A 72089-nucleotide genomic window follows, 5' to 3' on the forward strand; every position below is an offset into this window, starting at 1 on the left:
ACCTTCGCACAGGGAAGGGTAAATCACAGAGGGGTGAATTCACAAAGAAATCTGTGCTTTTAAGTGACACTTTTGTGAACTAAGTGGTATGAAGTGATTTTCTGAAAGTAGTTTCTAGCCCTGATTATTCATGTGGACTTAAGGCCAGATGTACAAACTGAATCCATCACAAACCCGAGAATCTGCAAAATTACAGGGTTTGAGACCGCAAAGGGTTTTTCCTAATGTATGAAAGGCCTTTTATAAGTCATAATCAGGGGGCGGCTCCGTTTGAGTGGAGAAGCGTCGCCCCACTGAAATGCCCCAGAGAGAAAAATAAAATGGCAATGAAGTTAATTCATCACCATTTTAATTGTCTTCACCCCATTCCTAACAGAGCGTCAGGACGGGGGCGGGGCTGCTGCTGACTGGTGCAGCAGAGAGAGCAGGGCACTCTCAGTTTAAAGTGTGCATGTCTTTTTGGCCGACCGTCTTGTGGCTGCAAGCCTCACATACGCAATTTAAACCTCTCAAACCCAGCTGTCTTAAAACCTCCAGTGCTCTTCTGAGCGCTGATAGAGGCTGCTCCCACCAATCCTGTTGCTGCTCTCATGCTGGTGAGAGCAGCACCAGGATTGGCTTGGGAGTTATGAGCCTGCTTGCCTCGAGGATAAAAGACCATTGAGGAGGAGTTAGCATCGCGCTCACAGGTAAGTTCTTTTAATTGAATTTATTTTTTAATGTCCCACCCGGCCTACCACCCTTGGGACATGCAAACCACTACTTTTGTGTTCACAAAGATTTTATTGAGAGAGATTGGCATGATATGAACAGTACATACAAGAGCAGATAGAAATTCGTGGTATAATTACAAATGTAATCGAACAAGTGGAGGATAACATAAGAGGGGAGGGGAGAAAGAAAAGAAAAAAACAAGAAAGTAAATCATCCTATCAGTACAACACTAGAGGCTTAATGCAACAAGCAATTATACAGAAATATTATTATATATTATATCAGAAATACGGTACAGTAGGGTGTGTTGCGTCCCACCTTAACCACTTTGAGCCGTTGATTGGGTAGGCAGAGATTAGGCATTTCACAGGGGCTTGAAGAGATCGAAATGAGAGTCAAGTGAGGACCATAGTTTCCTATGTTGTGGGCGCCAGGGGCTGGATGCAAGGGTGGTGTTATCGGCACCCCTGAGATTAGAAACCCAGTTGAGCCAATGGGGGAAGGAGGCTTTGGCTGTGTTTTTCCAATTGGTTGTTATGATTTTAACCGCCGCTGTCAGTAGGAGATCAAGTAGGGCTTTGTCATTTTCATCTAGAGTGACAGCTTTGGAGGAACCCATAACTATAGAGGCAAATTCTCTCGGGAGAGAAATGTGTAGGGATTCGTTAATGAATTTAAATATTCTGTCCCAGTAGGTGGTAACACGGGGGCATTTAAATATTAGGTGTTCAAGGTCTCCTCCTGGTTCCGAGCAGTTCCAGCAGGAGTCAGTATCCTTGATGTTGTGAAGGAAAAGCCTTCTAGGAGTCCAAAAGGCTTTGTGTAGGAGCCAGAATTTAGTTTGGGACAGAGTCGGACTAATTTTGTGTCTTGTGGTTGACTCCCAAATTTTGGCCCATTCGCTTTCCGAGGTGGGAGTAGAAGAATACGATTCCCAGTAAGATTGTATTGCAGAGACCAGGTTAGAATTCTGTGGTCTTATCATTTTGTACATTCTGGATACCTGGTGTCCAAGTTTATTAAGGGCGGTTAGAAGGTCAGGAAGTGAGGGGGAGGTGTTGCTCAAGTTTGCTCTTGTGAGAGCGACCTTAACGTGTAGGAAATAGTAAAAGTCGATGTCCTCGAGCTGGAATTTGTCCTGTAAATCTTTGAAAGTAAGTGGAGCTGAACCCTCATAAAGCTGGTGAGGGAAATGAATTCCTTTCCTGATCCAGGAAGGGTTGTACAGAGGTTTACCCTTGTATGTCAGCGTGCTGTTCTGCCAAAGAGATTCCCATTTTGAGTTACGAAATTGGTGGGGTAGGGACTTGCTTATCTGGAGGAGGGAGTTTTTTGTGTTCTTAAATATGATCCCCGAGTCGATGTTGGGGCGTAATTTGATGGTGAGAAGGGCAGAGGGGTCAAGATCCTCTAATAGAGATTTTTCTACATGCAGCCACACCGGCGTGTAATCTGTTTGCGGCGTTAGCCAAATCGCACCTTGCTTTGCCAAGAAGGCTGTCTGGTAAAGTCGAAAGTCAGCCAGGTTGACACCCCCCAAGGTTTTATCAAGACGTAGTTTTTTCATGCTAATTCTGGCTTTTTTCCCCTGCCAGAGGAAGGAGGAGATCAACTTATCTAGTTTAGAGTGAAAGTCGTTAGAAAGTGTAAGGGGAAGCATGGAACTTAGATAATTGACCAGAGGAGAAATCATAATTTTTATAGATTCTAGTCGACCCCACCATGTGATGAACCGCGGTGACCAGCCATCTAGGGTTTTTTTGATTTTCTCTAGTGTGGTCGATTCATTGTGTTTGAGTGTGCTTAAAATGTTGTCAGTGAATTCTATGCCTAAGTACTTTATAACATCTGGTTGCCAGGCTAGTCCCGAATCACCAAGGACGTCTTTGGTGGTGTGTACATTAAGTGGTTTGACTTCGGATTTGTCCCTGTTTAATTTATAGCCGGACAACGTAGAGTATTTGCTGATTGAGGACATAAGGCCCTTGATTGATACAGTTGGGTTTTCAGTGGTGATTAAAATGTCGTCGGCATATGCCGCTAGTTTTATCCGGGTCTTTCCGAAGGCTACACCTGTGATGTCCTCGTTGTTTTTTATGTCGGTTAGAAGGGGTTCAAGTGCCAGTAGGAATAGAGCCGGTGAAAGTGGACAACCCTGTCTGGTGCCCTGGAACAGGCGGAACGGGCTAGAAAGCGTCCCATTAATTGCTATACGGGCAGAGGGGGAGGAGTATAAGGCCATCACCATTTTAATGAATGAGTTACCCAGATTGAATGAGCCCATACATTGTTGAAGAAAGGGCCATGAGACTTTGTCAAATGCTTTCTCAGCATCAAGGGTTATTGCTATCATCAGTGTTTCGCAAGATTTCGCTTTTTCAAGTACATGACAAAGGAGTCTGGTGTTATCATTCGACATCCTGTTTTTCAAAAAACCCACTTGTGACGGACTTATCAATCTGGGCAGCACGGAATTCAATCTAGTAGCTAAGATCTTGGCATAGATTTTGCAGTCAATATTAATTAGCGAGATGGGGCGGTAGTTTTTGGTCTGGAGGAGGTCCTTCCCTTCTTTGGGTATAACAATTATTGTCGCTTCGCTCATCGAGGGAGAGATACTCCCGCTAGAGGCAAAAGAGTTGAACACAGTTTGGAGTATTGGTGAAAGTTGACTGTCAAAGGCTTTGTAGAAGGATGCTGAGAATCCGTCAGGACCTGGGGCTTTATTGTTTTTGAGTGATTTGATGGCCGACGATATTTCTGTAGCAGTGATGGGGGACCCTAGATGTGTTTTGTCAGTCTCCGGAAGTTTGGGGAGGTCGAGGGACTCCAGATATTCCGAGCAAGCTTTTAGGTCCAGTGATTTATTGTTCCTATACAGTTCGTCGTAAAATGATTTAAAGGTTTCCAGAATCTTGGTTTGATTAGTGTGTGTGTTATTTGCGGGGTCCTTTATTGAGGAAATGGTCGCTAGCTTCTGTTTATGTTTAAGATAGGAGGCTAGTAGCTTCCCGGCTTTGTTACCCTCACATAGTTTTAAGGCTTTGAAGCGGTTGATCCACACCCCTGCTCTTTTACTTGTGATGGAGTTATACTCGTATTTCTTTTTTATAAGTTGGTCAAGGGGATTTGGGTCTTGGGGGTTGGTTTTGTGTAAGGCTTCTAATGATCTGATCTCCCTCTCTAGTAGCTCCAATTCTTTGTTTATCGCTTTGTTGGCTTTGGCTCTTATGTTGATAATGACCCCACGGATCGTGGGTTTGAGTGCATCCCAGAGGGTATTTGGGTCCGTGTCAGGGATATTATTCAATAGTAAGTACTCTTCAATGGCGTTAGTAATCATAAGTTTGTCTTCAGGGTTGGTTAGAGTGTCATCATTGAATCTCCATCTTCTGGGCGGTCTGGTCGAGCGGGAGCCTGCAAGTTTGGTGTGAATACAGGCGTGGTCGGAAATTAGTTTAGGGGCAATGTCAGTTTCCTCTATTAGGTGTGCAAAGGTGGAGGATATTAGGATAAAGTCAATACGTGAGTAAGAGTTGTGAGGGATGGAATAAAAGGTGTAATCTCTTCCCTCAGGGTTTTGGAGACGCCACGAGTCTCTAAGGCAGTAACGTTCGCAAAGACGCAGAAGGGCCTCGTGCGAACGTGAAGGGTGAAATGAGCTTTTGAATTGCCTGTCTAATAAGGGGTCTAGGGGGAGATTGAAGTCGCCACCCACAATCAAAAGGTCATCCAAAGGGATATGTTCCATCGAGCGAGACACTGAGTCCCAGAACTCGGGGTCGTCTGCATTTGGGCCGTATATATTCACTACATGTATGGGGTCCTCTTCCCTGCGTAGGTGGACCATCAAAACCCTCCCTTCCGCGTCGTGAGTGTGTGATACCAGTGTTATGTTCGCCTTCTTTGATATCAGTGTGATTAGACCCCCCTTCTTGTGTGGTGCCGGGGACGACAGTATATGGGAGGCCCAGTGAACGTTTAGGAATCGTGTGTCCTCTTCCGATAGTTTAGATTCCTGCAGGAGGATAATATCCCCTTTAGTTTTGGTGATGTAATCAATCACTTTCCTTCTTTTTACAGGGTGGTTAAGTCCCTTAACATTTAGCGACACAATCTTGAGGTCATCTGGTATGGATTTAGTGTTAGACATTGACAGACAAGATTATCGCTAAATTTAAATCTGGCGGGAGGCAATGTAGTGAAACAGTTATCATTATGAGAGTCAGGGTGTTATTGCGACCACAAGGGGACAGAATTGTTGAACTGGCCAGAGATAAATCTGGCATGCGCGAGTTGTAACTGTAGGAAACGGACAAAAAAGGGGGCCAAAAATAACATAAGGTGATGTATAACGCTCTAAAGTACTGACATACAATAATTGTCGAATGCTCTCTCTTTTTCCCACTACCCATGCAAAACCTCCCTTCCCCCCCAAATACGTACGTAAGGAGTACGACGGCAGTACCCAGCTAGGCAAATCAGGAGTTATTAATCATTAACAAACTTCGCTCGGTGTTCCCATGTTAGAACGAACATGTTGTTAAAATGTCGAGCTTACATGTGACCGCGGATACAATTTCCTTCGGTATGTAACAATACCAATGTAATACTAGGCCATGAGCAACTAGTAGTGTTGCGCCTATAGACATAGTAAACAATCCAGCTGAACATTGTGCTAAACTATCAAAATCGTTAAACTATTGAAACCGTTATACTGGTATTAAGCATAAAGACGTATGATAGTGAGATGAAACCAGGTACGAGTAGTTGCGTTGCTTATTAGAAAAACTGTAAGAAAAGCTGACTATAGCTATCACTACTTTGTTCTTCGGAGGAGAACAGAAATCAACATTGACAGTACTAATCATGTGTATGACAAAGGTGGAACGCTAACGTATAATATGACATATACTTGGTAACGTGAATGGTCGGCTAGCAACAATAGAGACCAGAGGAAAGCAAAAACGACTTAGCATTAAATGCACAGTGGTGCGGCCTGGAGAGGCCAAAGTGACGCGTAACCTGCTCCTCGATAGTATAGTATAGTCACGTGGTTTTCCTTTTATTGGATGGGGCATTTGACTGGTCCATTTCTTGAGGTGGGCCATTTTTCAGGTAGTCTTTCAAATCCCTCGGGTCAGTGAAGAACTTCGGGAGGCCGTTTAAGATGACTTTGAATTTGGCGGGACCTGCAAAGGAGCAAGTGATGTTTTTGGATCTGAGTACGGTGCGGAGCTCGAGGAACCCCTTGCGAACCTCCACAGTGTCTTTGGAATAGTCTTGCGTAAAGACGATCTTGTGGCCTTCCCACATGATGGAGTGGTTCTTTCTTGCATATTGTAGAATCATTTCGACATGCTGATATCTGAGTGGCTTGCAGATCATTGGTCTGGGACCTCTCTCTCGGTTGGTAGTGAATGTGGGGATTCTGTGCGCCCGGTCTAGCTCCAGACCGTGTGGGAATACAATTTTGGTGATCATGGGGATCCATGCTTCCAAGAAAGCCACACAGGAATCCGCATCTTTCTCCGCATTTTCCGGTATTCCGAAAATTCTGACGTTCCCCCGCCTGTTTCGGTCTTCCAACTCAGCATTTTGGCGCCTGAGGAAATCAGTGGTGGAAACAAGGCGTTGTATTCTAGTGGCCGACTGGCGTGAGAGATCCTCTACATCGCTGATGCATTGCTCCGCTGTTCCCAGGCCTGATTTTAGGTCATTCATATCAGCTCTAAAAGCTGTTAACTCTAGCTGCATAGAGTCTGTGTTCGCTTTGGTAGATTTGGAGATTTCGGTAAGGTCCCCCAGTTTTTTCAGTATCATTTCCATTGTGGCCGCCATGTCAGCTCTGTTTTTAATGGGGGAATCGGAAAGCTGTGGTTCAGGTTTCACCTTTTTTGGATTGTTCTTATCGTCTCTGCCCGCCATCTTGAAAGTGAGGGCTGAGGAGAACCTTCAGTTACCCCGTCTGGGAGTCGCCGGGCTTAATCAGAGAGGTAGGAACTGGTTGCAGTTGCGTGGCAAGTATTGGCGGTTAATACCAGGGGGTGTGTTAGACAGATGATATCGCAGGGAGATCCGCAGTGACCCACAAGGAGATCCTGTTCAGAACCAGGAAGGCAGGTGGGCACGGATAAGCAGGTGATTTCCTTAGTGCTGGCCAGCCGGTTGGCTCTGTGATTGTAGGTGAGTTGTCCCTGGTCTAGGGTTTGTCAGGTTTGTCAGCTTAACAGTGTTGCAGGTAAACTGGGTGGCTGATAAACTGGTTGGCCCTGTGGTTGGCTCTGTGTTGCAGTGTTGCAGTGCTGCAGATGGAAATAGGGACACTATCAGTATGTTTAAAGTTCGTGGATCTCAAAGATCGAAGGAAGTCTCATCAAGTCTCATCAAAGGCAGGCAGAAGGTCTTCTCTTTGATATCAGAGGAGAACCGCTTCCTCAAATAGATTTTTAGTGGCTTTTAAGGGTGAAAGCAGAATCGGATCGTTTTTTGAAGATGGCCGCCATCTTAGGGTCAGGCAAGACGGGCAGGGAACAGCATTAAGATGCTAGGGATGCACTGATGTGCCTCTTACCGGTGTGTGAGGGATTCCATCCTTGGTGTTAGCATCCCCGGTTTGTTAGGGTTCGAGCTGTTGTGGTTGGGTAATGGAGCCCGAGGTGGTGGTCAGGCATCACCGATGCGACGGGGCGCCGCCATTTTGAAAGGCACCGATGTCGGGCGCGTGGGCGCTCCAAAAAGCTGCAAAAGTCTTCGTGAGGAAGATCAAGGTCGGCGCTCAGGGCACCGGAGGGCTCTGCGAGGCATGGGACATCGGATCCGTCGTTTCTCCTGCTGAAACGGACGGTGAGTCAGCTGGGAACCGAAGTAGTCGCTCACCTGAATTGCGGAGCTCGAGGTTAGGCGGCCATTCGCACCGCCGTCCAAGCCACGCCCCCGCAAACCACTACTAATAAAATTAGTTCTAACTCAAAATTTTTGGGGGGTGAATCTTTCTAGATCACAAATGGGGATGGGAGTGGGGCTGCTATTTCTCACATAAAAGGAATGTATCAATTGTTTGTGACTACAATTGTGGGTGCAAACTACTAATGAGTCACTGGCCCCCTACTTGGGGTGACAACGGATTTGCGAATGGTTAGGTGTCACCCCAGTAAGCCTTCCCCTTAGCTAATCATGAAGGTGGCATATGGGGGAGAGCAGGCAATAGTTCAGATGATCACTGCCTCCCCCACCCGATGCCCTACAAAATATTTCTTAAAAAAGCATACTTGCACCTTTAATGGACATAAACTGTTCTTAATAAAAGTTTCCCGTTTTGGAAAGGAAAGGCAGGGGTGGAGATCTGTTGTGCCCTGCAGGCCTCCGTCCTTGCACTGGCAGTCAATCACAGGGTGCCATAATCTGTGACCTTCCAAATGAATAATCATTAGGTAGGTTGTTTCATGATCCCCTTTGAATGGACAATGTGTGTTGCGTACATAGATCGCATCACAAACTGCATTCCCATTCACAAACCCGTCACTGTGTAAACTGCACCTCCCTGGTTTGTCAAAGGTAATTCCACGTTTGCGACTTTCTCTTTTCACAGCAGATGTACATTCGTTTTCAGAGTGGAATATGGAGAAATTACCCCTTAAATTAGTGGTGCTGGGAAAGGGAATTCTCCAGTGTGCGCCCCACCATTTTGGGACCCTCTCCTGTTGTCACTCTTGCCCTGGGTGCATCTTGTTGAGATGGTTTCCATCGATGCCCACGACCCTGGTCCGCCATTTTGTTGATTCTTGTCCTTTCCTTTGGTCCCTTGGATTCCATCCTGCTGACCTTCAGACATTTCTCTTACGCTGGACTGCCTTATCTCTTTCTCCCCCTCAGGTCCCCCTCTCTCCTCTCACCAATCTCACCCTCCAACTCTTATCCCCCACATACCGCTCTCTACCCCTTTTTATTTATTTATTTATTGTTTGTTTTTGTTTCTCTTTTCCCTCTGTAAATATGTGGGTAAAATGGAATCCTGAGAAAATCTACTGTTTGTATATATATGTATATAGAGATAACTCTGACCACTAGTGTATGTAGTGGACCTTTGTACTCACTACCATCCATATGTGATTGGGGAGAGGAGTTGGCCTAACGGCTAGGGCGCTCGACCTCGGACCTGGCTATGGCGCTCGACCTCGGACCTGGGGATCTGGGTTCGAGTCTCGGTAACGACGCCGGAAAACCTCCTGTGATTCTGGGCAAATCACTTAATCTCCCCGTGCCTAAAATGAATGTGTGTCCGTCCGTAACGTAACTGGTGCTATGTAAAGCGCTCTGATACCTGATTCGGTTCGGGTCTAGTTCGCGCTATATAAAACTCTGCAAAAAAAAAAAATGTGATTCTTAGAGTTTATCCATTTGTATCTCTTCCTTGAGTGACTTTACAACTTGTACATTTGCAATTTTTTTCCTGTTTGTATCTTTTATGTAACTCCTGTAATCCTAAGTCCTTATGTATCGCAACTGGTTCTTTTGTAAAGCGCTCTGACACCTTCGGGTAATGTTCGCGCTATAGAAAATTGCATTAAATAAATAAATAAATAAAATAAACTGCACTTGTGGTTGCCTGTTTAGGAATAAAATATAGCAATATTAGGTGTTTAGTAGGTTGGATGGAGCTTTTGGTCCTGTTGTCACTGCACCTTCTGCCCTATTGAAATCATGACCCTAGCACTTGTTAGATAACTGCACTTGTGACTGCCTTTTCAGTTGTAAAATGCAGTAGTAATTGGTGTTTAGTCGGGTGCCTGGAGCTTTTGATCCTGGTGCCAGTGCACCTGCTGCACTATTGAAAATATGACCCCAGCGCATGCTAGATAATTGCACTTGTGACTGCCTGTTTAGTTGTAAACTATAGCAATATTAGGAGCTTAGAGGAGCTCTTACAACTTTTGGGCCTTGTGCCACTGCGCCTGCTGCACCTTTCAAATAATGACCATGTTGCCTGCAAGATAACTGCACTTGTGATTGCCGGTTTAGTAGTAAAACATAGCAATATTTGCTATTCAGTAGAGTTATGACAATTTTTGGATTCAGTGCCACTGCACCTGTTACACCATTTAAATCAAGCACCTTTTAACTGCAAGGTAACTGCACTTGTGACTGCCCTTTTCATTGAAAAATACAGTAATAATAGGTGTTTAGTTGGGTGCCCAGAGCTTTTGGTCTTGGTTTTGGTCTTGGTGACCCAGCACCTGCTATAACATTGAAATCATGACCCTGTTGTCTGTAAAGTAACGTACATGTGTGACTGCCTGTTAAGTATTACATTTTAGCAATAATCTGAGTTTAGTGGGGTCCCTAGAGCTTTTGGCCCCGGTGCCACTGCACCTTCTCCACCATTCAAATCATGACCCTGTTGTCTGCAAAGTAACTGCACTTGTGGCTGCATGTTTAGTAGTAAAATATAGCCTAGCTCTTGTATATTAACTTTCTTTTTAATGTGCAATGTTTATTACAACATTTAGAATTTGATCATAATGACCAAATAGATTACGTTGAAAAAATCTATCTGATAATGCCTACAAAGTGCAAAGAAAAGTACTGAGGCATGAATGGGAAATGCCACAAATGTTCTAAGGGTACAACATCTACTTTATACAACTAAGTAATAAAAATCAAGCATTCCAGCATACTGTTGTAAGCTGTCTACCTTTTCCATGGGAAGGGATCTTATCTTGACAGTGAATGGGGCTTAAATAGTGTAAACATCTTTAGTAGAAGTCTTGTAAATGCGTGCAGCCAGGGGAAGTTAACCAAAAACAAAAGTTCCACATAAAAGCGAATGAACACAGTAGTTTGTATTAGGGACAGATAAGAGCTACCTTCTAAGACATAGCTTTCCAAACTCTTCATGTTGGGACACACTTTTTGGAGATGCATCATTTTGGGACACAGTAAGGCAGTGTAGCGAGCCCGAAACACCTAAGGGGAGTTCGGAGGGTTCTCTCTCTCTCTCCCTCCCTCTGCCTGTCTCCCTCTCTCTGCCTGTCTCCATCCCTCTGCCTGTCTCCCTGTCTCCCTCCCTCTGCCTGTCTCCCTCCCTCTGCCTGTCTTCCTCGCTCTGCCTGTCTCCCTTCCACTGCCTGTCTCTTTCCCTCTCTCCCTCTGCCTGTCTCTCTCCCTCTATCCCTCCCACTGCCTGTCTCCCTCCCTCTGCCTGTCTCCCTCTCTCTGCCTGTCTCTCTCCCTCCCTGTCTCTCTCCCTCTGCCTGTCTATCTCCCTCTCTCCCTCCCCCTGCCTGTCTCCCTCCCTCCCTCTGTCTGTCTCCCTCCGCCTCTCTCCCTCTCTCTGCCTGTCACCCTCCCTCTGCCTGTCTGTCTCCCTCTGCCTGTCTCGCTCCCTCCCTCTCTCCCTCCCTGTCTCTCTCCATCCCTCCGCCTGTCTCCCTCCCTCTGCCTGTCTCCCTCTCACTCTCCCTCCCTCTGCCTGTCTCTCGCCCTCTCTCCCTCCCTCTGCCTGTCTCTCCCCCTCTCTCCCTCCCTCTGCCTGTCTCCCTCCCTCTGCCTGCCTGTCTCTCTCTCTCTCTCTCCCTCTGCCTGTCTCCCTCTCTCCCTCTGTCTCCCTCTCTCCCTCTGTCTCCCTCTCTCCCTCTGCCTGTCTCTCTCCCTCTGCCTGTCTCTCTCCCTCTGCCTGTCTCTCTCCCTCTGCCTGTCTCCCTCTCTCCCTCTGTCTCCCTCTCTCCCTCTGCCTGTCTCTCTCCCTCTGCCTGTCTCTCTCCCTCTGCCTGTCTCTCTCCCTCTGCTGGTGTCCCTCTCTCCCTCCCTCTGCCTGTCTCTCTCCCACTCTCCCTCGCTCTGCCTGTCTCCCTTCCTCTGCCGGTCTCCGTCTCTCCCTCCCTCCCTCCCTCTGCCTGTCTCTCTCCCTCTCTCCCTCCCTCTGCCTGTCTCTCTCCCTCTCTCTGCCTGTCTCCCTCCCTCTGCCTGTCTCCCTGTCTCTGCCTGTCTCCCTGTCTCTCTCCCTTTTCCTGTCTCCCTGTCTCCCAGTCTCCCTCCCTCTGCCTGTCTCCCTGTCTCCCTCCCTCTGCCTGTCTCCCAGTCTCCCTCCCTCTGCCTGTCTCCCTGCCTCTGCCTGTCTCCCTGTCTCCCTCCCTCTGCCTGTCTCCCAGTCTCCCTACCTCTGCCTGTCTCCCAGTCTCCCTACCTCTGCCTGTCTCCCAGTCTCCCTCCCTCTGCCTGTCTCCCTGTCTCCCTCCCTCTGCATGCCTCCCTCTGTCACCTCAACCCAGCTTACAGAGCACACACACAGCTACACCTGAGTACTTCGCAGGTCTTTAAAAGACCATTTACTTCTTAATGGGGCTTTTGTTGTGAATCACCGGCCCCCATAGAGCAGAGTGTCTCGGAGTACGCGCTGCGGCAGACTCCGAGACACTCTTTCAAAGGAATGCCTCTTAATTAGAAGTAAGTGCCCTTAATACCTGTGGTGTCATCCCGCGACACGCCCACCACTTGCAGGTGACACAGAACTGTGTCGGGACACACAGTTTGGAAAGCTCTGTTGTAAGATATATTAAATACAAGAGATTTCACTAGAAATCCTAAAAAAACATATGTGAATCAAACTGACTGCATTTCGAAAGCACTCACTTGGTGCTATTCCTACATTTCTAATTAACCAAATAGAACGGTCTTCAGCTTTTACCGAAAGAAAGTGAGAGAGGTTACCTGTTTTAGGTAATTTAGAAATGTGTTCCAGAACAGTAGAGACCTGGGAGAGGATGTGGCGAAGTAACTCTGACTTTAAAACTGGGGAACCGGGTTTGGCTCAACATCCTGTCATTCTGGGCAAATCACTTAATCTCCCTGAGCCTACAAAAAATGAATGTATTATTGCGTAATATAACTGGTGCTCATAAAGTGCTCCAATACCTTTGGGTCGAGTTTGCTACATAAAACTGCAACAACAAAAAAGTTTGTTTGTGTGGACATCTGGTATCCTCTCTCATAGTGTTGGCAAGTAAGAGGTCAGGCTCTGTGGGTATTTGTAGATTGGACCCAAATTAATGCAAACATCTGTTAACAAGCCACCAATCGGTCATGAATTGTCTATGTGTGGTTAGCTGCTGCAGTGCTTCATTTGAGCCGGTGGTTTCCGGCGCTCAGCAAGAGCACTTAATTGTCATCACCGGGCATGTGACAGTCTGCCACATGGTGGTGCTATCTGCCAGATTTAGAGATGACCCCAACAACAGTTCATTTTTAACTCAATATGCATTCAAAATCAATATAACCTGCTGTCCAAGCCATTCTTATAACTTTGGGTTCCTGAAATAGTCTGATCTGTCACACTTGTAGTAGTCTGAATGTTAGTACTTGTGTCGTTAGTATAATTGGCAGCATGGCAGGGCGAATATGTGTTACAAGCTGCAATGGCCTCCTGACAGGAGCCAGGCACTATTTTTTTTGCAAACTAAGCACTGAGCTGCCAAGAAGACTTTATTTGTTATGTGTATTTGTAAAGCGCACTATCATCCACGAGAACCCCTTGAGTTAATTTATTTTAGGAGTTTAAATGAGTCTGTTCTTCAAACTGAGATGGACGCAATCGATTTTTAGCTCAGCCTCATTATGTGTTGTATTATTTATTTTTTCAACTTTAGAATACACTTCATTTTTTTTTAACTAACTTTTATGCCATGGATTCCAGGCACTGTACTCAATACTGTCAATCTGTTATCATTTGCTATGTCAACAATATGTGTACTTTATAACAAACGTTAAAGTGAAACTTCCAGGCCCAAAATGCAACATTATTTTGACCCAAAAAAGAGGTGAGGCTGAAGGTGACATGTGTCTCTGCGACTTTGAAAAACTCAAAGTGACCCATGTCACCTTCAGCCTCACCGTTTTTTGTCTAAAAAAGTAGTATTTGGGGCCTGGAAGCTTGGACCAAGTGTCCCATGAACGCCGCAGCAGCGAGGAAGCCCACAGAGGCGGCCTCTGTCCCGAGTCTGTAAACTCCGGCTTCCTGTGCAGTCGCTGTCGCGCCCTCCTTCCTCCGGTGACGCCTCAGCCCGGACAGGCTTGTGTTCTGTCTGGTTGCCGGGGTATTGGGTTTCCCGCAGCCCCACCCCTACCGGCGCAGATCCCGATCCAAGGGGTGATGTCAGGGAGGGGGCGGGCACCGCTGCCGCCCCCCTCCCGGGCGGGCCCGCCCACTAGGGGTGGTGAACTAGAACAGCGTGCCCAGGGAAAGTTCATTCATTCTTTGGAAGCCCACGCAGCGCGGCTGGGATCGAGGCGCTGGCAGGGGGGGGCACAGGGTCGTCGGGCAAGAGAACCTCAGCGTGGAGGACTGGCACAGAGCGGGCACCAACATGCAGATTTTGGGACTAGGAGCCGCCCTGCTGCTACTGCTGGACCTGACAATGGGAGAGATGGCACCAGGTAAGGGGGCAGAGTTACGTTCTGGTGGAAGCTGGCCTCGATGCCAGGGTTGTGCCAGGCTTGTACCCCTGCTACCGCGGGAGCGAGCAATGGGGTGCTGGGACAAGGTCACGAAGTGGGTGTCACATTCACAGTGCCATCCTATGTGCCAGGCTGGTGGCGGCACCTGGACACTCACAAGCGACGACAGTAAGACTGCGTACCCATATTAATGTGGTAACGTGAGCCTGTGGTGGGCGGCAGGTTGGCACGAGGTGCACAAGCGCCAAGAAGCAGGTTGTCTTGGACACCGACTAACCACGTACGGGCGAAGTGCCGGTTTTAGCGCGTATGGTAGCGGGCAGCACTGATTGTCAGTGGCAGGCGCTTTACATTTCTCACTGCAGGTGCAGACACTTCTGAGAAGCGGAAAACACACACAGGGGCGCAACTACTGTGACTGGCACAGTTATACGAACTTCCATTTAGGGCCACTGCCGCACATATGGGCACCTTAGGTACCACGGGCACTGGTGTACGTACAAAAATGACTACCTCACTCCTTTCCGCCGCCCGGCCACTGGTTGGATAGTAAAACCCCAACTGGATTTCAGGGGCCCGAAAATCCGTGGTGATGTTGCACCTGCTGCTGTATGTGCTGGAACCCCCATGTGTATCAAATACAATTCTGTACTGTTTTACTATTTCCAAGACATTAGAACAACTGTTTGGGAAGATGTGTGCGCGTTATGAGACAGGTGAAAAGAAACACGATATTTTAAAATGCTAACTGCAAAAGGTCCTAACCTGTGCGGGAACGAAAAGATAGCTGTAAACACCAAGAGACAATAAGGAATTTTCACCCACAGCGCTATAATGTAGGATTTAAAGGCCGGCACTGTAAACTGAAACTACAAGTCCCATAATGCAGAACGTTGTGGTGAAAAGTCGGGGTTGACTTATGGTGTCTTACTTGGCAGCTGACAATTTGTACTGTGTCTAACCACCCTCCGAGGTTGTTAGATCTTGGGTCATGCGTGATTTGGGTGTGGAGTACAGCGGTTCATCCAATGTCATGCAGCCATGCTGTCTCGGGTTGGGGTGTCCTTCGCAGTGGTGCGGGGGGGGGGGGCGTGGGGCGTACAGCACTATTTTCACTGCCGGACCCTTGTGGGGAAGGGAGAAGCGGGGTTCCGTCCGGCACTCTAAGTAGAGCGGACACCCCCCTGCGCTCTTACGTGTGTTGTCGTCACGGATTTCCCAACAAGGGGAGTGCGCGTTCACTGCACGTGCGGGCTCATGAAACACTCGGGGGATGTGGGGAGGAGAGGCCTAGGTAAGGGGGGAGGAAACTGGAGAGACAAGATCAAGAGAGCTGAGAGGGCGACGATAGCATCTAAGTAAACACAGATAATGGAGAATGGGTAAAGAGGGAATCAAAACTAAAATATGAAATAACAATTGGAAAGTGAATGACAGATAAACTGCGTAAATAATATAGTGCAAAGAAACTGAAAGAACATAGCGCTAGAGAGTGGAAGATCGGAAGAAAATACAACTACAGCCCCAAATGCTGTAAAAAGACGAGAGCGAACCTAAGGATTTGGATGGATGAGGAGGTAAAGGAATAGACACAAGAAACGCGAGAGAAAATACGACATAACTGTGTGGCGTCAACCGTCAAGGTGAAAGTTAAAGGATACAGGGACACGTAGGGAATAGGAGAGACCTGCCAAGAGGCTGTGGGTCAGGGATGCGAGACGCGTTGAAAGGAGGAAGCCGAATCACGGAGACTGTGAGGGGGCGAGACGGAGCCTCGTGACGCGCAGCACCTCCTCGCTGCGCGTATGAAGCTGTGGGATGTTCCCCAGTAGCCGTTTTTTGAGGGAACTCCGTGACAGCTCTGTGACCCGAGCGATAGCTCCGCTGTCTGGAGGAAGAGCGCGTGAGATCACGCAACTCGCTGATAAATTTGTTTTCATTCAGCCTGTTAGATTCTTGCACTTTGAGGTATAGCCAGAGTCGCTTCAATTATGCGGCAGGGGATGAATAAATTATGCGGCAGAATTGACAGTGCAGCACATTTTGTGATAGTTTTACGACCTTATTTTGTCATTTTTACACAGGGTAACACTGTCTGGGCCCATATGATATTTCACCTCATTGGTACCAGTTTTCCACTCGAGCAATAGAAAGTGGACCAGACAACTTTTACAAAGCAGCTTTCACTGCGCTGCAACGTGCCCCCACGCTTTTTCTAACTTTTGATCTGAGCTAGACACAACATTTTGTTTTTTGATCAAATCTGCAGGATGATAAATTATGTGGCAAATCAGTGGATATACTTGAAAAGTAGCAGCTACAAATTAATTCCAATGGCCCTGTGTTCGCTCTGCTGTGTGGTTACTACTTTACATTCCAAGCCCGTTCAGTCTTAGGTCGCGCTCACCTGGTGGCACATTCAGAAGGAAAGGGGCATATTGGGCGCAACATTCACTGCAGTCCGTTCGTTGCCTTTTTCTCTGTCCTGGGGGTCCCACCTAAAATCCATTATTCTCTTTTTTTTCTCCTCCCTACCTGCCCTTTCCTTTATATTTGCCCACCTCTCCCTATCTCCATCCCATCTTGCGTTCTCCCATCTTTCATTTGCTACATCTCATATCCGTCTCTCTTCCCCTCCCTTCCTGATACTTTTCTAATTTTCATCCCCTCGGTTGCTTCCACCTATCTCCTTCATACCTCTTCTTTTATCTATACATTTCCTACACCCCTCCCCCTCTGTCCATATCCTTTTCTGCTACTGACTTCTCCCCTCCCTTTCTCCTTTGCGCTCTCTCTTTCCTGGCCAGTTCTCCACGCCGCCTGCCCTTCCCCGGCGTCTCCGCCCCCACCGTCGACTCATGGCGAAGCTATGCCCAGACTAAGCAGTGCTTCCATTCAGGGCGAAGCGTGACTCACCGGCCTCGTGACTGCCGGTGGCGCGACGTCTCGCGTCACTGTCCGGAGCGGAGGAGGGCGGGAAGGCGCGTTGCACAAGCCTGGAAATTACAAGGAAGCTGAGAAAGCCCAAGTCTGGGAGAAAGAGATAGGGCAGTGAATGTGGTTGGGGGGTGTGGTCCTATTTACAGAAGAGAGCCGCGGGATAAACATCCTTTCTCTTTCTGTGCCCAAGGTTACACAAATAATCTGGCTGAGAACTCGGCTCGCTCGAGGCCACGTGCAGTAATCCCACATTTCCTTGTCATACGAGCCCCATAATGCATTGATACTCAGCGAGGCCAACACATTGCAGTGAGGCAAAGCAGTTTGTTTTCATCCACATTGAAAAATATATGGGTGAAAACAGACACCGGTCCTCCTCATACCAAGCTTTTTTCCCAAATATCTTTCTTACTGAGAATTTTTACCTTGTGTCGAGCTAGGTCTTAAGTATCAGAGCTGTAAACAAAAAACACCTTACCTACTCAACATAACGTCAGGCCTTTACGACCACCAAGGGGGATCTGATGTATCATACTGAATCTAGATCCCTTGAATGTGTGAATAACACTAGTCACATATGTCAAAGATGTAAACTTTCATGAAGAAAAATAGACACAGGTCCCACAAAACACAAAAAATGTGTAAAGACAGAGAGAGTACCTCACGGTCGTGCCACCCGAGGGGGTTCCTGGTTATCAATTACCAGTATACCCACTTCTCATCATTGGTCACTCTCTCTCTGTGCAGTGTGTAAGTAAAAACCAAATGTTACACATGTGCATACATAATATTAGTGATATATAAACAAATACCCATGTGCACTATTATAAGCCGTGTACTACTGTACCTAGAACCCCCAGGTAAAACAGACCAATGTGTTTGATTCAACCAAGAAAATTATTAAAAAGATTTTTTGGTGAGGATTGCTGGCTATCTGTCTTTATTCTGGTGCTGCAAGCCTCCCAATTTAAAAATGGTTACTTATATACCATCCATATTTGTATAATGCCGACATGTTTCATTGCTCCACTCTCAGCAACTTCATCAGGGCAAGCTGGGGTTCTCAATTTTTAGCCTTCACACTTTTATTTACGTCGGACCGTATGATTGCCAAATCAGGACATACCGGCATTCATACACAGGACCCCGTGTCACATGATCACGTGTCCGCCAGTGGCTCGGTAAGTCTCAAGCCCCTAGTGCCGCGTCCCTCCGGCGCCTCAGACGATCCCCTTAAGTATCAGAGCGCCTGTAAACTTCGCAGACATTTTGAAATCAATAATTGCGAGTGGGCCAGTGTTTTCCAAACGGAAACCCGTTTGTGCAGGGGTCAAAATTACGAGTTGGGTGGTATTTACACAACCCAATCTGATCCTAACTACCACCCAGTATCCCAACTTTAGCCAAGCTATTGGGTAAAGGGGATCACCAGCAACTCTGCAGTCCCATCAAGCAATTCCAACTCCCCCACCCATGCCAATCTATCTTCAGACCGGGACACAGTACTGAAACTGCCTTGGTCCACATTGTCGAAAACGCTTTACTGTTACTCGTTAAGAACTGATCCTGCTTACTAATCCTATTTGATCTTTCTGCTGTGTTTGACACGGTCAAACACGATATTCTCATGAACCTTGTAAAATTCTGGATGGGTCTCTCTTGTACTGCATTAAAGTGGTTCTCCTCTTTCCTGTATCCCACAGGAGGGCTAGGGGAGGTTAAAAGACCTGCAAGGGTTTACTCCCCTACTCAACATATGAACCACAAAGAAACCCTTGGGTCTGTCAATACTGCTGTCATACCTAATGGATGGGGTCTCTCACCCACCATAGGTGGCATGCTTAATCATTGGGTACATCCTCGTACTATGATGCCTAGTAACAGTACCGGCTAAAAACCCCTCACTGAGAGGAAGGAGCTCGGGGATTTATTTTGAAAGAGAGGTATAATAAATACCTAATTGATGAGCTAGTGGTGGTGATGGCAGCAGAGCAAGTGAAAGTGATGATTAAAACTAGCTACAGGGCTCGTAAATATCTTTATTAGTGCGTCCCTGGACCAGGATTTAAAAAAAGAGCACTGCGGAAGTGATTAAACCCACTTTTAGTGTCAGAAAAAGGTTGACATGTCTACCATACTGTCAACATGACATACTTGCCAGGGAGACAGACTAGCCCTATAATTAGCCACATCCGCTCTGCAACAATTGTCTATCCCTCTAGTCAAAGTACTTGCAGATGTGCAATATGGAGGTACCTTGCTAAAAAAAAAAAAAGAAAAAGGTCGACGTGTTTCAGCCTATAACCCTCAGCAGAGGTGTTGCAGCTTTCTTCAGGACCTAGATATCGGTGCTGCTGTTCAGTGCTCCAAAAAACAAATCATAACACATATATATTATTCTCTCACAGCACATTCTGTGCAGACACACACACCAGTGAACCTGCTGATAAGGGATCCACCAGTGAAGGTCCTTTGCCAGCCCTGCCTCTCTGCATACCTGTCTCATTGTTGTACATACATGGGTGACCCACACCTGGTGCACTAAATTTCTTTTCAGTTGCTTATAAAGGGCACTACACATAGTGGTCCTATAACCATGTTATATAATTTATTTATCCTGAATAAAAACCTCTGCTGAAAAACCACATCAGCGCCTCCTTCAGAGTAGCCAATCACCAACTCCATGTAGTAAGGTAAATAAAACCTTTTTCTTCCTACTGCAGATCCCAAGACAGCAGTTCAAGCACTTGTGATCTCCAAAGTATACTATGGGAGTGCCACCCTCGGGGACCTACTGAAAATAAAACTAGCACCTATAAAGGTTACCTTGAATGTGGCTGCTATGCTCGTCACAGGCGGAAAAAAAGTGATCATATCACCCCTGTCTCACATTTGTTGTAACTGGCTACCCTACGAAGCAAGGATTCATCTTAAAAGTGCTTGCATGACACACAAAGCTCTTTACAACTACACTCCATGCTATCTGGTGGGAATAGACCTTCTCGTAGCACAAGCTCCTTACTGCTGAAGCCACAAAAATTCAACCCAAAAAACCCCACAAGCGAGCCGTCTCTGGAATTGCCCCAAAGGAACTCTCTTCCTCCGAGGGCCAGGACAAACCCTTCAACAACCCTCTTCATAAAAGAGAAAAAAATGTCATTATTGAATAACTTACTTCCCCACTAAGGAGACACATCTTTTAAACTCCCCAACTTCAATCCTGCTCCTGCCAAAATTTCTCTTTCATGCTACCCTTGTTTTGCCATTCTATTCAATGTCCATATCAGTTGTGTTAATCGTGGAGCTTCTCCTCATAACCACCTTATGTATACTGCATTTTAACTCCCAGTTACCAGAAATGGTCATGTTGGGGGTCCCGCCCCCCACCCCCGAGATCCTATGTGCTCTTCTTTGTATATTCTCTGTACAGCGCTCTGATACCAGAAATGGTCACGCTACATAACACTCCATGAATAAAATAAAAATTGGGTTCAGCACTCTACCCTCTTCCAGAGTTTTTCCTTTCACTACTTCTACAAACAAAACTTACCAGATCTTCTGTTTTTTCACATTTCAAACAGCCTCCAAGATCAGTGATCTGGGGGATCAAATATAGTTTCTGAGTCCATCTTAGAAGTATAATTTCTCAAAGAACATCGGAGAGGTATGGGCCACTTGAAAGACAATTGGGGTATTTTTCAAGAAGGAAGTTTTTTCGGGGAGGGCTGAAACTGGTGGAAAGATTTTAGCTACTTTCGTGGATACAGATAAAGACAGTTCTTTAAATGGACCAGTACTCTCAGGTACTGAGTATACTTGCACTTCTTTATTTTGAGAGGGAGAGTGCCTGCACTTTTCAAAATCAAATAGGTACTCTGGTATAGGGTACCTGCACTTCTATTTTTCCATTTAAAGACCTGGATACAGAGTTCCATAACTTGAGCACATGGCCCGAAGAAAGCCAGAGCAGTGGAGGATAAATTCTTGAAGTATTGGATATGGAGGCGAAAATTGTATTTGCCTCTATTGGTCGGGGAGCTCCCTAGATGGTCAGTTTATCAAAAAGGTATTTTGGGGTATCCTGTCCATCCCTGGGGCTTTCAAGGACTGCTCTTTCAGCTCAGAAGTAGAGATCCTACGGAAGAGCTCATCATGAGTTAGGAAGGGGCCATAGGCTGGTGAGCGGTACTACTCCTGAAGCTCAATGGTAGAATTTATTACAAGTTTGTGTATGGGTCGTGTACTAACTAGTGAGAGGAGTTGCTCTATTTGCTCTGAGCCAGATTGGCACATGAGTCAACTTCACGTTTCCTTTCCTTGGAAAAATTGAAAGTGCTTTACTCAGTTTCCAGAGTGGAACCAAGCACAGTGTTTGCTTGTCTTGTAGGGCGGCCAGGAGTCTGCAAAGCTGTTTACGTGTTAGGAGCGATCTGGTAGGTGGGGAAGACATTCTGTCCTGGCTCAATTTTCAGGACAGGTTTGAGAGATGGACTTGTCGTTTTTCCAAAAGAGTTTTTCAACCTTTTCAGAAAAACATCACATTTATTTCTTTAATTTTTCTGAGATTTAGACTGTACGCAGGGATTGTTTGTTACCTATTAGTGAAAGCTCTAATTTTGCAAGACTGGCGCTTCCAGCATATGCAAACAATGTTTAATTGACCTGATGAGTACTGCTAAAAATGGACAATACACCGTAGTCTTCTCACAATACCATGTGTTTTAATTATATACCTTGCACGTCATTTATTTTCTTTATTAATAGTCTCATGTAATGGGCATACAACGTGTGGGTGGCAGACTGCATTACATAGAGCAGTTTAACGAAACCTTTTAAGATATACAACACATTCACATAGGATTAATTTCATGGGGCCAAAATATCCAGCATTAAATGGTATTGGGGGTGGAAAAGCGTATCCGTAACTACATGAAATAATATTTACAAGTATATTTGCAGTAGCCGCTCTGTGGAAAAATGAGGTTTCGAGCATTCCACCAATTGACCCCATCATGAGAATTCGCAGGGCCATTTATAGGAGGAGGTTTCACTGAAACACAAGGATCTTCCACTCTTTTATATGTTTAATAGACTGGAGATGTACTAATGGTGGGTATACTTCCTGAGAAGGATTACTTTCAAGGTTTTGTCTTTGGCCTTTTCAAGAAGGATGCTATGGTCCTGAAAGTGATGAAGCCCTTCCCCGTCCCCAAAAATGACAAGGTTCTTGTAAAGATAATGTAGGGTTCTAGAGTGGTTTGCCTAATGTGTGGTGCTAGTTGGCTTGAAGATACTCCTTGTATCTGTGGGAAGTCACTTCAAATCCATTAGTATTGTTAAAATGTGATTGAATATTTTCGAGCCTGTGGCAAGCCTGGCAACTGCATGTAGGTCTGCTTTGAGACGGGAAAGGTGCAATTTGGGAATTTCTATGAGGCTGGAGCAGGTAACATCACCCAAACTCGAGAGCACAAGGGAAGAGCTACTTATTTTCAATCTAGAGCCAGGGTGAAAGGTTTAGTTCCTCATTGGATTTATATTCGGAACTCTGCCCCTTTTGCAAGGGCATTGATGAGAGCTTGTCGGTTAAGGTTTTTTGTCCAAGATGATGTTTGGAGCAGGTTCAGTTTAATATGATTGTACACCAACCATGCTTGAATACCACAAAAGTTCAGGTCACAGGTAATGCATTTTTCTGAGGAAACTTTTTTAGATGGAGCTGGATATTGTCAGCATTAAGGTGGTGCGATATACATTGATAATTATGCAAAGGGCTCAATATAGGGACTGAAGACAGTAGAAGAGATGATTGAACTTAGGGAACTCCTTAAAGGAGTAAAGTGGGCTTAGGGAGAGAGTTTATTATTTTTATGCCTTGTGGATGTGCTTCATTTAGACTCTGTCCTTCTTGGTGATTTTATCCGAATGAAGATCTCAGAAATGTCAAGGAGGATTGGGAGTCAGGAGTCACCATTTACCAGAATGTGACGTGCTTCATCAACCGTTTCTAAGGTTGAAGTCTTGGTTCCACGTCATTGACTGAAGCCTGATTGGAACTCAATAGGGAGGTAATTCTCTTTTATGAAGGGTTTCGTTTGGGTATCCAAGCAGCTCTGTAGGACTTTTTATCTAGGAGGGTAAATTGAAAAGAAGTGGAAATTGTTGAGATCTTCCCGACCCACCATATGCATGTTTTAGTTGAATTGGAGATCGGGTTGGCTCGTGGTTTGAGGGCAGAGGATTGAGCACAAGGTAGCTTTCGTACCAGTGAGGCTCCCGATCATCCTTGGTGCCTGGTCCCATTGCCCCTTCTGAGCGAGCTCCGATCCAGAATCTGAGCACACCAAGGGACCAAGTCTCCCGTCATAGACAGCTGGGGTTCTTACTGCCACAGTGACACCCATGATGTCCGATTCTCCTCAAACGGCTCATGCTTTTCAACACAGAACACTACTTGACAGGTTTGTAGACATCTATGTCGGTGGAGTGACCCCCCAATGTGTTTCCTTCAGTCCGCTCAACAGATCTGTAAAGCTTGGCTCCTCCTGGGCCATCTCCACTACGGTTTCCTTTCATGCCCCAAACGAGCATTATTGAAAGCATTAACATGTCAGCATTTATGCATGCTGAATCTATCCAGTGCACATTAAGGAATCAAATGGAGCAGGCCACTGTTGACACATTAAGAAATGCCTAACACGCTGGATACATCACAGCAGGCTCTCTCTACATCCAAAAAGCTTTATCTTAAATCCAGCTGACAACACAGGCTCCGTAGACCTACTACTTTATTTTAGTCAGTATGTGAACTGAGATGTTGTTGTTTGCTTCCTCTCCGAAGTGTGCTCAGAGCTCCACTATCAATTTACAAAAATAATAAAATAGGTAAGTCGCCAACCATCTGGTCAGACCATATCAATCCCTCTGTTTCACCTGACTGAAAGTCTGCTAGCTCTTGGCATCCCTTTACCTATCATTCCGCATTTTACATTCCCAAGAGGTGACTGGTTTGCGTTGTATTGGTGAGAGGTTAGGCACTAAGGGCCAGATGTAGGAGCCCTAATACTGGTCGGTAATGGCCGAATTCGGCCGTTACTGACCGGTATTAGGGTTTTCTGATGTAGGGGGCCTATATTTTACCGATTCTGTAAATTTACAGAATCAGTAAATTTACAGAATCGGTAACCGATTTGGTAAATCCATATGTAGCTGACACTCCTAAGAGTGCCACAGGCCCTTAAGAGTCGGTATTTTACCACCCAATCCTATTGGGTGGTAAAATACCGAATTCAGGTGTGCATGCACATCTGTGCATGCACACCTGTGCAATGTGACACACAGACATGCCCTTAGGGCATGTATGTGTGCCACATGTCACACAAGCCTGTACTTGGGGTGCTAGAGGGTGTCAAAGTGACACCCCCTGCACCCTTGCAGGATTCGGTATTGCCCATTGATTCCTATGGGCTTCAAGGCCCATAGGAATCAATGGGCAATACTGATTCGGTATTTACCGAATCAGTAAATACCGAATGTTACAGATTCGGTAATTCAAAATAAAAAATTACCTACATCTCCCTCCTTCTAATTTACCGATTCATAAATACAGAATCGGTAAAATTCGGTATTTATGAGTCGGTAAATTAGAGTTACCTACATCTAGCCCTAAGACTCTTACATAGCCATTTATAAATCGCCCTCATGGCCAAAATGATGAGGATGTACAAAAACAAAGTAACAAATGAGAGTACGTTTATTAAACATAAAGAACAGGGAGAGAAATGGAACCCTAATGAACAGAGAAAAACGGGGGGGGGGGGAATAATAATGCCTTAACACTTTTCAGCACAAGAAGGATATATTCCACAAAGTAAGGGAGTTATTTTCTGTGTTGTAGGCTCCGCTCCGTTTTGCCAAGTGTGCCTTTACTCTGTAACCCTAGTGGGCTGCAGCCCGCCATATTTAGAGATTTCTATCTGCCTGGCGGAGATCTCCTTGCCTTCAGAGGAGTTGCTATCTTGTTGAAAAAGTAATCTAAACATCTGCCCTAAATAGGATGAACTGTTTAAGGTACTTGGAATTGATGCCTGTCCAGTCTTTGGTCTGAAGTTTCCGCCTGCAGAAAAATGGTGGTTCGCCTGACTACACTTAGAGCGGGTGGATTGTCACTTTGGGGGGGGTGGTACTACGACACATTCGTGGCAGAGCAAACCGCCCACCAAACTCAAAATAAGCTGCTATATCTTTAAAGCTTGAAAAAAAGGCCACACGGTCCAGAACAAGGCAAATATCTGGTGGAGGAGAATTTGACAAATGCGGAGCAGCTGCAGAGAATGTATGTTTAGAGAAAGCTGTGCGTTGAAACATAAGAAATTCTACACCATGACCTGCTTAAATCCTGCGCCATGAACTACTTAACTCCTAGCCTCTCTGGAGCCTCAGATCTTTAGCTTGTGAGCGAAGTCAACAGGTTGGCCCTGAAGAAGGCTGTGCAGACAATATTCATAGCCGTCCTAAAGTGCAAGGGCAACCCTTGCAAATTAAACAACACTGCAGTAATATGATACAGTTTGCTAGAGCCAGAAATCAAATGGGCAGTAGTGTGCAAAACCGATTTCCAGAGCAAAAAGTGCGTTACTAGGTAAGCCAACCATTTGTGTTGTCTTCTTTCCATCTCTGATATCTTCATTACTAGGTTTAGCTTCCAGGGTAAAACTGTGGAGGTGGTTGCGTGCTAACTTTAAGACCACACAATCAATCTTTGATCTTCTTAAAAAATCGGGATTTCTCTCAAGCACAGGACGAAGACTGACTGACACTTGTTGGGTGATGGACAGTTTGCTTTGCACTGCTGGTGATTGGCACCGTCTGCTCGTGGTTTCTCCAGATGGATTTTTAGTATGACTGCAGCGCACTTCTGTTCATTCTGGTAGTGTGTCTGAGTGTGCGTGGTGTGATACTTGAATGATTTTTCCTTTCCTTTCCTAGTAAGATTGGGTGTACTGAAGTTTGTCCACCTAGTTGCTTCCTCCTCTTCCTCACCTCTCTCTGTCTGTGTTGTGGGGTTTGCCCCAGGAATCCATCTGGTCTTTGCAGCGACTATGCATGACTGTTCAATGATGGTCCCACATCTTGGCGAAAGGCAGGTCGCACCATCATTGGTGGTCTGAGCTAGGTTCTTCTGGTTTTTAATAGGTTCAAGATTGTCTCCTTGTCATAGCTCAAGAAAAGCTCAGACAGTCCAATGCCACCTGTTTGTTTGGGAGACAGATATAATTGTTGGGGAGAATTTTCCGAGTAGTGCAGCCTTTCACCGTGTCCAGGGTGGGTGGCCACATGGTTCTTGTTGATGCATTTAATAACCGTAGCCTCTGGCAATGACTGTTCCTCATCTGGCAGCACATTATTTGGGAACAAAAAGAAGAGCATAGGGCTTCCGTTGTGAAATGACTTCAATGGCTGCACCCCCTCCCCCTCCCCGGCTTACAATGTGGTGTCCTTGAAGCACCACCCCTGCTTGGATATCAAGAGGTGGTAGCTCGTGAGCCACACTTAAGAACAAATGTTCCGAGGTTAGACATTCTTATAGTAAACCTGAGATTTTCAAATCTTATACATAACATAACGTGTATTTATAAAGTGCACATTCACCCAAGGGCACACTGGCACTGAATAACAATTATGGTTACCAAACTCAATGGTACTCATTTTATTGACCTAAGAAGGATGCAAGGCTGAGTGGACCCCTGGGATTTGAACCTGTGGCCATGAGGTCAAACACATGCCCCTACTGTGGAGGCATTAGTCCACTAATCCACCATACCCGGCTAATGTATAGCTTCAAGGAATGTAGATATGGAGTTAAGAAAAGTAAATCTGTACTCTGCATACTTTACGTTTGTGATATTTTGGTCCTCCGTACTTATGTCCCATTTTATTTTTGCCCTCGATATTCTGACATATTCCGGTCAAGAGTCCAAAACAGCAGGGGCAGCGGAAATGACATCACACTTGATGTGCCGGACAATCCTATCACAGGGCTGGTGCCCCTTTCCCCCCAGAAGTCCCCTGTTTGCTACTGAAGGCCTACAGAACAGGCAAGAAGTGCAAATACAAAAGTTAATACATTTAAAAAAACATTTTAGCCCGTTTACTTTCTATACCCGCCACCTGGGTTAAGAAATCTGTGCCACTGGTGCCAAGTGCAAAAAGAACTATTGATGGACAGAATGCAGAACAATGTCATACATTCACCCCAGTACAGAGATCTGGGCCTAAATCCATCTTTTTTTGCTCGCCATTCCACTTTGGAACAAGACATGTGAAAATCAGTCTTGACCCTGCGCCCAATGGGAACAGTCCGGCCCGAACTGGTGCCAACGGGCACTCTAGGGTAAATACTTCTACCTCCAATTGACATCGGACTATATTCTGTGCCGGGTTAGTGGCCCTGGAAGATGAAGCCCACTGTGTTTGGGAAATGTGGGCTTCTCACAGTGCCACGAGGTGTCAGACAGACTGCTGTTTTCTGCCCTCTGCATCTTCACCGAGCAGGACTTTATTTGGGCTTGGTGCAGAAAAGTAAAAGGTGACTTTCATCCGCGTGTTCTTCGGAGTTCAGCCGTTTCTCCGCCGGGCGGAGGGGCGGACCCCTCGGGTGGGGGTGAGGATAGACGGTAGGGAGAGTCACCTCTTTCTGCGCGGGTGAGTCAGAGCAGTTTTCGGTGTCCTGGTGGCATCTGCGGGGGCGGCTGGGGTCATGGCATGCTGCTGCTGGGAGCAAAGAGAGGGTGGGTGGGGGCGACGGAGGGATCGGGGGAGGGAGACAAGTGTCGAGAGCATGAGGGAGATGGGGAATGAAGGGTCAGGTACAGACGAGGGAGCACTGAGGTGTTTGGGAGTGGCGGGAGTTGAGAGAAGGGGTGACCGGTAGATGGAAGCCAGAGCCAACACGGAGACGAGGGCGCATCGAAGGCCCCATTGAGCGAGGGTGTAGCCAGATAATAAAAATACCCCCACGTTGAAATAAAAGCTCTGATGGCACCAAGCAACCGAGGCAAGTGATCCCACCCCAACCCAGAAGTGATCCCTAGTATCTTCAATCTACCAGTTCATCCTTTTAGCCTTCCACTGACCCACTGGAATTCCTTATTTCACCTTAAGGTTCTGTCATGCATTGATTTTTTTTTTCTATTTCATCTCATTAAATCTTTCCTCATTTCAATCACCCATCTACTCTTCCACTCTTCCATTCATCCATCCATCCACCCTTTCACCCATTCACCCAGTCATCCATTCATGCATCCGTTCATACAGTAACCGTCCCTCCTTTTCCTCTACCATCATTTTCCCTGGCCATGAACCTATCCATCCCTTTTACTCTGCCGTCCTTTCACCCAGTTATCCATCTACTCATCCATCAACTCTGCCATCCTTTGACCACCCTATCCATTCACACACTCATCCATCTCGTCAATCTACCACCCTGAATGAATGTATAGGTGGGTGGGACACTTCTGCCTTTGAGGTAATACGCGAGGGTTCACCTGAGGCCCCTCTCACGTACACGATGAACCCCGCCGAGCCATGATAGGACGCTTTACTGCGGAGGTACAACGTGAAGCGTCAGTTCAGAGGTCAGCGTGAGGGTTGTTTAGGCAACCCCGAGTCGGAGGTTTATTTGGGAACGGAACCTGTGGCTAAAGCATGGGTGGTACAAGCCACTAAGAATTGAGGTGCATTGACAGTGAGAGCAGCGTGCGGGCCCCGCTTCTGTAGTAGTAGGAAGGAATAATGTATATTGAAGGACACGTGGCATTAGCGTGGGTGCCCGCAGGGTCGAGGAATGCGAAGAATGCAACAGGTGTGGATGGAGTGTGTGCGGAGCGATGAGAGGAGAGATAAAGACGCGGGCGGGCGGGGAGGGAGGGGTGGAGGTGGTGTGCCTGCAAGGCCCTGACCCTCCCCCCTTCAGCCTCTTCCTGGCCTGCAAGATGTGTCATCAGGGCGCCTCTGATTCACCCTCTTTGAAATGGTGTTTCTTCATCTGGAAGGAATGTCTTTTGCTCCTCAGGGGGGGAGGTTGGGGAAGGCGGCCTGCCCGCTCCCTGCCTGCCTCTGAGCAGCCAGAGGTGCAGGCAGTTCCTCCCTCGAGCTGCAGAGGGCCTGGTCCCTCGCCAGGACATTGATGGGCTGGGGTCGGTGCTTTAAATGGTTATATAGAAGTGCTGGTACTCATTCTATAAAGTACTTGTTTGCGCCTTAGAAGTGCCGGTACTCTCCCGTTAAATATATTGCTGTCAGGGCAAGTGCTCTCTCTTTCGAATTAAAGAAGTGCAGTGCTGTACCGGACAGTACCTGCCCATTTAAAGCACTGGCGTGGGTTGTAGAGGTCGGCGAGCCTGCCACAAGCCATATGCCAGGACTGGCTCTGCGGGACGTCCATTGAAACCCTGGAGTTGAAAACGATCGAGCCAGCTGTATGCATGGCGCTCTCACCTGAGAGGAGGGAGACTAGGGTGTTAGACAGGTGATCGTGTGGATGTCCTAGACTGGAGTGGTGTGAAAGGGCTGTTATGCTACTGATGATTTTTCAGACGCATAACCCCCGTCTAAGCACCTCCACAGTACTCGCATCACCAATCGGAGTAGGATCAGTAACTAAAAACAACAACAAAAAACCCACCTGTGAAGGACGTGCAATCAAAACAGGGGAAGCAACATGGGGGATGGCAACAACACGGGGGGGGCACAGAAGCACAGGGTGATATAGAGCAACATAGAGATGAGGGGAGCACAGAAGCAGAAGGTAAGGCGGAGTAGGGACACAGAAACACGTGGCGAGTCAGAGCAGCACAGAGACAGGGGCCAGAGAAGCACATAAGGGACACAGCTGGAAAACACATGTACGTTCATAGAGTGCTTAACTAAAAATAGAAAAGCAGCACAAAAATAAGCAGTGTAAGGACGTAGTAATGTGTTCATGCTCCAGGGGAGGGAGAAAGGGACAATCTCACAATGGGGAAGCAAAGCCCACACAAGTCCTCAAATAAGAAGCAAGCAAATGAGTGGCAATGCGGCCAACCATTGGTAAAAAATGGCAAGCTGTAAGCCCTCTGTAAACGTACAAAAAGTCTTGCAACACACAGTACATTCGAGACCTAAAAAAGCAAAGTGTGAACTCTTTGCTGAAGTCTGTCACTTCACTTTTGCCACAGTATATAGACCTGAGACCTCTTCGTTTTGCTGATTCACTGAGGCGTAGAACCTCTCCTCCTGCCTGAGACCTAAGGTAATAGAGATTGGGTGTGGGTTGCCCTGTGATAGGATGGGGCACGAAAGGAGAACAAAATCACTCTAGTAACTGAACTGCACACTATGCAATTGGAAATCTTGGTTTTAATCCAACATCCATTCTTTACCAAATTGTGTGAACCTAGGCAATTCATTTGTTTTAGTATACCTCTCTTACCACGAAAATCACATTTGAGAGCATCTTCAAATAATTATTAGTATAATTCATGCTGGACAAAAACCTTTCTTGTATATGTTTTAATAGAATGTAAGGTTGCTCCATCTATAATAACAAGATAGGCCACAAGTAGAGGGCACTTGACAAATGTCTCTTAGTTCACTCATTCAGGGTGCCTTCATCCGTGGGCTTGAGGAGAGACAGATGAATGTTTATAAGTTTTATGTTTAGAAACTATCACCCCAAATAAATTGCACTTAACACAGCTTTACGAAAGTGAAATGATGTCGCTTGGCAAAGGAGTACACAATTTTGAAGAGCCTCTGCTCTTCAACGTGGTACAAAAGGGGGTGGTGATGGACGGAGCATCGGAACCAATCAAACACTCACACCCAGTCAACAGATCTGGGTTTAATCCATCACCGTTCTTTAGCCCACTCTGCCACCCCAGTTCAGACATGGCTTGGCAGTTCGGGCTGGAACTGTTATTCCCACATATTCTGCTCTTCAATGTGTCCTGTTGCTAGATCAGATCACATATCAGTGGCTGTGAAAGCCATCCATTGGCTTCGTATCAAAGTGAGCATTATTTTCCAAATCTGTTCTCCGTCTCATCATATGGACCCTGGATCTTTCATCCGAGCACTCGCCACAATCGCTGTAGGGATGTTCTTCACCTCACCATACCCCTCAACAAGGAAACCGAGACATCTGGATGTGACTCTGTTAGAAGAACTTTTGGCTGCTGTTTTCAGGTGCCTGATGGAAAGAGACCTGCGATCCACTGCTTCCACTCTACCCACAGCACCTTTTCCTGCTCCCTGAGGCCTGTAGCTGACTCCTTACTGTCAACTCTTCCTGCAACCTTCTCCAACCTTCTCGTCCTCTTACCAGCTTCAAGCTTTCTACTGTTCCTGTAAAGCAATTGAGTCCCTTTCCACTATGAAGCCATACGTAAATGCATGATTTAACAAAGGCCTCAGGCCACCCCATAATCACTGCCCTTTTACATTTCAGTTCAGGTTTCACTTATTTCCTGCTTAAAAAACTTCATACTCTTCACAGGATTCCCACATATTCCCCTATCCGACAGTCCCGCAAGGCTAGACTAATATTCCCTATAACAGGAAGTAACCGATGACATCCCAAACCTCAGAGGAATCTCACCCATTCCCCAAGCTTCTAGTCTCAAGCACTTCATTTAGTCTCACACTTTGTTTGGGTCGTGTTGCGTTCAGTTATAGGGTATGGACCTGTATTGCTCTGGGCGTTATTCTGCACAGATGTAGGATTTCCTGCTGAAAGAGTCAGATTAGTGTCATGCTCTCCCTTCTCCAGTGTTTGTTACCTCTCTGTCCTACTGTCCAGGTCTCTCTTGTCCGAGTCTGTGTCTCCCTGCCCTATTTTCCATGTCACCAGTTCACTCTGTCTCACTGCCCCATTTCGGCCTATCTCTGTACCCATGTTTGTGGCCTCTTCACACTGTTTTTCTCTTTCTGTTTATTTCTGTCCAAACCTACATGTTTCTGGGCCCTAGTGTTCACGTGGCCCTGCCTGTGTCAGCTTCACATCCTTGAGTCTGTGTATTACTGTTGTTCATTTGGTCCTGCTTGTGTCTGCATTCACATCCATGAGTCTGTGTTCCATGGTTCCTGTGGTCCTGCCTGTGTCTGCTTCACATCCTTGAGTCTGTGTATTACTGTTGTTCATTTGGTCCTGCTTGTGTCTGCATTCACATCCATGAGTCTGTGTTCCATGGTTCCTGTGGTCCTGCCTGGTTCTGCTTCACATCCTTGCCTCTGTGTCCAGCTGTTCGTGTAGCCGTGCCCTTCCTGCTCCAGAGTTTCTTGGTCCCAGTAGCTCACTGCTCTCATGTTTCAGTGGACTATCACTCATTCCTAACAATCCTGATTTTTCCACCAGCCCCTGGCAGATCTCTCACATAAGTATTAAGTAATCTGCACATTTAGCCTCCAGCCTTGGTACCATGGTCTTCACAGCCGGTTGTAGCAAGTGGAAGGCCCAGGAGCCGCCTCTTGTTAGGTGCTGGCCCAGTGCCCAGGCTGGACCAGCCTTGGTGTTAGCTGATCCTTGGTCTTGGATACCATCCGCATGCCCAGCCCTGTGACGCCGCGGCTAATATTCGTTCTGTACTGCTGAATCTGGGCCTTCAGTTGTTTGTTGGGACTGACGGCGGACACTGGAGCCCACCTCGCTGCCAACACCTGGGCTGTCTATGACTTAACACCCCAAAATATCCAATTCACCCTCTGACATCACTGCCCAAAATACCTATCTCACATCACTTCAAGAGTTGGGGCCCTGACTCCTCACGTGTATTCTTGGCTAAGGCAATCTCTATGTGCCTGATTCAACAAGCCACTCCTGACAACGTTGGGAGTCCACTGCTGTTTCCTTGGTTTCATATCTTGAGGAGATTTCTCACTTTTAAGGAGAACACAAAGATTAGAAGAAATGTAGGATAGTTACAGATTCCTTAAAATGCTTGCGTGTGTACAATTTCTTTACTTTGTGCATTTAAATTCACCCTTCAAAGCTCTGTAGGTGCATTTCAACAAGCCCTCAACTGTATATACCCAGGCGATCACCTCAAACCACAATACAAGAGAACACAGGCCCACCCTATAAGGTCCTGCGAAGCTAGCGGATGGCTAGTGGGGCTCTGCATCATCCAGCATGACCAGTTAATTCACACACATACAAACCCGTCGGTCAATACGCTAGCCAAGTTAATCCAGTTAGCACCCAAGCACCCTGAAACACAACTATTCATCCACAACAGAACATCAAAATATCCTCAAGCAGCCTGCTACAACTGAACAACAACACCCGACTGTTCTCGAATCCTCGAAACCTTTGCAGGAATGTTCCAAACCAAAATGGCGCTGTGAGGCCATATTAGTGGTACATGCCATACAAATGTGTGTAACGCGCATTAATAAACCACCCATTGTGTGTCGTTCTATGGTTCTGGGTTGTTCTTCTGTCTGCCTCACGTCTATTGCATTTAGTGCTAGTGCATTCTCTCCCACCTGCTTTCTCATTATATGCTCTTAAATGTTATCTTAATTGTTGACAAATTAAAATGTACACATAGATTCATTAAACTCTCTTGTTGTATTCTCTCCTCTCTTTTTATTTGCCACTTTTTTTCTTCTATTTCTTCTCTCTTCCCTTTTAAACCTACGCTCACATCACCGTTCTCCTCCTGCTTACTTTTCTCCTCATCATTCTTTCATTTTCCTCTATTTTCCACCCACTTTTCTCTTATCCGATCCCCTTTTTTGACGCAATCTCCCCACCTTTTTCTATCTTCTCACACACCACCTCTCTCCCATTATCTTTTCTGCCTCCCTTTGTCCCCTTTCTTGCTTTGCATATCCCTCTGTTCGCTTTCATTTCCCCCTCTTTTCTTTCTCTCCACCTCCTTGGCTCCTGCTCTTTCCTCTCAGGCACCAAATGCGCCCAAGGAAAGACGTGGAGCTCCGATCTGGGCAAGTGCATGAACTGTGGGACCTGCAGGGAGGCGCCCAAGAGTGACTTCTGCGGCTCATGTAAGTATGATGCCCACCAGCGGGGGCTCTTCAGTGGCATAACAAAGAGTATGGGAGACCTTGAACACACCAGGGTCTGCACTGACAGGGCTCTACCTTAAGCCCAACCCTTTTCAAATTGTATGTAAACCTCACTTAGGAAGATCATAATTATCTCCATATTTTACGCCGATGATACTCAGATTATCATCTCTCTTTCCTTACAAAGTGATAACATCTCCACCCAACTTTACTATTGTTTCAAACATGTCGCAGACCGGATGGCAGACGCAGCCTCAACTAAAATGGTGAAAACTCTGAGCTAATGGTGGGAAGCAACCCCAATAGATGGATGGGAGTGAATCGTCCAGAATGTCTTAGCGATCAACCCACCTAAAACCAGAAGTCAAGATGCTTGGCTTTTTTACTCGATGACACGCTTTGTTTGCCATAAGTTGGCAGGGTATGCCCAGACGTGAGTCCCTTGCTCACTCTGCCACTGGATTCAAGCAAGCCTGGCTGAAGACGGCTGTAATGCCAGAAACCGGTCCTAGAAAGCTTGAATCCGGTCCAGGGAAGGCATGGCTTGGCAGTTCGGGCTGGACTGTTCCCATGAGGCACAGGGTCAGACTGATTTGCATATGGCCATGTCTGAACTGGGGTGGCAGAGTGGGCTAAAGAACGGTGATGGATTAAACCCAGATCTGTTGACTGGGTGTTAGTGTCTAATTGGTTCAGATGCTCCGTCCATCACCACCCCCTTTTGTAACGCTTTCCATGACAACCTAATGTAGAAAAAATAGCTGCAAAAGGCTTTGGCTTGCTTAGAGCACCAAGAAAGCTTTTGAGATAGCTACCTGAACCATAGCGCAGAATTGTGGTGCAAGGATTGGTCATCTCCTGCCTGGATTACAGAAGCTCCCTATACCTGGGAAGTCGCAAGGCTGTCATCAGCAGATTACAGGTCATCCACAATGCCGCTGCCCCCGTACTTTTTAAAAATCCCGAAATGTTAGTCCGCAACTGTGGCTCTGGCGAGCCTGCACTGGCTGCGGATGATTAAAAGAATACCGTTCAAAGCTCTGTGCCTGGCCCATCGAGCTAGGTATAATAGGGCCCAATGTTAATTCAGAGACGCCTCTCACCCTAAAATACCTCAGGAACACTGCTCTCTACCAGCCAGCAGGTGTTTATAGTGCCTAGAATGAAGAGAACTAGAAGTGGAGAAAGTTCTTTTGCGTCCATAGCCCCCAAGCTCTGAAACGCACTTCCCTAGTATATTAGGAAAACAGAGTCGAACCCAAATTTAGGAAATTGCTAAAAACTATCCTCTTCAACTAATTCCATTCTTTCGGCTAAGTTATCAGCTGCTAACCTAGCTCTGGGAGGCCCTTCTGGGTAGCTGCACGCTTTATAATTGTTTATGAATAGAAAAGATATATTAGCTGAAAGCACAGATCTGAGAGGTTTGTGTCTATAGAAAACAAAAATAAATTAAATATTAGCAAAAAATTAAATGCGAAATCGGCACCTAAAGGTTATTTTACCTATTGTACCGCAGATGAATATTTTCAAAGTGGTAAGATGTGGTTTATCTCATAAATGACTCAAAATTATAACCTAAAAGTGAGTGTTTTTTATGCCTTTTGCAAAGGGCACATTTTTAACAAGTCAAATAGATGTTCCGTGTTGAACGATGTGATGCTGAGGTAATCTGTATCACTCCAGGGAGAGATGGCTTGCAATTGCAGCCTTGTATTTCCAACCAACCCTCCCAACCCTTCCAACCCTCCCTGCCTCTTTCTTTATGCTTGTTGTGTTATTTTATACACTATCTTTGTGCCAAACAATGTTAAAGCCCTGACTTGAAGCTGGTGCTCTTAACACAATCTTTTATAAACTGGTGCCTGTGAGCACAGGCCTGCACACTACTTGAGAGTTGGTGGGACTTCCAGGGAGTGCCTTGCACAGTTTAGCAAAAGGTTCCAAATTATTACGCTATAGCTAAAGTAGAGTCAGGGAGTTAGGCCCATTCAGTCCTTAAACCCTTGTCTTCTCACAACGTCACTAGGGACTCTGGCATGGTGCACACCCAGGGGCTATAACACATACAGGCAAAATGATTGTGTAAGAAAAGTAATCACGGCCCAAAACAGGGATGTTCCCTTTGAGACTGAGGTGGTGCCAAAAGTCCAGTGGATGCTGAGTCTTTCAGACAGAGCATTCCCATAAGTCTCTCGGAGGTCACCTCTTTTGTAAATTAGAACTAGGGTAGTTTTCTCATTCATAGACTGGTTGGGTGGGAGGATATAATCGTCAATAGAAGAACATTTTCAATTTATTTTAATTTAATTACTTTTTTTATTATCCACTTACACTTCCGAGGGTCCCCCGGGCTAGAGGGTTGGAAATGAGCCTCTGGGTTGTATTGAAAGCATGTATTTCATACCCCTCCTGGTTTGGTTTTCTCCACACAGGCACGGAAATAGCTCCAAAGGAGTATGCGTGGCTGTGGCCTGTGGTGGGCAGCGTGGCAGGCGTCTTAATTCTGGTGTTCGCCATCGGCGCGTTCCTCGTAGTCCGAAGATGCAAGAAGAAGGAGAAGTTCACCAGTAAGTATTCACCCCTGTTAGCAATCCACCGGTGCTCATTTCAGAGCTCCACCCAGGTTTTAGTCTGACCTCCACAGTGGCCAATAGACCTGATTCCAGGGAGAGAAATTTCAAGGTCCTGTTTTTATAATGACAATTGCTTCAATGGGTGAGGGAGAGTCTGTTTTGACCATGTTCTATTTATTTATATAAAGTGCATAAGAGGCCTTACAAATCCAGTTACAATTTGTAATAATGGGACTACCGAATAAAGCACGACCCTTAGAAAAACATCATTTTATGACTCTCCACCATGAAAGAACACTTATTATGGCATTACATTCTTAACAATGAATCTTAATAAATTAATTAACGGAGACCATGAGGTCATTCTTAACTTTGTATGAATATTAATAGAAGCCTTTCAGTGCGAAGTAATGACAGAAGAATGAATTCAGACTTGTGTGCATGAAAGTACAGAGGGTAAAAAACTATAAGTGATGCATAGATGTTACAAACATCATCTGATCTATACCCATCAGTGAAATTGATTTGCAACACAGATAAGCCAATTTTCATGCCAAAATCTCTAAATCTTCAAGTTGTTGAACTGAACCTTTAATTTTTCCGTGGAAAATAATGTAGTTGTTGGAAAAAATCCCAACTTCAAACTGTAGATCCAGTAAAATTGCCAGTAGTCTGTCTTTTTGGGCATGACATGTCCTCTTATAATTGATTTAGTTGTGTTTTTTAAAGCAACAGCACCTTTGAGAAGCTATTGAATGGAAGAAGACCATTGTCGTGCCATAAGCTCCATGACAGAGACCGGGTGTAGAGTTTCTAAAACCCCTTTCTACGCATGGTCTACTTTAACTAAATGAATGTAGACATGAATTCAATCTGTATTTGTATGTACCTCCAGCTGTTGGGTCTCATTCTGAGTAGCTTAGTACTGGGGGTCATGCTAAAATCAGATGTGATTTTACTGTTCCTGTGCAGTAAATCAGACCCAGTACCATACAATTGCAAGTTAAACCTCATGGAATGGGGAAATTACCATGTGGGTGCGATTTCTTTCCATCATAAAAGCACACTGAATTCCCAATTCTATAGGACACTTAAAAATTCTTCTAGCACACACGTAACTACCTCCTCCATTTCTGGTTTTCTCCCAAACTCTCCACAATCGGGTGGTGTCTCTGCTTCAACTACAGTGGTTGATCTTCCTATGATAAGCGAAGCAGGGTTCCTATTGTAAAGATAAGATGTATCAAAGGGTTTTATCCATTTTGTGTCTGTGGGAAAATATGCTCATACATAAGGCCCTAGAGTTATGAGTTCTTCCTGGAAGCTGATAATTCCATAATTCACTTGTTGGTAAATGGTGTGTTTTCTTTAAGCGTTAAAAGAAGAATTATCTTTCTCGGCCTCGTGTCTTTCAGAAATGTTCATATAGGGAATTGTCCTTCGAGGAGGATTTAATTCACAGAGATGTACTGGTGTTTGGAAGAGATGTTATTAAGAGTACAATATTCATGAATTGGAAGTTGCTTCCCAAGGAAGCACCGCCCAGGGTAGTGGTAGGGATGTTGTCCCTCCTTGCACCATTACCATAGTCCCCAGCCTGGGTGCAGAAAGCACCCAGGGTCCCATGCATTTTATCAGCTCTGCACCACCAGATAAACACCCCGCACCGCAGCCGAGGTGGATTATCGCGTCGTAAATTCATCTGTCCGGCTTTGCTGTCTGCGTGCAGCTGTCACTCTCTTTAATATCTCATCAGGCAAAAATCTCTGGCTCCCATTGGCTGGCCGGTAACCGGAGACCGGGCCACGGGAGGTGTCTGTGGAAATGGCTGTAGCTGGCGGCAGGCGCGAGAGACGGCCAGCAGAGCTGCGACTCCCTGAGATGAGCAAATGTCTCTTAAATACCTTCCTAAATGTGATCCCAAACAGTGACCTAAGCCCCCTGCTGAGTTCAGCAAGCAGGTGTGAAGGAAAGCTCACACTCCCTCATGGCTCGTGCACGCATCTGTTTCAAAGATGTACGTCTGCATTTTTTATTATATTTATACGCCTAGTTTGTCACACATCTGACCCATCTTCAACTCTCTCCACTACCTGTCACTCATTCCCTGTAGGTCAACAGAAATCACTTGTGTGAAGAAGCCAATAAGCCAGGCTTGCAATTTGAGTCCTAACTATACGAATTAAAGAAAAAAAGCCAGCTGCAGTGAAAAAAACACAAAATGATTGCTTTCTGCATACACAAAATCTATGCCATAAAGAATGTAATGAGGTATTATGATTCAGTGTACTTTTGAGATGTAAAGAAAAACCCTCATGAAGTCCAGTGCGAGCACTCTAGAATTGGTGGAATGATACAGCAAATAACACGAAATGGGAGGATAATTCTGCTCTGGGTGTAGCTAAAGCCTTCTTTATGTAAAATTTAAAGAAATAGTAACAATAGGACTTTATTCAAATGTGCTGCAAAACAAGATCTAAAAATTACAGCGGTAAAACTACAATGGAACATTGGAACGACAGGAAATATACAGCTAAAGGAAGATCCTTAAATAAGGATACAGGAACACCATCTTAAAAGACTACACTCGTTTTTATATTTAATTTATGACCATGCCTTGGTAGGCTTTGTCAATAATGTTGAAATAAAGCCACTGGTTGTTTTGACTCCTGTCCCTTCATTTATGACCGGTATGAAATTAAATTAACTTCATTGCTTTATGCTCGACCCACTACAAGGATCCGTATAAGCCAGGATGTATTGCGCACATATTCTAAAGGAAGAGGTACACGCCAGGCCTGTGTCTTGTCTCCATCAATTTTTGCAACAGGGATAAATTTGCTTAGACGAAGAGTACACCCAAGGGGTATGATGGTGGCTGACATTATGCACACGATTTTGCTTATATTTATTATATCTTGTCATACATTGGGCGTATGGGGAACTTAAAAAAACTAGTCTGGCTCGCACAGTGGGAATTCTGAAAATAGTCCGGGCTAAATGCTAATTGGAACAAGTTGTGCTCACGCCCGATTTGGCTGGCTGAAGATTCCAATGCATCCAACAATATTCTCTTTAATTGTTAATACACTACTGTGTGATCTCTCGGGATCCAGATCTACCATGCTGAATCCGATCTCTTTACAGGAAACATCAAGGGTGCTCTAGGTTGCCCTGTTCCATTCTGAAAGAAACTCTTGCTTTTAACGGCCAGGAGGATAGGGTTGACGAAGATGAAAGTGTGGCCAAGATTTCTGTATTATTTTACCAACGTACCAGTGCAGTTGCCTAGAGCATTTTTAATGAGCTAGATAGTTATAATTGGATTAATATGGGGCGCTGGTAGCTGTATCCAAACTGTGGACGCTCACTAATGAAGGGGATTATGACTGCCAGATTTTGGCTGTACTATGTTGGCACAGCTCTAGTGCAGGTTTGGTGGTTTTATGAGAGCTCATAAGTGGAGGCTAGGAAGGATTCGACTGGTATGACATAGGGAGAATTGGTTGATATGTTCTTTAGTATTCAAGGGACCAGTAGAATAGTGCTCAGACTATTGATAGTAGGTCGGTACTGTTGGGGCAGATGTTTAACTAAGACGGGTTCCATAGTGACATACACTCGGTTTATACCAATTAAGGAACTCATGTGGAGACAAGCAACGGACCTGGGGGTGTGACTACAATGAGTGGAGGATGAGTCAGGGATGACTGTCTTTCACCGTGGTAATGCAAATATTCCCTTAGGACAATTCTTGAAATATGGGGCATTTACTGAAGCAGCAAGACTAACTTTGGGATAGGGAACCTGATAGACCTGAAATCCTTCACCTGCTGCTTAACCAAGAAGCCGTTCGGTACAGTGCTCTTTATATATATATATATATATATATATATATATTCGCGCTCCTGTTTCCCTGTTTCCTGCCGATTTAGGGAGCACTCTCAGATGGGTGCGTGATGCGGTTGCAGGGCCCGCAAAATATTTCGCTCAGGGTTTCCACCTTGTTCGCACTAGAAACCACGCACTCCGGGGGTAATTCTCAAAGATGTCTTTATTTCACTTGCTATATAACAAAGGGAAATGCCTAAACTGATACAACTAGTCAAACATGAATTCAACTCACAAAGGATGAAATCTCATTTCCGCCCGAGGTTTTGCTAATTAATAGCAATTTATTCATTCAATTTTTAGAAAAAGTTTTCAATTTTTTTCATATTATATACAATAAGACACTACACCATAACACTCGATACCAATATAACAATATGTATACTCATTCATACTTATCAAGCATATCACAGTCATTCAAAAGTGCATACATCCATTCATGCAAGATCTAACAATTCCCTCAATAAAAAATGTCTGCGAGGGAAAAAAGAAGAAAAGAATAGGAAAGGTTGCTCAATAAATCTATACGTAAGGTATAATACACAAATGTTTATCAACCTAGAAAAACAGTACACTTGAAATTTAGATACCAAACAGAATATTAGATGAAAACAATTTTTGTATGGCAATGTGTACAAAACTCAGGTGCAGTATTTTTCAACACTTGGGTTTAAGGGTAGAGCAACACTTAATACAAGGGCCTACGCGTTTCGAATCCCAATCGAAGTTAAAGTGGGATTCTCCTCAGGGCCAATGGAATATCTGAAAAACATAAAAATGATCTTTATGTAATAAAATTCTTAAGGTGCCTATGTTAAACTGAGGAGTGAACCACCACCATCCAAAGCAGCTTACCCAACTGGTCTGCAAGGCAACTTGGAAGGCGTAGTGAAGCAGAAATCTCTGCAGGGAAAAGGGTGATTACGTAAAAGGGGTGAAAGTCATCACACCAGCAACAAAACGTGTAATGAAAAAAGATGATTGGCGGTACCTGTCTAGTAAAACAGGAAGTCGGCGGGTATGAGCTAAATCTTTGGAAAGGCGCGGGGGATGTCTTTTTGCTGGTACGTGGAGATGATCTCACTGAAAAATGATGGTAATACCCATTTACTCATAGCCGTCCAAATATGCCATAAGGAGGCATAGAATCACAATAGATTGTCACCAAATATCTTACCAAACTGAGTAATCAGCCTAGAAGTCCGTTAAGGGTGTACGGATCCAGGGAAACACTTCTAGAACGACGTACTAAACCACAGTTAAAACGTCAGGTGTGTGTCACCACATTCTGCCCTAACGCCAACCAATTCAAAAAAGTAATAAATCAAAATTGGCACTTAGTCAAAAATCTAGACGAGTTCCACCAACAAAAAGGAGATAGACTTTCTGGACACTAAGGTCTATATCTCAAATGGCAAACTGGAAACAACGCTGTTTAGGAAGAAAACAGCAACGAACAGTATTCTCCATGGCAGCAGCTTCCACCCGAAATCGCTACTGAAAAGCATTCCATATGGGGAGTTTGTACGACTCAAAAGAAACTGCTCTAAACCAGAAGATGCCGAAAACAGGATTCTTGAAAGCAAAATGAGATTCCAGTCAAGAGGATATAAGGACTATGTCCTGAAAGACTGTAAAAAGAAAGCAGATAAAATCAGCAGAGTAGAAACGCTAGTGGAAAAACAACAATCCCCACAAGAAAGAGACCCACCGAGATTTATAACAACATACAGTAAAGAAAGTGAGCTAATTGCCAAAAAAATGAAGAAGTATTGGCATTTGATAAGCAGCGATCCGGATGTAGGACCAATAGCGGGGAAATTCCCCTCCATCACATACAAGAAAAACACATCCCTTCAAAACCTATTAGTTAAGAGTTACTTCCAGAGCAAAGAACAATCCAAATGGTGGACGGAACAAAACATAGGTTTTAAGCCATGTACCACATGCAAAGCATGTAAAATAGGCAAAAAAATGAAGACTGTGTTGGAACCTGATGGTAAATATATGCCGATCAATCAATACATCACCTGCACATCAAAAAATGTGGTGTATGTTTTGGAATGCAAATGTGGAATGAAATATATAGGATCCACCACGTGCATGCTGAAGAAGAGAATATTGGAACACATCCGAGCTGTCAAGAATTCAAACATGCTGTATGCTACCGCAAAACACTTGAGTATCTGCCAAAATGGGGACTGGCGAGCCATGACCTTCTATGGACTGAAAATGCTGAATAAATCTGAGAGAGGGGGAGACACAGTACGCCTCCTTCGACAAATGGAATCACGCCTCATTATCCGATTCCGCACGAAACAGCCACGAGGAATGAACTTTGGAGAGGATCTCCACATACATCTAGAGTGAATATGAACTGCAGCGAGATCAAAATATGGGATAAGGGTACTATACCCGACATTTCAAAAGACTGTGAACTTTTGAACAACTTGAAAAACTGAGATCTTGTGATAAGTTATGAAACTCAAGACGCCCTCAAGTGAAAACAACTATGGACGTTAAGTACTATACTTTTGTAAACAGAACACACTAGTCCTTTTTCTATTTTTATCATTCTTTTAATTATGTTTGCTTCGAAAAACTACATATCCCACAATGCCACTTTAAGGCTCATGTGGGCCAGTATAAAGAGAGAAAGCAAAAAGGGACTTGCTGACCGTGAGAAAAGCCGTGAGGCTGAAACGCGTCGGTGGAGTGTTGGTGAAATAAATAACTTCAAATAAGTATCCGGTTGTGCCGCCTTTCTTGTACTTAAAAAAAAAAAATATATATATATATATATATTACCTACTGGCGGTCGCCAGTAGGTATATATAGTTAGGATTTTTTCTCTATGGGATTTTTGAAAATTCTATGTCTAATAACTTTGGCGTTTGTGGACGGAATTGGCTGAAATTTTCAGGAAAATGGAACATTTTGTTTGTGAGCAGCCCCTGAAAATTTGGGGGGGGTTCATCAAGGGGGGGCCGAGAAAAAAGGGGGGTCCCAAAACGCGTTTTTCCCATGTTAATTTCCATAGGGCGGTTGGCCTCACTTTTAGCCCGAACGGCTGAATGGATTTGCACGAAACTTGGCAAAATTGTAGGGACTGGTAGCCCGATGTGCCTTTGCTAGGTCTCAATATATGTGCTCCAGTGGATTTTGAGAAATTAACGTTCAAAAAAATATATATATCTGTGACAGCGTCCCGGGTAGCGCTCCGTTTCGCGTACTTTTCGCGTTACGGAGCTTTGCGAAGCGAAGCTGATTGGCTCTCCGGTGTCTGTAAACATTCCAAACAGTCCGTAGCGGCCGCCATCTTGTCTCTCGGTAGGATCGAGAGACAAGAGGAGGCCAAAGCGAAGGGGCAAATGACCATAAGGGGGCATAGTAGATCCTCCCTGACCCCCTAGGTTTGATGTGGAGGTTTTAAAAGGGCCCCGCGGGGCAAAAAAAAAAAAAATAATAATAATCGAACGGCTGAATGGATTTGCATGAAACTTGGCAAAATTGTAGGGACCGGTAGCCCGATGTGCCTTTGCTGGGTCTCAATATATGTGCTCCAGTGGATTTTGAGAAATTAACGTTTAAAAAAAGATATATATCTGTGACAGCGTCCCGGGTAGCGCTCCGTTTCGCGTACTTTTCGCGTTACGGAGCTTTGCGAAGCGAAGCTGATTGGCTCTCCGGTGTCTGTAAACATTCCAAACAGTACGGAGCGGCCGCCATCTTGTCTCTCGGTAGGATCGAGAGACAACAGGAGGCCAAAGCGAAGGGGCAAATGATCATAAGGGGGCATAGTAGATCCTCCCTGACCCCCTAGGTTTGATGTGGAGGCTTTAAAAGGGCTCCGCGGGGCAAAAAAAAAAAAAACATCGTTTTTTTTTCGTGGGGTGCGCCCGGTTCGCGTAACGGGAAGCGGACTGGGGAGCGTACTACAAGGAAACAAGAATGATTGACTTTTAACTTATTGTATGTTTATAGACTTTTTTTTTTCTTTTTTTTCTGCTGAGTGACGTCTCGGCCTATCTCCACGGGATGCAGTCCCTACCATCTCGGCGTTTAAGCCGAGGGGGACCGGTAGTGTGGGAGAGATAACGTTTGTTAACGTTCGATTCGAAGGAAATCAGGAAGTGTTGATAAACATTGTCTGCGCCATCTTGCCTTTTTTCAAATGCCACACTTTTGTCGTGCACGGCAGCCATTTTAGATGCCTTGACCAGACCCACTCTCTGCACGCTGTCGATCCTTAGCATGGCTCCCCACCCTCGCAAGCATCTCCCCCAGGCACTGGTCACCCCCGCTCTCTGTCTTATGCATGGGCAATAAACCTCCCCCCATCTGCGCTGCTCTTCCCTGAGAATCACACCCTGTGCCCGCCCGACACCTCCCTTTCGCCCTATTCACTACCGCACCCTCTGAAACTCCTCTTCCTCTGTGTCCGATTGTCCAGGCCGGTCCCAGGCTATCACCTAGCCCTGCAGATGTAGTTTATGGCCCCAGTTGTAAAGAATCACCCCTCTTCAAAGGAGTTACAGTAGATCAAGGCCCCCACCCGATGAGATCCGTCACACCACACGTGTTCCTACTATCTGAAAACCATCCTGTATTGTGATTGGGGAGGGGACCGAGCCTGAAGCGGAAGATTCGAGGGACGCCTCTTTGTACATCAAAGTTTTTACAATTATGTGTCACATTAAAAATATATAGCACTCCAACAAAGTAGTAGGATTATAAAACTTTAATAACTTATAAATATATACAACGCAACAAAAACAGTAAGAACATTTAAACATTTTTAGGAAAAAAGAAGCAACAATGGTCAGTAGCTGTGTTTTGTGCGAATAGTCCCAAGGCAGCACAACGTGCTGAGTTCTGGACGGCACCCAGGGGATGTTGCCTGGGTGGCGCACTGGTTTTGGGTATCCTACAATGCAGCTCCGAAAAACGGCGTGGGGCGTCCCGGGGGGTGGCCTCGTCAGTAGCGGTCTGTTGTGCGAATAGTCCCAAGGCAGCAGTACGCGCTGAGATGTGGATGGCACCCAGGTGATGTCAAGTAAGTTGCCGCACTGGTTTTGGTATCCTACAATGCTGCTCCGAATAACGGCGTGGGGCGCCCCGGGGGGGGGGGGGGTGAGGTGGCGTGAACGGGCCTCCCCAGGTGGAGGCTCGTCTGCTGTAGTGGGGCGCCCCTTTACCGTTTCAGTTGCCATTCCGCCCGCTTTTGGTACACTGTGCCAAAATCCGCCATTCAGCTGAGTTGCGCCCACTCTTGCGGTGCAGCGATAGGCGGCTGCCACAGGACTCTCAAAATGGCGGCAGGCTCTTTCCTTTTTGGGCCTGGTCCACTGAAATGGCCCTGGGACACCTTGGAAATCGGACGCTTGTCTGCTAGGTCTTGGACCCCATTCTCGAAAGCGTCCCCTCAGCCTTGAAGATTCTACAAAAGTCTTGGGGGCCCCCGACTCCTGCAGGCTTCCGGTGGGGAGCGGCTGCCATGATTGCTCGCGGAATGACCACGACGGAGCCACGAGATGGTGGTGCTTTCATGCTGACGCCAGCTTCAGTCTGAAACATCCAGAAACAAGGTGGGGCTTTCATCGTTTGGGAAAAAAAAAAGTTTTCATCCAATGAAAAGTGTTATTTTTAGGTCATATGATCAAGCCTTCCATCATTAGGAAACCAAAAGTAAAATGAACCAATGAAAAGTTTTATAAACAAGTCACATGGCCTGTTATGCGGCATAGGGTATAAAAAGCGTAGAAAATCCGTTGGCACGTGAGGCGGCGTCAGTAGCGGACCGATGTGCGAATAGGCCGAAGGCAGCACAACGCGCCAAGATCCGGATGGCACCGAGGTGGTGTCCACCAAGTTGCCGCACTGGTGTGGCCATCCTACAAAGCTGTGCCGAAAGTCGGCGTGGGGTGCCCCGTTGGCCTGTGAGGCGGCGTCAGTAGCGGACCGATGTGCGAATAGGCCGAAGGCAGCACAACGCGCCAAGATCCGGATGGCACCGAGGTGGGGTCCAGCAAGTTGCCGCACTGGTGTGGCCATCCTACAATGCTGCGCCGAAAGTCGGCGTGGGGCGCCCCGTTGGCCTGTGAGTTCGCGTCAGTAGCGGACCGATGTGCGAATAGGCCGAAGGCAGCACAACGCGCCAAGATCCGGATGGCACTGAGGTGGGGTCCAGCAAGTTGCCGCACTGGTGTGGCCATCCTACAATGCTGCGCCGAAAGTCGGCGTGGGGCGCCCCGTTGGCCTGTGAGGCGGCGTCAGTAGCGGACCGATGTGCGAATAGGCCGAAGGCAGCACAACGCGCCAAGATCCGGATGGCACCGAGGTGGGGTCCAGCAAGTTGCCGCACTGGTCTGGTGTGGCCATCCTACAATGCTGCGCCGAAAGTCGGCGTGGGGTGCCCCGTTGGCCTGTGAGGCGGCGTCAGTAGCGGACCGATGTGCGAATAGGCCGAAGGCAGCACAACGCGCCAAGATCCGGATGGCACCGAGGTGGTGTCCAGCAAGTTGCCGCACTGGTGTGGCCATCCTACAATGCTGCGCCGAAAGTCGGCGTGGGGCGCCCCGTTGGCCTGTGAGGCGGCGTCAGTCAGTGGGGGCTGTTTGAGGATCTGACTGCATTGGAAAGCAATGTGATGCTGTGCGTCGCCCCCAAGATGAAGGTTCCTCGGCTGCAGTGGGGCGCCCCTTGGTGTTTCACTCGCTATGCAGCTGAGTTGCGTGCGTACTTGCGGCGAATAGGCCGAAGGCAGCACAACAATATTTTCGGAATGGAAGACACCACAAGGCGCTGAGATTCGGTTGGCACCGAGGTGGTGTCTAGCAAGTTGCCGCACTGGTGTGGCCATCCTACAATGCTGCTCCGAATAACGGCGTGGGGTGCCCGAAGGGGGGGGGAAGGCGGCGTGAACGGGCCTCCCCAGGTGGAGGCTCGTCTGCTGTAGTGGGGCGCCCCTTTACCGTTTTAGTTGCCATTCAGCTGAGTTTCGGCCGCTCTTGATGCTACAGCGACAGGCGGCTGCAACAGGACTCTCAAAATGGCGGCCTGTTCTTTGGATTTGGGCCTGGTCCACTAAAATGGCCCTGGGACACCTTAGAACTCGGACGCTCAAATTTTTTTTCCTTTCCTCTACATGCAAAAAAGGTAAATGCCCGGTACGTTACCTGCCTCATCTGCCACGATGTACTCTCCAGAGGAACCGAAAAAATATATAGTTATGGTAATTATACCATGCATCGTCATATGGAGAGGTGGCACCGATTAATTATAGTGCTGCACAAAAGAGAGATTTGGAGGAGAACCCCCGATCTGCCAGTACATTCACCAAAGAAGTGGCACTGACAGCATCAGAGGCAAGGGAAACGGTCCCAAATATTTAGAAGAACTTTGGAAAGATTAAAATGACATGTTTAGATTGTGGCAAATTAATTTCATGTGGACAGATGAGTGTTACTCTAATAAATACAGCATATGAACATCATCATAGTCGATGGTTGGTGGAGACATTTTGACTATATCCTGGACCTGCCCGTCCTCGCCCAAAATGGCGCCGGAATAAATGGGACTCGTAACTCCTTGTTGTGTACTGGTTGCACAACCTTGATATCACGAGATACGTATGCAGTTTTGAAGCACATGGCGGGCGGGGACGAGAATTGATTGAATATTTCGACATCCCTATTGATATTAAGTTCTGATGTGTTATTGATTACTGTACTATTGAAAGTTCGAATTAACGTCACCCATGGTACTTGCCCGCAAATGTATATCTAGATAATTTTATTGTAACTGGCCCTGTCGTATTTTAATTATAAAATGTACGTCCACCGATTCCGCAACTATTAGACACCTTAGTTCTTGCAACCTAATGGCCCGCCCGTTACGTTCCTCTACAGTGTAAATGTCTACTCATCATATACGATTACAGTTTGCTCCGTGGCCGGCCCACGTGGTTATAGGCCCGTATTTGTATACTGACATTTTCACAATAAAGGTTTTTAAAAGAAAACATGGTAGTAGTATTTACATTGGTAAAGTTTTTAATAATAGTCACTGTTTTAGAATCAGTAAAAGGCAAGTGAAATAAAGCAGTCCAATTACATGAAGGGTAAAAGGTATAATACGCAGGAACGCAGTAAAGATAAATGGTCAAGGGCTGTTGTGTTTTCTACTCCTGCAACATAAAGTGATCGATAAGAATCTGATATTCAGGCGTATCGGCGACTAAGACAGCAGGCCGAGCCTCTTTTGCTCAACGGCTCCGTCATGGGACGAAGAAACGCCCTTTTTCTCGAAAAAGGAATATATTTTACTTGCAGAACAGTTGTAAATTTTCCGGGAAAGTACATTAGCCTGGAACATTATAACATATGTTTAAGAAAAAATAATGTTCGAAAGTAATAAAAAGCGTAATTTTTAGGTCATATGACCAAGCCTTTCATCATTAGAATAAGAAAAGTAAATGAACCAGTGAAAAATTTTATTAACAAGTCACATGACCTGTTATGCTTACGTTACGCGCTGCGCGCCGCGCCCCGGATCGCTTCCGGGAAGCTGCGCTTCGCGCACCGGAGCACTTCCGGATGCGCTAACGCGGCGCGTCATATGACGCATTACGCGACAACGCAGGTCCAGAATATAGTCAAAATGTCTCCACCAACCAGCGGTCGGAACACAACCCCTTTCAGCAGGCTAAATAGTTCTGTTAAATGACAACAGAAGGGACAGGCAACAAGAACCATCAGTCAAAGAGGGGAGGGCAAGTTCTTCTCTACCGGGTCACGTTGGGGCGCTACCGGAACTGATCGAATTGGTAGTCTACAGTGTTTCTGGATGTTTCAGACTGAAGCTCGCGTCAGCATGAGAGCACCACCATCTCGTAGCTCCGTCGTGGCCATTCCACGAGCAATCATGGCAGCCGCTCCCCACCAGAAGCCTGCGGGAGTCGGGGGCCCCCAAGACTTTTGTAGAATCTTCAAGGCTGAGGGGACGCTTTCGAGAATGGAGACCAAGCCCTAGCAGACAAGCGTCCGAGTTCCAAGGTGTCGCAGGGCCATTTTAGTGGACCACGCCCAAATCTGAAGAGCCGGCCGCCATTTTGAGAGTCCTGTGGCAGCCGCCTATCGCTGCACCGCAAGAGCGGGAGCAACTCAACTACATGGTGAGCGAGACGCTGTAGTCGAAAGAGCGGGCGGTAAACAGCTGAATAGCGGAAGAGGCACAGTGTAGCAAAAGCGGGCGGAATGTCAACTGAAATGGTAAAGGGGCGCCCCACTACAGCGTGTCTTTAGGTGAAACGGATTGTGGGACAAGGTCAAGAATGGAAGAGTCACCAAAAGGCAAAAAGTTCCGCTTGACCCCGGGAGCCGGCCACCTATGTCGGGGGCGATCTCAGGCCACACCAGGGCAACACGACTTGGGGAGGGGGCCGGAGCCAAGCGCCCCCTCAGAGTCCGCGCCATCACACCGTCCCTCGGGGGCCTCCGTCAAGCGGTTCAGGGTGGCACCGCATCACATTGTTTTCAAATGCAGTCACGTCCTCAAACAGCCCCCACTTACATTGAGAATAGTGAAGCTGTAGCAAGTGCAAATAAGCTTCAGACAGTGTTACAAGCACTCCTCAAAACTTTGAACTATCAGAGTGCATGAGTTTCATGCTCGATCGATTGAGCTAGCCGGATCGGGCACCAAAAAGTATAAAATAGTTATGTAAATAGTTATTTAATAAAATGTTTTACCCTGTTACTTTGCTGGTGTGTTGTATATATTTGTAATATTTGCATAGAGTTTATCGTTATTTTGGGCGGGGTGGGTGGCGGAGCCGAGCTGTCTTGCAGCCATCATGGTGTGGAGCTCAGTTCATCTCACTAGTTTCGTATTTCTCATGAGGGGTTGTTCCTAATGTTTCTATTTTAGCGAGGTCAAAAAGAGATCCCATTAGTGGCCTACTGATTTTGCTCGATTCCTTTTGTTTTTTTACACGATTTTTCACTATCTGCAAAGACTAAACAGAGTATTGCGACTCTGTGCTTGTTTGTAAATAGAGAATGAACCAAAGAGAACCAATTCTAAAACAGTAAATGCTTGGATAACAATCAATCAAATGGAGAGAGAAGCAGGCACGACGGATTACAACGGGGGCAAAGGCCTGCGTTAACTACCCTTCACTATCTGCAAAGAGAGAGTACTCCTAATAGAAATGAGGGGGAGGGGGGGGCAGCATTCAAAGCAGATCAGTGTGCATAAACACGAAAATGTTTTTACTTACCATGTACTTGACATTCGACAGCTTATGATATTTGCTATTAAAAAACCATTGAAATTCACTGAAAAAACCATAGGTTAGAGACCATATATAGTTAGGAATTAGCATTTAAAAAACCTTGAAAATTCACTGAAAAAACCATAGGTTATAGACCATATATAGTTAGGAACCAGCATTTAAAAAACCTTATTTTACTCACACAAAACCATTGAAATTCCATATATAGTTAGTTGCACTAACTATATATCGCGCACCCGCAATTCACTGCTGATGATGTCATATATTACATCATTCATGACATGGTCAGTGACATCACTGATGACATCACTGATGACATCTCAAATGACATCACTGATGACATCTCAAATGACATCACTGATTACATCACTGATGACATCTCAAATGACATCACTGATAACATCTCAAATGACATCACTGATGACATCTCAAATGACATCACTGATGACATCACTGATGACATCTCATTTGACATCATTGGTCACATCACTGATGATATCATTCATGTGACAATACAATGCATCTCCTCACACTTTCATATAACCTCTGTTACACCCAGTGTTAAATACAGAGTATAATTTTTTAAACCATTGACACACCAATACTAGTTACTACATACGCACTCACTGATTCCTATGTTTACACAAACACTCACTCATTCACCCATACAATCATTCATACATACAATCACTCATCTTTACAACACTATCATATGCACTCATACACCTATACAGACACTCACACTCTGCCACTCATCCATGGAGTTACTCACACACCTAGTCAGTCCTGTAAAGAATCAATCACACTTCCATTTTCTAATCTATACAGTTAAACATAGAGCACCTTACATTTTCAAACATATACTAACACATACTTACTCTCTTATACAATCATTGATACAAGTACACATTGATCTGCACAGAGTCACACACCTCCCAGCCAGCCACACACACACTCAGTCTCCCATACAAATACTTGGGCAATCAATCAATAACCCATATAGTTACTCATATAGCTACTGATCAACACATGCAGCAGTTTAATGAACAAAACACATAATGATGCACAAATTAAGACAGTTTAGTCACTAACCCATGCACTCAGTGAGACACATTTAATCACTCACTCATACATTCAGTCATGCACCTACTAAATCCTTCGTCCAGACACTTATACATCTACTCATTCTTCGATATGTAAGACATATTTTAACTTTACAGAAACATACAGTCACTGGATGTTGTCATCAGTGATGTCATCAGTGATGTCATTTGAGATGTCATCAGTGATGTCATCAGTGATGTCACTGACCATGTCATGAATGATGTAATATGTGACATCATCAGCAGTGAATTGCGGGTGCGCGATATATAGTTAGTGCCACTAACTATATATGGAATTTCAATGGTTTTGTGTGAGTAAAATAAGGTTTTTTAAATGCTAATTCCTAACTATATATGGTCTATAACCTATGGTTTTTTCAGTGAATATATATATATATATTTTAGTGGTATAAAGTTCAAACTTAAACTACAATTTAATTTTCTACAAATAACTTATTAGGCTCCTAAGAGAATTGGGCAAACTATACACTATATCCAGTGGGCAGTATGTCTTGACCTGAAGTATGGAAGTGTTGAAGTGAGGTTCTGTCACATAGTTGGGAGCTGTCCTATTGTGGAACCATAATGCGGGATGCAACCCTGGTCTGCTCTGTGGTGGCTGGTGGCCGATTTGATGAAACCAGAGGCATCTTTATTTCCATTAATGGCTTGCACTAAAAATCTAGCAGCAGATTCATGCATTAATACTTGCAAAAAGGCGGATTGCAATGGGCAGGAAGGAGGCACAGCCCATGAGATAACACAATGGATATATGAATTATGTAAATGGTCGAAGATTGAACATATCATATTACAAACTGAAGAAAGATACTGGATCATTCACACAGCATTGGCCCAGCCCTGCAACACATTGGTGGAAATATTTATTGCCAAGAGAAATGACGATAGGCCCCTTAAATCCCTAGCAGGGAAATATGTGGAGGGTCATATATGTGTGTGAGTGATACATAATTGGCACGTCCAACTAATGACTAGAATTAGATTTCTGTCTGTTCAGCAAGCATTGGACAGGGAGTGGACAATTATAGTTAGGAATGGCTAGATAAATGATCACATTGGATGAGACCTGACTTGGTGGTGCTAAAAGGTCTCCGGGCAGAAGAAAACTAGTAATTAACAAAGAGGGATCCCAACGTTGTAACGAATGTAAAACAAGAAAAAAATTTTAAGGGACTTTGAATATATAAATTTAAGGATGTTTTAATTAAAAAAATTATAAACCGTTAATTAAGGACTGTGGGGTAAGATAGACAGGATAATGAATAATAAGAGAGATAATAACAAATAAGATTACTTATGTACTTTATAAAGCTGTCCCATACAGTTATGTTGATTTTGCTATATCCGGAATGGATCTAGCAAAACCAATAAAACTGTTATTAAATAAGAGAGTATATCAGGTGTCCAATAATTGCCTTCTACAAACGAAAATAGAATATCACTCTTGGTTCCCAAGCGCCATTTTTCAGAGCAAAAAACATAGGCGTCCATCTGTTGCGGTCAAATTAAAGTGTTCCTTTCTCTTTCAGCTCCTATTGAGGAGACCGGCAGACCTCACTCGGCCGAGGAAGCCCTGCTCAATTGAAGGTATGGCTTGAAGCGCAGAAAATAAATCCCTCAAAACCACGACTTTACACACTGAGGTGGAATCGCATTTGTGCCTTACCCCACTGGTCGTATCCTCTTTAAAGGATTTGCTTTGCCTATGCTGTTGGTCTCATACCTCTCAATGCCAACTCAAATGTAACAATGCCCATTTTTCTCCTTATCACTAGCCTCAACTGCTTTAGGCGAATCCCACTTACTACTACATTAGCAGCCACACAAACTTTAGTGGCGCCTAACTCCCTCCCATACCTTTGTGTCATACACCTAAATAGAGCTTCACTCATTCTCACTTTACTGGCCTCATACACTTCAACATTGTCTCACTTATGCATATACCAGTGGCTGCATACAGCTCAAGGGAGTCCATTCCTTTATCAGACATTTCATACCCTTGATGGAATTTCAGCCGCTCTTATTATTGGCCTCCTACTCCTCAATCAAATCTGTTGTCTCACTCATTCTCACATCACATTCCCGCACACCTCAATCAAGTGTCACTTTATTTTACATCAATATCCTCATAAACATCAATGAAGCCTGCTACTCCCACATCACTGACCTCCCATTCATTAGCTTTCTCAATCATTTCTCCATCACTAGCTTCATAGACTTCAGTGGATTCTCACTCATTCCTACCACTGGCCTCAAGAACTGTGGTGAAGTCTACCTCGCAGTATTGTACATGCTGATCTTCTTTTTTTTTGGGAGGGTGAGAGGGGGATTGATGCTGGATTTCCCCCCGAAGTTGTGAAAAGGACACAACAACTCCACATACTCACACTAAACACCATTTGGCACCTCGCCACCCGCCGCGATCACTGTTTCCCCCAAAAAGCTGAAAAACACATCAGAGAGCAAGAGCCTTGTCTAGAAATGACTGCCTCTCTTTTTCCTTTGGAGAAATTAAATCCAGCTGCTTTCCAAAGAAAATATGAGTAAGTGCCGGCAGCGGACACACCCCAGACGGACCATAACGTCACGGAAAGACGGCGCGGGCAGAGCTCCTGCATCCCTTAGCCCATGGCACCGACCCAAGAGCTGAGCTGCTTTAATGAGAATCATGGCTGCTGGCTGTTTGTCCGCCGCTCTGTTCTCACAGCCCTGGGAGGTCCCAGGTGGTGTCTGGCCAAGCCCTCGCTACCGGGTTCTAGGTGTTAGGAAAAGGACGGACCAGCAGGAGATCAGTGACTGATCTCTGTATAGAGAATTTCCAGGGATTGAAGAGGACTTTTACTCTCTCAGTCCTCAAATAGGTCACCTCGAAGAAGACACAACTTTTATTAAATTGTTTTGGGTGGGAGAACCACTGTGGCTGTTGTTCTATGTGCACATCTCACCATAACTGTTGTCGTGTATCATACACATGGCTCCTGTATCACACCTGCCTAAAACTCAATTCTTCTCCTTTCTAGGTTAAGGATGGTTGCCGAAAAGACAACTGGTGATAAATTCTGTTTCTTGACCTCCAGCATGGAAAGAGCGCTCTGATGGACAATGTTGAATCGCAGCTTCTGATGGAATCTACTCAGGCGGATCTCTGCCCATGGGGACTTAACTTTGTGCCACCGCGGAGAGTAAAGAATGCTGCCATGCAAGTGGAGGGAACGCTAAAACATCGGACTTTCTGCCCCACTGGCAGATTTATTTTTATTTTTTTCAAATAGTAGAGTTTTTTAATATATATATTTATAATATATATATTGAGTGGGAGTAGGACCATGAGTCCAGTTACTTAAATATTGAAAGATTAAATTACTTGGCGCTATTAGCTGGGAAAGGGGGGAAATGCACTATTTTGCACATTTTAATGCACTGGCTATATCTTTCAAGATGAGTGTGAAAGTGGGGGTGGGGCAGTGCCATGCACAATTTTCAGCCTTCAAGCCAATATCTCCTACACCCCCACAAGGTCAGTTGTGAGGGATCTAAAGATCTGCAAAGTGCTTATAACTTTGTTCTATGCCTTGTCTGTACAATACAGTTGCTTTCTGGGCTTCCACTCCTTATATAGCTGATCAAGATTTCCTTGCCACCTCCCACCCCTATGGCTTCTCTTCACCCCTGAATTCCTCAAATGTTCCAGAAAATTCGGGGGCGATCTGTCCATTTTCAAACATTGAAAAGCTGCAAGTGCCTTTTTTAATCGATTTTTAAATCGCTCTAGAAAACAACGGGAAATGATTGAAGAAAGCAGCCTGGAACAAAGTAAACAGGGGTGTCTTTTTCTTTATTTAGGATTTTGTGAGCAAGTTGTATCGTGTTCAAATACAAATATCCCGCTCTCTACATCACTGAGTGTATGCACAAACTCAAAGGCGTGCTATAGCCTCGGACTTCCATTTAAGTGAAACGTTGCGTTTTGCTACTTCCTTTTATTTCACAAAATCACCTGTGCTCATGAAGATCGGTAGGATGAGGACATGGTATTTCTCAGGTTAGACATTCTGTCTGATTTGCTAAGCTTCATTCCTCAGCTCTGCTGGATCTTCAGCGGAACATGCTTCCCTGGAAAATCTGGCTTCTGCAGATAACCCTAATGAATGACTGTCCCTGTTACTAAAGTTAACCGGGCCTATCAGTCCCACGTCGGTGGCTCTGCCCTTCTCAGAAGAGAGATACCTTCACAGCCCTCTTACCCACCATGACCCTCCATCGACGCACCATTTCAGTATTAATAAAAATGAATGGTATTAAATATTAGACCTTTCCAGATCTTCTCAGGTGATGGGGGACCGCGAAAGTAAAAAAGTAGGCAAAAACAGTGCATCTCCATTAGCTCTTTGTTCTCTCTACGTCTTCCTTACTCCACCGTCTCTCTTAGGGCATGTTGACGCAGCATTAAGCCAGGACTACCAATAAGAGAGTCAAAGGGTGCTTTAGTAGGACAGGTCTAAGGCTACATTTCAAACACTACATTTTCTACAGTCCCCACCTTGCTAATGCATTGGATTTATCTATCCCCTCCCATCCTTTTGTCGCTCCCGATTCGTGAATTCTCCAAACCAATCAAACACTTAATCTAGTCTAATCATATCTCCTCTCCAACCCCAATCTTTCAAAATCCCAAACTGTTGCTCTCCATGCCACTCCCTTTTTCACTAAAGATCTGCCAGTCCCTCCCCTTTTTGATGTGACTGCCTGCACTCCAACCCCTCTTTCTAGCTGCAGGTGTCCACCCAGCGACACCTAGTCTTTTTGGACTAGTGCATCACCCCTGTCTTTTTCTGGACAACGTCTTTCCTTTTGTTGCAGTGAGAAACCTGCATTCCCAAGAAAGCGGCCATCCTAACCATAGGTTGAACTGCACCAGAAGAAAAACCTCCTCTGCCCCCCACCCACTAACTTATGCCCCCCCCCCGCCGCCTGCTCAAGCTACCTCAATAATTAAATCCTTCAAGGAAACCTGAAAATGGGAAGGGACGGCAGGAAACAACCAAAACACTAACTCTCCCATAGGATCCCACCAGGGAATAAGGACCCCCTTAATACCTGACTGACTACCTACCTATGACCCACCCATAAGTTAGTCTGACCTTCCTATTACTGCCTGGACCACGCCACGTGCCAAAGGATCCCGGGGCGAGATGTTCTAAGGAATTCTCTCTCTACGGGCAGCCCATTCTCTCACCTTCAGCCCTCCCACTAGACTTCCTCTATCTACTGCACAGTGGCAGCTGCTGCACAGTCTTGGTAAGGGGGTGGGGGAAAGGTATAGGTTGTGCTTACCATTCAGGGTTTTATAGCATTGGTATTCTTCGATTTTAATCCCCAAAATGTACTATCTTGTTCTCACCCATTAACGAAAGGCCGCTGTCCATACCCTGGTGCTAATGCTTTAAGATTTCCACCCAGGCTACTGTGATCACCTAGAAGCCTTACTTAGTCCATGGTTGCTACACTCTGCTCCCCCCCTGCCACACACATCACAGTTGGGACAGTACTGCCAGAAAGGGGGAGCATCACCCTTCTAATAAGAACTCAAGTTCGAACTTTAAATTTATTTCACATTCCTCAAAAATACTCCTTGTAATTTGGAGCAAAGAGGGAGTTGACCTATGTATGTCAAGTCAAAAACGAAACATAACTGAAACTTTGGGTTTTTTGGATTTGTTTACTAACCTGAGTTGTTATGCTAAGATGGTAAGCATACCATGTTTTAAAATCCCTAAATCAACTTATCCCAATACGTTTGATGCATAATGGTGGCAAATAATGATTTAGCAGTGCCTCATAGTACACCAACTGTCAAAGGTTGGTGTTTAGCTGCTTTAAAATGCTTTTCATTAAACGTGAAGTGCGCAGCACCATGGACTGTATAAAAACAAACATGAAAAGCAGGGATCTGTGTGTGTGTGTGTGAGCGTGTGGATGCACAGATGTCTCAAGAGCAGGTTTAAAAATGTAAATAGGTGCAAATAGTGTACATGTATATGAATTAATATTCTTAATTATATGCAGGAGATGTCTCTACCAGAAATCTTCTGTACCCATAAGGAATAGTTAGTAAATCCATGGTGACAAAGCAGATTCACTTGCCTGCTATTCATCGGGTCACCACTGCAGAAACCCCGCCTGGGGAAAATGTGGCACCTATGTTTCTTGTACTGAAAGTCGATGGAACAATAAGGCTGCACATTGATGTACATATTTTTAAGTAGGCCTGCTGGCACTTCATGAGACTGATATGTACATACTTTGAAATGAATGCTAAGGGGTATGTGTGTTCTTTTAGTGTGCACCATTTTCTATATATAATGCTGTAAATATGTATGATATGTAAATAAATGTTAAATCTCAACATCTGTCATGGTAGGGAGACTTCTCTTGAGCAGAGATCCTGACAACTCTGCCATGTCCATTTGTTCACATCCACTCTTCCAATAGTGCTGGGGTAATCGTGACATGGACACAGTTGTTTGAGGGTGCCTGGACTAATACCTTACTGCCTCTGCATCACCTGCAGTCTCCTTATTTTCAAACGAGGCTGGAACCCTGCTATCCGCAGTTCTGCATCAAAACCATTTTCGGAATTCTGAGGTATGGTTCTACTGCTAAAGAGCCCCGAAATTCTTTGAAAAGCAGTTGAACAAAGTACAGGTCAAAAAGTCATACACCGCATCATTGAGCAGATATGACTCTTTCACAAACCCCTCACTGACATTTGCTCACGCACACACCCGGGTGTACATAAAATATATGAATGACAAAACCTGGCAATGGCAAGTAAGAGTATGGTGGCTGGGTCACCAGATTTTATTTATCTGCAAGCCAGGCCAGAAACGTAGTCCTTGCAGATAGGCACAGCTGCATGCGCACGGTCACAGAAGCATACAGAACCACACACTTTAAAGTGTAAGCACCGGCCTGGCGCGGGGTTATTTATTATAAACACTATTTGTGTTGTCAAAAAAATATTTTGTGTGGAACCTGGTTGAAGGGTCAGTTGTTCCTGTAGATGTGTGGTTCTGGATGAGTTGATGCTCTCCGCTGCTTTTTAATATGAAAAATAAAAAAATACAAAGATCAACTGAGTCCATTCCTTTCTGACCATCAGACACAATGGGATGCAAGTTGAAGATTTTAAGATGTATAAGCCTTTGTTACGAGTGTTCTGGTTAACTGCGTTGTGTGGTAGCCTCTGTTAACATATACATCAGCGATATGAGATATGCAACATATCAGCATATCAAACCTATTCATTGTGTGTGGGGGTGCCTGGTTGTATTGGTACCTGCAGCTTTTGGTGTCATAAGCAGAACATTTCACATGTTGCTCTCCAAAAACTTATGATGGCATGGTATTTGTCACACCTGAAAAATTCGGACTTGGTGGAATTGGAGTTTATCAGGTGGGATAAATATCACACCAGTTATTTGGCCACAAAAATGGGGACTATAGTGCCATATTACGATCGGCCTGGTGATGGGTTATTATTTATTAAACTAGCAATAACGTGGGATTCATTTGTTTCAGGTGCAATCAATAGTTCCAATTACAGGTTGCACCCACAAAACTGGGCAGTATTTACCGAGAGAAAACTGCAGTGGTTGGTGTTTTCGGAGAAACACATAATTGTGAAATGCTCGGTAACAGACATTACAGCACATATTGCTCTCAATCTCTCAATCTGGTCACTTGTAATCAGCCAGATAGACTCTGGCACAAAGAAAGAGTGGGTTGGGATTAGCCTTCTCCAACTATAAGGAGCTGTATTTTTGGTATTGTGCAAATGTCAAAACTCATGCTCGCTAAGAGCATGAGAAAATGTAAGATGTGGATTTCACAATTATGTAAGGGGTTGGGGTAAGAGCGCTTCACCCTGAAGTGTACCACTGCAGGGCAAGTAATAACTATGAATGCTTCAATTACTTACCGGTAATTGCATTACTCTGAGTCCTACTCCCTCGCTTCCATTCCTTACGCATTTGAGGCATCCCTGCCTCACCAAACACCCATACTACGTGATTTATCACGTGGGTACTATAAGTAGCCCCACGCCCCTCAAACCTCCTGTAATACCACATAGACCCAAACCATACCAAAAGGTTGGCCTGGACCACCAGGGAAGAAGGGAGGGATGTAAGTAATGGAATTGAGGGAGTAGGACTCAGAGTAATGCAATTACCGGTAAGTAATTGAAGCATTACCTCCTCACCCCTCCCTCGCTTCCATTCCTTACGCATTCGAGAAGTACAAAGCCAAACAGGACATCCAAAGAAGGTATGCAAAAACAGGTGTATTAAAAAACACAGACAACAAGGAAAAACCACTATTCGGGAACCATAGTAGAAAGAACCTTGTAACCAAAAACATCAGCACAGTCAACCTCTCGGCCAATCCTGTATTGAGAGGCAAATATCAACCGCGAAGCCCAGGTGGTAGCTCGGCAAAACTCATAAATGGAAGCCCCTTGGACCTCCGCACAGGTCGCCGCCATGGACTGAGTGGAACAACCCCGAACCCCCAAAGGAGAAAGGTGCCCTGCTGCCATGTACGCCATAGAAATCAGAGACTGAACCCAACGACTCAAAGGAGTAAAAGGATGCAAACCCCGATTTACAGGCCCAAAATTAACAAAAAGCGAATCAGAGCGACGGAAAGGAGCGACCCGCTCCAAATAGACCAGGATAGCCCCCGAACATCCAAAGAGTGCAGCCGCACCTCAGACACCGACAATGTGGAACCAAAAAAGGAAGGAAGGACTAACTCCTAATCCCTGTGGAACTGAGAATCCACCTTAGGACGAAAGGAAAGAATCGGTTTCCAAATGATCCTGTCCTCAAAAACACGACAAAAAGGGTGTTTAGAAGAGAGAGCTCCCAGCTCACCCAGGCGGCGAGCAGAGGAATGGCCACCAAAAAGAAGGTATTGATGGACAAAAGGTGCAGGTCAACAGAATTCAAGGGCTCAAAGGGAGGGGTCATCAAAGCATCCAAGACCAGAGACAGATCCCAGGTGGGAATAAGCCGCTGAGGGGTAGGAAGAACATTACCCAAACCCTTAAAAAAGGCGACCAACCAACCCATCAGGAGATTGCCCCAAGAGCTCCGAAAAGCCTTAATCGCAGCCCACTGCAAACGAAGGGAAGAAAACTTCAAGCCCAAGGCAGCACCGCCTTAGAGAAACAGCATCACCTCAAACAAAGAAGAGGAAGCAGGGCCAAACCCTTGTCATGACACCACCGACTGAAAGAACGCCAGTGCCTCAGGTAAGAGTTGTTGGTCGACGGGCGCCTAGCTGCCTGCAGAGTAGAGGCCAAACCAGCCGGAACTCCTTTCACGTAGCAGACCTAAGATTTTAACCTCCAGGCCGCCAAGCCCATTGACCAGAACATCCCGCGCCAACACCAAAGGGGACAGAGACCGAGGCAGCAACCACTCCACCTCCGACCGCCTCTCCACCAGGAGAGGAAACCAGGAGGCATGAGTCCAAGCCAGAGCCACCAGCATCACCGGAGCCCCCAAGGATCCGACCTGCAGAAGGAAGCGGAGAAGAAGGGGGAAAGGAGGTAAGGCGTACAGAAGCCCGAGAGTCCGAGGGCATCCACCGCCCAGGCCGAACCGTCCCGACTGCAGGAGACAAACCAGGCCTCCTTGGCATCGCCCACACACGCAAAGAGGTTCACCACCGGAACACCCCAATGCACAGTCAGATCCACAAACAACTCCCGACTGAGGCAGAAATCCACATAGGACGGGATGGCCCTGCTAAGAGCATCCGCCAGGGAATAGGACACCTCCCGAATATGAATAGCCGAGAGTGCCACCAGATGAGACTCCGTCCAACTGAACAACTGAGATGCCACAATAGCCAGAGACGAGGACCTGGTCCCCCCTGCCTGTTCATGTAAGCTATGGCAGAGACGTAGTCTGTCCGGACGAGAACAACGGAATCCTGCAGAAACCGGGAGAAGGCCAACAGGGCCAAACGGACCGCCTCCAACTCCCTCCAAAGTGATGAGTTCCCGCCCAGTGAGGAGTACCAGAGGCCCCTGGTCCGATGAACCTCCAGCCATGCCCCACACCCCGAGAGGCTGGCATACGCGGTGACCACCACGGGAGCCGGAGGAGAGAGAGAGAGAGAGAGAACCCTCCCAGCAGATGATTCCGAACCATCCACCAACACAGAGCCGTTCAGATCTGAGGGGACACCGGAATTGGAGATACGAGGGGGAGGCAACGGGGAGACCAATGCACCAGAACAAGAGCCATCAGTGTGTGCAAATGAAACCGGGCCCCCAGAACCAGAAAGACCGTGGCCGCCATGCCCCCACCCCCTGCACCTGGAGCCAACGAGTCACCACCTGAACCGGACCACACAGAAGAGACCGGTTGTGAGATTGAAACTTGTTCGACTGAGTCCCTTGCTCACTTGGCCACTGGATTCAAGATAGCCTGGATGATGAGGATTATGAATCCGAAACCAGTCCCAGAATGCTTGTTTCCGGTCCAGGGAAGACATGGCTCGGCAGTTCGCGCTGGACTGTTCCCATGAGGCACAGGGTCAGACTGATTTGCATATGGCCATGTCTGAACTGAGGTGGCTGAGTGAGCTAAAGAATGGTGATGGATTAAACCCAGATCAGTTGACTGGGGGTGAGTGTTTGATTTGCTCAAACGCTCCGTCCATCATCCCCTTTTGTATCGGCTACTTATAGTCCCCACATGATAAATCATGTGGTATGGGTGTCTGGTGAGGCAGGGATGCCTCAAATGCATAAGGAATGGAAGCGAGGGAGGGACGAGGAGGTAATGGCCATTCTTTATTTTAATTGCAATACTTATATTTTACTTTATCGGACTCCACAGTATAAGTCCAGAACCACGACCTATAGACCTTGACTGTGAGTCTTAGGAGCAGGCTTATTCCTTGGTCCACAGTGTTGTAGAACCACCTAGCAGTGTGAGGTGTGAGCCTGCACATGTTGCCTGCTGAGCATGATGCTGGATATTGGGTCGGGAATGGAAAGTTGGCTTCCAAAACATTGTTGACTCTCTTGGGTAGCTTAGTGGAAGAGTCAAAGTTTAATCATGGGAGGTGATTTGATGACTGAGTTAGATAATGTTTATCACAAGTATTGACCGGGTTCTCACAATAAATAGGACAGCTTGTTCAAGGTAATTACTTGAAAATAAATAGATCTTCAATAAATACATCCAATCCAATCCAAAAGTTCTTTATTTCGGCCGTCAAGACCATAAAAGATACAGTAGAAAAAAAAACCAAGTAAGATCACATATCATTTAGAATATAAAAGTGAGCAAGGAAACAAGGGTACGGTAATACAGTATATATGACAATCAATAAAATTCCTGATGCCTATCATTACAGTTCATTTCATGGTGTGGGTTACATTTTCAATATATTGTTCCTTTTCCACCACATAGCCATTAAAAACTTAGCGAGTGCAAATACAATGAAGTGGAGGGTACTTGTCTTTAGAATTCTATATGATTGTAAACAGTGTCTGAAGCCAAGATTCCTACACATGGGTACTAACCAGTACTTTCTTGATCTACTATAAGCAGGGCAAAAAAAACAGCACGTGTAGTTCATCCTCCACGCACGTGCTGCACCCTTGACAGATATTATCGTCCGATGTAGACCATTTACTTGTGAAGTCTTTAAGTGGTAGTGTGCCAAGCCTCCATTGGATAAAAAGTTTCCTTGCTGTAGTAGGAAAAATGATATCCATAAAATCCTCAAATTTAAATGAACTTTTGGAAGCCAGAAATTGTTCAGTGCGGGTGCCGATTTTCGGGGCGCACAGGAGCGTGGCTAGACTTTTGTCCTTAAAAATCTTACTGAGCATTTTACGAGATACCCCAGAGCAGCCTCTTTCGGGATCATCCCACAGGTCATCCAAACCCAATCGATAGAGCTCTCGTCTCACATAGGCCAACCATGATATTCTGTCTGCACAATTGTAGCTCAAAATGTGCTTCAGGTCTTGCTTATAACGGGACAATTCAGGGGTCGACCAAAGCCTATGCCAAAACCTCAGTGGCATTAGGGCTAGATCGTCTCTTATTGAGCGGAGCCCTAGATCCAATCTCACTGGTAGAAGGGGCGTACCTTGAGGTAGCGACAGCAGTCGTCTAAGGAAGCTGGTCTCTACCTTGACTAGTTCTGTCCCCGCCTTGTTACCCCATAATTCCCCCCATAGAGTGAGGCTGCCCTGGCTTGGGTTTTGTACATCTCCAGGGCTGGACTAACTGGCTTGAAGGTTGAAGAATTCAAGACCTTCAAAATGGCCCCCACCGTTTGTGATAGCTTTAAACGAGATCTAGCTATCTGTGGACCCCAAGATAGATTTTCATGTAAGGTTACCCCCAGATACTGGAACGTTCTAACCCTTTCCAGCCTATCCGATCCCAGAGTTGGATTTGGCCTAGTGGTTACCGAGGGATTGAATACCATGAACTTGGTTTTCTCTGCATTGATCTATAGGCCGTGCGCCCTGCAGAAGTCCCCAAACCCGTCCAATATCCGCTGGAGCCCCATCGGGGGTTTTGAAAGCAGGAGAGTATCGTCGGCAAACATTATTGCCGGAACCCTCCTGCCTGCCAACCTGGGGGCGTCGTTGTTGGTGACATTATCAAGGTAAGATATTACATTGTTGACATAGAGGCAAAACAGGGTTGGTGCTAGGACGCAACCCTGTCTTACCCCCTGCCAACTGGAAACCTAGACGACAATGCCCCATCCCTCCCACACCTAACCTGGGCAAAATTTACATTATGGAGGCGGATTATTACTTGAAGGAGCTGTGGTGGAACACCAAGCTCCCTGAGTACCGCCCATAATTTTGCACGTGGTACTAGGTCAAATGCGGACCTCAAATCCACAAACACCATGTACAGACTTCCCCCCTCGATCCCCACCGTTTTCCAGTAGAGGAGAACAAGGCGGAAAATCTGATCCATGGTGGATGTGTTCTTCCTAAATCCTGCCTGGGGAGGACTAAGGATCGCATTGTCCTCCATCCAGTCCAGGAGCTGATCCAGCAGAAGGCGAGCAAAATGTTTTTGGGGTACATCTATAAGGCTAATAGGCCTGTAGTTGGCTGGGAGGAGAGGAGAACCCTTTTTAAAAATTGGTACTATCTCTGCTCCCAGCCAAGTACAGGGGATCTCCATCCCTCTCAGGACTAAATTAAAAATGATATGCAGATAGGGACCCCAGATTTCTGGTTGATGTCTAAATAGGTCTCCAGGGAGTTTATCAAGACCTGGAGCCTTCCCTCGTGCAAGTCTCCCTATAGCATTCAATACCTCTTCCAAGGTGAACTCTAGTTTCTCATTCTCATTAGGCTCGGTGGAGGTGTCAGATGCTACCTCTAAAGGAGTTATAAGACTGTCTTCGTACAGTTTGCTAAAGTGGGATTCCCATACTGAAGCTGCAATGTTCGGCTCTACGGCAGCTTTTAGTTCCCCCGTGCCTGTATGGACCAATGACCAAAACTTTCTAGAATCCCTGGTTTCTAGCGCCAATGTAAGATTATGCCATCTGTCCCAGTCCCATTCCGACTTAGCGAGGGTGATGGCTTCCCTGTATTTCCTTCTCACCTCATGTATTTTACTTTTGGCCGTACCAGACTTGACCAGGGAGATCAGCTCAGCTTTGATCTTCCTACACGTAGAATTATACCAGGCTGAGGTTGGTGTCCTTTTCTTCCTACTCGTAGTGACAGGATAGAGGACCTCTCCTAGCCTGTCTACCAGGTCTACATGAATTTGCCCTACTTTCTCATGGAAGACAGTAGTTTTGGGTTTATTTATCAAGTCGTCCATCTCAACTAATTTGGGAAGCGCCAAATCATAAATTTTCCTGATACTCTCTGTGGAATTGACTTAAATACATCACAATTAATGATTGAAAATAAGAATGAATGCTGGTGATCTATTGTTTCCAGCCCTCATCATAGAAAAGTTCCATTCAATAAAAGCTTTGGGCAATATAAGCTTGTTCCAGCATTTTCAGACCGGTTCTGCCACTGTTCTATGTTTTGATTGGACTGGCTGCTTTGCTTCTTGTGACTTTGGACGGCTGTATCTCGTGCCTCAATAAGAACCAACCATTCGGGATCAGTGGTTCATAATCCAGTGAGAGTTCCTGTAATAGATGGTGGTCATGTTAAGTTTAGGTTCCTCGCTTTGGCTCAGTAGATGGTATGTTTTGTCATTATCGATTGGTCCATCAGCTATGTTTAAAGTTTGGGCACCAGCCACTGAGGGCTTTGGCTCATGGGGATACAATGTGTCCCAGGCTGACTCCCAGACATCATAGAGGGAGGCCTGGGAGGGGAGGTTGTTGCTCTGTATGGCAGATTTGTCCTGATCCTAGCATGCACTGTGGTAGCCAACGTACGGCAAAAATCAATCCAGAGAAGCTCCTCAGGCAGGAAACTTAGTTGTAGTAAGCAGCAAGCAACGGCGGACCGTGGATGTCACACCTCTCTGCTATGTTCTATTTGTAATTATCCATTAGTGGTGACATCTGGTGTGCACATACAACTCCTGCACCTGCCGTTGTTTGGTGCCAACTGCCAAGCAAAATAGAAACTGTGAGAGCGTGGAGAAGTGCACTACCAAAGTGTCCTCGCCAATAAGTGAGGTTAACCAATTCCTTTATGTAAGGCAATTCTTTATTTAATCAAACAACATGAACTTCAGCCAACGCGTTTCGTTCAATAAGAAATTAACTTCTTTAGGGCATAGATTGGTTGACGATGTGTGGAGAACCGTGGTCCTCTGTTCATATCCAAGGAAAATTACGATGAAGCACGTGTAGTATCAAAACTGGAAGTAGAAATCCGTGGGGGAACGTGCGGTAAGGCACATGAAGTTGCGTCCTTAGCCGGCCTCCTTAATAACAGCCTGTATTTGTGTACCTTAAGCGTTGCACATCTGGTGTGTTTCTCCCCGGGTCGTCAATGTGGAAACTTTACACGCCTTACCACATGTTCCCCCACGATTACTACTTACAGTTTTGATACTACACGTGCTTCATAGTACTTTTCCTTGGATATTCCATGGATACTGGGGGACTGAGGACCACGGCTCTCCACACATTATCAACCAATCTATGCCCTGAAGAAGTTAATTTCTTAATGAACGAAAAGCGTTGGCTGGAGTTCATGTTGTTTGATTAAATAAAGGATTGTCTTACATAAATGAATTGGTCAGCCTCACTTATTGGCAAGGACAATATGGTAGTGTACCTCTCCACGCTCTCACAGGAAACTGAGGGGCATATTATCAAGGGGGCGATAGGCATTTTTCGCCGGTTTAGCGGCCGTTTTCGGCCGCTAAGCGGCGCAAATTCTATCGCCCTATTATCAAGCTGTCGCTAACAGCAGTTAGCGTCAGCTTGAAGGCGATAGCGAGCGGTTTGGGGCCCGCTTTGCCTGTCAGCGATATTTATCGCTAATGACATGCAAAGTGGGCGTACCCAACCCGTTAGCGACTGAAAGCAGTCGATAACGTCGCTATCGCCTATTCACAAGGCTGGCGTAGCGATGGAAATATTCCCGCTATCGCCAAAAACTAACGCCTGCTCTGACCAGTTCTTAGCCATGTTATCCAATGGGAGGTGGATAACATGGCTAAGAGCATTTCGACGCTAATGCGAGAATATCGCTATATTCTCAGCGATATTCTCACATTACGCCGCAATCACTGGATATTTTAGCGCTATGGAGAAAAACGTTGCTAATAGCATGTTTTCTCTGCTAAAATATTCAGCGATAGGCAGCAATAAAAAAAAGTCGCTAAGCGCATTTAGCGATAAATATCGCTAGTTGTTGGTAATATGCCCCTTAGTTGTACACACACATAATTAGTTAGTTAATGAACTTTGCATAACAGATCAATAAACCCTACAGAGTGGAGAGGGAATACCCGGTTGAGAAAAATGGTGGATTCATTTTTTTGTATTGCTCAATCCCAGCGGACACCTAGGGTGTCTCCAGGAAGCACTGGAGTTTGTCTTCATGGGTCTTCTAGGATTATGGGCCTCTTAACTACAAGCATTAGCAAGGCCAATGGGTCTCGTCTTTGTAACATATTGGTTTAGCACATTTTTTTGGGCCACGCTGCACAGCTTCTGCAATGCTATGCAGCATAACCTAAGATAAAAGAAATAAAGCCTTTGACAAGGCCACCTGCATCATCTAGTAGGCACACGTATCATGCATGCATGTGCTTGCAAAATAACGCTGGTGTTTTTTTGTTTTTTTCTCACCGATCAGATGGGTCGGTAACTAAAACAGAATTTGCAAAAGCTTTTTTTTTAAAAAGTGGAAAGGGCAGAAGCGACACGGGAGAGTGCAGTGAAGCAACAAGGAGGAAGCTTGGGGGGACCGAATCTACATGGGAGGGGACATAAAGGCAATGAGGAAGGACTGGAGGGGACACAAAAGCAACTGGGTTGGCTGAAATTAACACAGAGGGCGCAGGTAGGAGGAAGCAATGGGTAAAGTACTACCCATGTATTTTAGGCTTTTATTTATTGGATATCCAGAAATAATGTGAAGTCCCAACATTGACATTCAAACTGAATTAAAACTTGATTTATACCTACTTCCAATGGGCACAACCAAAAATTATGGTATGTCTTGGTATCCGGGTAACCTAGATACTTGTGATAGGTGTGCAGTGTCACCCACACCTACAGACCACAGTCAAAAAGTTCCAATGCTCAATTAGTACTAGGATGCCCATGCTAGCCCTCAAATAGGGTTGGGTTCTTCCAAAACTTTAATGGATATTCATTTACATTAACAGTTAGTGTGTGAACAATTTCCACACCATTGGCATACAAAAAGACATGGCCCCCTTAGGTTGTCAGGGATCTCCATATCACTGTCATTTCAGGACCTTCGATAATAACCTTGTGGTTTCAATTGCCATTGTTTCAGAATGAGTTTCTCCTGCTGTTGGCTGGAGCTAGGAGTTGTCCTGACCAAAGGAGTATTTCTTGATGCAAAACAGGAAGAGTTAAGGTCTGCTCCAGACCCTGGATTTGCAGAATGGATATGGGCAATAATGAAGTTGCTGGACCATTGCCCATCTAGGTATGATTGATGGAGGGATCCCTAGTGTAGTTGTAAACACTCCTAGTATTCAGCTCACAAAATGGCGGGATCTCTCAGACTGGAGGCCATGCAAGGGGTTGTTGCTATGGTCACTAAAATAGAAGGTTATAAGAGACATAGGAGCTCTGAGGGCCATAAGCAAAAGCCTGTTGGTCATTCTAGAACAGAGGTCACACTTCGCTATTTGAGGGTGCTTCCATCCTCAGACAAGCATTTCTGGTCATTGGACAGACCAACAGGGCACCTGTGGCTGTCATCAGGCTGTGCCCTCTTAGGAATTTGGGCATGCAGCATGTCATCTATAAAGCACTAGCATAGTGGCTCACACTTAACGGGGGTGGGGGGAGTAATATCATACTAGGGATGCATCGATTTCACATATGAAGTCAAAAGACCTTATATTTCAGGTAGGGCAAAAACAGCTTTTGCCCTACTATATTAGAATCAGGAATCCACCTCATTGATGGGTGGTAGGCTTCAGTAAGGGTACTGCCTTCAAGGCAATTGTACCAGGAAATTATGGACTAAACATCGTCCGGGTTAATATAAAAACTATACCCAAAGGCATTGGTATTTAGGATACAATATTTATATCAGACTATTTTTTTTGTCACCAACCACCTGATGTCTGAGTTAATATAAAATCTATACCCAGTGGACTAGTATTTAGTACACAATGAGTCATATTCTCAAGGAGCTATCGTCGAGTTATCGGCACTTTATCGCAGCCAAATTGGCGATACATTTATTGCCCCATTCACATGCTGGTGCAAACAGCCGATATCACCAGTTTTCCGGTGATAGAATCCTCAAAAAACATCGCCACAGATGACCCCGGAAACTATCTCTAATGAGATGCAGAGTAGGCGTTCCTGAGCAAAAAGCCACGACAACACATTCAACTCAACATTCTCAACGACCAGCCTGATCTGCAATAAGATCACAAAACAGGTGATACAGTGCATTAGCAGCAGGAAACTAACACCTGAATGAATGAATGAATGAATGAATGAATGAAAGCAATCTTATAACGCGCAGACTTAGCCCGTGGGCATCAAGGCGCCTAACAGAAATAATTCCCAAAATATGTGTACCAGGAGCCAGCTTATGGATAGGCCTCTGAAAAAAACTATGTTTTTAATGCGCTCCTTAAGGGACCGATGGCGGGTTGTATTTTTAATTCCAGGGGAAGGGTGTTCCACAACCTAGGGGCCACAACCGAAAAGGCCCTTCCTCCCCACCTGACTTTCCGAACCCGAGGAACAATCAAGAGGTTCTTACTGGCGGAGCGTAGGTTTCTACAGGGAGTGTAGGAGGCTAAGAGAGATTGAATATCTTCAGAGCCTTCTCCAAATAGTGCCCCATAGACAAAGCATAGGATCTTAAAGGAGATCCTGGCCTGAATCGGAAGCCAGTGCAGACTCTTCCTGGCTAGAGTAGCAGATGAACGGCTGGGGACATCAAGAATAAATCTAGCTGCCGCGTTTTGAACAGTGTGCAGACGTTGTATCAGGCCTAGGTTAATGCCCGAGTAGAGTGCATTACAATAGTCTAGCCGGGAGGTAACCAAGGCCACTACAGTCTGTTTACGGGCTTTCAGGGAGAGGTAATGAGTGATTTTCTTCAGGGTCCTAATGACACCCCAGCAGGTAGAGATCATTCTGTTAACCTGCTGGTCCATGGCAAGAGAGGAATCGATCATTACACCCAGGTTCCGGGCGGATTTGGTGGGCCGTGGGCACTCTCCGAGGGAAGGGGGCCACCAGTCACTTGACCAGGCATCCTGGTCTCCCCCGAAGATCAAAACCTCGGTTTTCTCCCCGTTCTGCTCTGACCTGGTGCAAAGTCGGACTACAACCGGCACCAGAAATGGTAGCCCAGACCAAAGCCACACCTGAAGAACAACAGATGCAATGGAGCCACTGATCTTGCAGCTCAGAGCCCCAACAGGGCCACAAAACCCTCCGCCACCACCCCATGACCCCCCCCGGATCCTCGCCCTGACCAACACTGAGGTAGCGCAGACAAAGACAGCGACCTCCTGAAAGGGCACCAACCTCACAGACCCAACACCAGGGAATGTCATTGCCCACCACAGACTCAAAAGGAAAACAATCCTACGCATCCTGATCACCATTGCCCGCAGGCTGACGGTACCAACACAGCGGACAACCAACATCCCACCTCAGACAAAGCTGCTCGCCGTGCTGCGCCGGTTGACCCCTGGTACCTTCCAACCAACAACTGCCAGAGTCTGAGAAATCTTACAACCAGCCCAATCCAAGTTCCCCACAACTTTCTTGGATGCCATCATCAACTTGGTACCCCAGTACCATACTCTTCCCACACTGCGCATGAACAGCTGGAGACCAAGCAAGGCGTCTAAGCCATAGCTGCCTTCCCGCACATGTCAGGGGGCAATTGATTGCACAAATGTCCTACCTGTGCCCCCTGGTGACACTGCACACAAATTCCACAACAGAAAGCAAACGCATTCCATCAATGTGCAGGCAACAGTAAACCACCTGGGAATCGCCACCCACATCGTCGCCAACAAGCCAGGCAGTGAGCATGATTCCTACCCTTACCCACAGTCCATCATTAACCAGCCCTATGAAAATGGCACCCATGGAAATGCATTGCTCGTTGGCAAGTACCAAATAAACACACCACACCCCCCAACTTCACATTCATAAAAATCACAACTCTGGGAATGCGCACGTCACAGACTCACATCCAACATGCCAAACAACAGGCCCACCCACCAGACACGACAACACAATTACTGGGCTAGCCATGTACATGAGCCATCAACTGCATGG

At 45.8% G+C, this 72089-nt stretch overlaps 1 protein-coding gene across 1 annotated transcript; it reads left to right on the plus strand.

Annotated features, from left to right (window-relative positions):
* Positions 1 to 13976: 13976 nt before the first annotated feature.
* On the plus strand, positions 13977 to 59196 carry LOC144768642 (tumor necrosis factor receptor superfamily member 12A-like). The gene is made up of 5 exons (XM_078652452.1): positions 13977 to 14145; positions 34051 to 34152; positions 36609 to 36743; positions 53591 to 53648; positions 55082 to 59196. The coding sequence occupies exons 1-4, from the start codon at positions 14076 to 14078 to the stop codon at positions 53644 to 53646; spliced, it is 363 nt and encodes a 120-aa protein (XP_078508578.1). The 5' UTR covers positions 13977 to 14075; the 3' UTR covers positions 53647 to 53648; positions 55082 to 59196.
* Positions 59197 to 72089: the final 12893 nt, after the last annotated feature.

This window comes from Lissotriton helveticus, chromosome 7, assembly GCF_964261635.1.
Source record: "Lissotriton helveticus chromosome 7, aLisHel1.1, whole genome shotgun sequence".
Taxonomy (NCBI): domain Eukaryota; kingdom Metazoa; phylum Chordata; class Amphibia; order Caudata; family Salamandridae; genus Lissotriton; species Lissotriton helveticus.

Coding starts and splice junctions, on each gene's coding strand:
- LOC144768642 (XM_078652452.1), top strand. CDS start 14,076: ATGCAGATTTTGGGACTAGGAGCCGCCCTGCTGCTACTGCTGGACCTG. Junction 14,146..34,050: donor AATGGGAGAGATGGCACCAG/GTAAGGGGGCAG, acceptor CTTTCCTCTCAG/GCACCAAATGCGCCCAAGGA. Junction 36,744..53,590: donor GAAGAAGGAGAAGTTCACCA/GTAAGTATTCAC, acceptor TTTCTCTTTCAG/CTCCTATTGAGGAGACCGGC.